Source organism: Rutilus rutilus (assembly GCF_951802725.1).
Source record: "Rutilus rutilus genome assembly, chromosome: 1".
NCBI classification, from domain to species: domain Eukaryota; kingdom Metazoa; phylum Chordata; class Actinopteri; order Cypriniformes; family Leuciscidae; genus Rutilus; species Rutilus rutilus.
Genome location: NC_140209.1, coordinates 78,382,469 through 78,454,557, shown reverse-complemented (window position 1 = coordinate 78,454,557; position 72,089 = coordinate 78,382,469). Strand labels below are relative to the sequence as shown.

Here is a 72,089-nt window from a genome sequence, read left to right as displayed (position 1 = left end):
ATAAACACGGAGCGAGTTCTGCCTTCTCTCTGTCCGTGTAGTCCATTCTGAAACGCGTCCGAAAATGAATCATAACTCAGCGAATACTTCTCACACAGGCACGTGATATATGTCTTTATGAAGCTTGAAATCTCTTCTTTTAAATGAAGTAATTAATAAAAAAAACAAATGTTTTCAACTCATGTAATCCGTTTGAAAGCAAGGAGAGGTACCGTTTTTTCCTTCTGCCTAATTATCTCTATAATGAACTGAGGCCGCCCCGCCCCCGGCACTATTCACATGGTAAATAGTTTAGGTAATCTATGCTTCGCACCCGCCCCCCGATCAATGCCTTGAAAACACGAAGTTTCATCAGATCAGATTCACTGATAGTTCATCGCGTTTAGAGAGGATGGCTCGTTTCTCCGGTAAAGACGCTCTTCAGATGATTCTGGACAGCGAGGAATAACTCACCTTGGCTTTTCCTCAGAGGAAGATTGTAACTCAGACGAACGGCAGCATGTTCAAGAGCGAATTGATCACGCCGAGTAAACACCGAGTTTTCACGTGAGTAAATACGTGAACTCAAGTGGTCTAGTGGTAGAACATTTGCCTAGCGTGTCAGAGGTTCTGAGTTCGAAATCCACACTCATATAGTTTTTTTTTTTTTTTGTCAAATCAGATTATGTTTATCAGTGGTTGTATATCAGGCCTCTGCCTGATATACAACCACACATGTTTGTGTGTATTTTGTTTTGTAATTTCACTGGAACGAAAAGAGAGTCTCCACAACGGATTGAAGCGCGCGTCCGAGTGAAGACTGCGCGAGCCTAAAACAAACACAGTATCCGCGTCTGACTCGCGTCTGAATTTATATTCCTTATAATAAAAATGAAAGACCTATGTTACAGACATATGAAAGACAACATTTCGTTGATTAGTTTTGGATAGATTATACATTTTTACTGTAAAATATCTGCCACCTCAAATAAGCTTTTATTTGCCAATTTTTTTGTCAAAAATAATCAAATAATCAATCAAATCCTTAACTTTGAAATATGTATGATAAAATGTATACTTTAGTTTGTACAAAGAAAGATTACACTTGAATTGTTGTTTATTTAAATATTTACAAGGTAGATGTAAACAAACTATTAAAAGGTAAATATAAGCCTTTTCTTTAAATAATTTTTATTGTGTTTTATTAGTGACAAATTTGGGGAGAGGATAAATATTCCAAAACTGAAAATACAGTATGAGAATTAACTGCACAATTACATGTTTTCCTTGGCTATTATAGGCCAAATTGCAAGCACAATATGTGGAAAAATAAAAAAAGAATTGAGATGCTTCCAACTGTTGCTCTTGCATTCTTGTGGCTCAGTGACTCACCTGAATGAATGGCTCATTAAGTATGCGGTCCTCAGGTGTGAACCACTACATATGCATGATCGACGTCGACGCCCACTCGAATATTGCCTTTCCAAACAGAAAGTGCTTTGCAAAATTCAAATCAATGTATTGTGTTATGTGAAGGATTAGGCAGGGTGATTTTCACATAATTTTGAAGAAAAAACACTAGGCAATGGCATCTATTAGACAAAAGTCTTATTGGCACATATTTAGTGTGTGTTTTGTGGTCTTATTTCAGAAACTTTAGTTTTTAGTTTTTTCAATAACCACGCATAAACATTATTCTCTCAAAAATGCAGACATGTACATTCTTGTTGCTCACATATTATGGTAGCCCTGTTTGTGCTAAATAGTGTGTACTTTTTTTTTGCCATTACTATGTTTATAAGCAACTGAAAAAAGCACAAATGTCAGGGCATGTCAGAACATCTCAAGGACCCCAAAAACACCTCAGACCCCAGAGGGTTAACTACATATTTGTGTAGTGTTGTTAACTGCTCTGTGGACTGCGGGAGCAGTTTACGTTACTCAAGACAGTTCATGCAAACTGATGATCTAGTTAACTTTATTAAAACAGTAGCAACTGCTGCAAAACTAAGTTAATTAGCACTGATACAAGTATTTGATTCATACAACACGCAAAATTCAACCAACTTACCTAAAAGCTGTCGTCTCCGTCGACGTCTGACGTCTTGTCCCGCTGACGCTGTGTTTAATTGACGGGTAGTGCCGTGCGCTGCAAAACCACGCCCATCTTAGGTAATAGGTCGTTCGGATGTGGGGAATGATCAGATAAAACTACAGTCTATGGATATAACACATTCCCTGTTTTCTCTTTGACTGTAATTGCAAAAGTTATTAAAAACGCTAGTTGTATTTATTTTTATTTTTTTTTAGGTACAACCAAATTTATAATTGACTGTAGTTTTTGAATTATTTCCTGTTGAATAAATAATTATTTTATATCTGGGATTTTTGTCTAAACTAATAAAAATATTTAATAAATATTTTAACCCCCCAATAAAATTTCAGTGCATTGTGTCACTGTAGGCTATATACAAATTATGTTTCTGAAGTTGTTTTGCAGAAGATAAAAGCTGTATGACTAATTTGTAATTACTAATATTTGTTTTAATTTAGTAACGTTTTTAAAACGTTCAACTAACAAGTAAGAATAACGTTTATCAATGACATGTTGGCACAACGTTACTTTGGTAACTTTGAGAGAACTTTTATCTAAATTAATCAGCATTGTGATAAAAGTTTCTAATTCATACAACAAGCAAAATGCACTCAACTTAAATGAATACTGCTATTTTCCTGTACATAATTCTTTTATATTCTGTTTTTTTTTTTACCATAAAAAATATTTTAATGAAATAGTTAAATTTCAGTGCATTGTGTATCTGGATTTACAAATTATGTTTCTGAAGTTGATTTGCAGAATAAAAAGCTGTATAACTAATTTGTAATGACTAATATATATTTTTTAACATAATAACATTTTTAAAACGTTTATCAATGACATGTTGGCACAACGTTACTTTGGTAACTTTGAGAACTTTTATCTTAATTTTTTTTTTAACATAATAACGTTTTTAAAACGTTCCACTAACAACGTAAGAATAACGTTTTAATGCTAATGTTTTTAGAACGTTTATCAATGACATATAACGTTGGCACAACGTTATAATAACGTTACAGCAAGAACGTTTTTGATAACTTTTAGAGAACTTTCAGAGAACGTTAGCCAATGTTCTGAGAACGTTCCCTGTTAGCTGGGATACTAGCTTGAGATATAAGGGCCCGGTTTCACAGACAGGGCTTAGACTAAGCCAGGATTAGACCATAGATCAATTAGGACATTTAAGTAATTTTTATAAACATGCTTAGAAAAAAACATTACCGATGTGCATCTTAAAACTAAAAAGGCACTGATATATTTTTAAGATCAGTCAGTGCAAGTTTATTTCAGTGGAAACAGCTCAGACTTACATTTTAGTCTAGGACTAGTCTTAAGCCCTGTCTGTGAAACCAGGGGTATATGTATTTAAGGAAATTTACAGAATGTCAGAAACCTGTATAAAATGTCTATGTTTATTGAGTCCAGTAGGCATTCTATTTCACAATTGGGTGGCTGCAGTTGTCAAAAGAATCCTCAGAAAATAATCCCTTTTCTCATTATTACAATTTTGCCTCTTAATGCTTCTTACACCTGTTGATGCTGTGTTTCTCATTAATAATTGAAATTTGCTATTACACTATAAATAACATTGCAACTACATGTCAACTTATTCTTACTCTACCAGTCTACTGAGAGTTAGTAGACATGTACTGTAGGTGCAACATTACTTACTATACTGTTACTATAGTCAACAGAATGTGTTGAAGGGACTATCAAAATAAAGTGAAACTGTTTGCTCTTTGCTGACTCGGAAACAGTGATATAAAATGACAGGTGTTTATTTTTCAGCAAAGAGCGGGATAATGGAAAACAGGTAGGTGAATTTAACAGATATAGATGGCTTGATATGGGTGATAATGGAAGTCTCTGTCTTACAGGTGCAGATGATGGTGGATGACAGAAGCAGGCTGGCATTTGGAGACACACACCTCACTGGATTGGAAGGTAGGAGAGAACTAACATATGAGGAGGACCAGGAAACACGGTGGGACGAGACACTGGAGAAATTCGGAGAGGAATGACGTAGGACAGGGGTGTCAAACTCAGTTCCTGGAGGGCCACAGCCCTGCAGAGTTTAGCTTCAACCCTAATTAACCCCCTGAGGTCGGCGGTATCGCCGGCGATACTGTTGAAGATTTTATTATTTAGAAAATAAGTAATTTAACTGTATTTTTGTACACTATTATCTCCTTCTGTGTGTCTTTTGATTGACTTTGGATTGACTTTGGAAGCCTGAGAGCTGTGCTGCTGCAGCAGTAAATTCTATTTCAGTAATGTCACATGGTACAAAACTATTTCTCAAAATACCTATAGAATGTATTACCATCATGTATTACCATATTTGGGAGAAGGATGTAGGTATATACGTTTGCTGGACAATCGTGCAGGAGGCGTCTTTCTGCAGAAGGACGTTCAGACTTTGCTTGTGAAATAAAGTCTAATCTTTCTGGCATCTGAGATCTTTGAGAAGTCATTTCCTCGATTGCACCTCAACATTGGCACTACAACATTTGGCACCCCAGATGGGACCCCTTAGGAGCTGGTGACGAACTGCGGCGGGCTGTGTTGGGACGAGCGGCACAAACTCTATTCTTGGCCAAGGTAAGCAGTTTTTGCTTAAGTTTGTGTGGTTCGCCCAGACATTTGTCCGTTACGGTGAGGCACTTAAAAAAGCTTCTTTAAATTTAACGAACTAAAAAAGAAAATTTTTTGAATGAAAAACTCAGACTCCAGAAATTATGCATGAAGTGTGATTTCTAATAAGAAGGCCTTGAGGATATCAAATGATATGGTAAAAGCGCAGGGAGCTCCAATAGACTTTGCCAGTGCTTGGAGTAATTCTGTGTGAATTATTTGAAGTACTGGTACTGCATATTTAGCGCTGAGAGTTTTTGACGTACGTACGTAAAAGTTTTGTGTTTGTTCATCAAGTGGGCCTTGAAGGATGATGAGCAAAAAGCATGCACACAGAGGGTTTGAATTTATTGATAAGGATATCAATTATTAGACTGTGGGTTCTTGTAAGTGGGCCTTGATGGATACAAGAATAGCATGAACACAGTAGAAGTTAGGTCTTATTTCACTCTGTTGTGTTGAGGAAGTGAATCACAGAGGTTTATGGAATAGGATAGTTATGTCTTACTTGTCAAGTGGGCCTTGATGGATGACAAGTGTACTGATATAAGGATATCAGTTATTGATGTTTTATACCTGTAAGTGGGCATTGATTGATACAGGTGTAGTTTAGCTTATATAGATGGTTGATCTGCAGACATTTGTAAGAGGGCCTTGAAGGATACAAATGAGCATGATTGCAGATTAAGTCAATTTCCGGGTACCTTATTACTCTAATAAGAGTTTGCTCAGGGGAATTAAGATCATATATGACTCTTTTCTGTTGAGGGAGTGAAGAGGTATATGAATAAGATAGTATAAATAGAGGTTTTAAAAGTGTATTGTTTTTCACTGTTTTAAGTAAGGCTGACAGGGAGTGGAGTAAATATTTGTGTGTGAGTGGGCTTTGGATGCTTGTGGTTAAAAATAAGCTCTGTCTCTTGTGGAGCATGACCCCTTGCTGACCTCACAGACTGTGGTCTGGTGGTGAGGGAGTTGTTCACTCGAGCAGAGATAAAGGAATGAGTGTATGAGTCCCGGGGATGAACAGCAATAAGCCCTGAGGAACAAAAATGAAAGAATAAAAATTGTCCCCAATCAATAAAGGACTTTTGGGAATGAATGAATGTTGAATGACTGTGAATGTGAGAGAAATTAAGTTAGAAAATTAGCTTTGCAAAAATAGATTAATATAATAAAGTATATAAGATATCCAATTCAGTGGTGTTAAATAATTAGTTATTCTGTTTATGCAAAATTTAATAGATGATAATAGATAAATACTATAGTCGAAATAAAAAGGTGGTGGTTTTCAATGATTGGTGATATTTGAATAAGAATTAAATAAATACAGAAAAATTTGTGTATGAGTAAACATTCAAATACAAGTTAAAGAAGGATAGAGGAAAAATAAATTAAACAGTATATTGGGTTCCTGTTGAGAGGAGAAAAGAAAAAAAGATTTGGAACTTGGAATTTGTTTCTTAAAATAAATTGATTAAAGAAGAATTATGGCCTCTCCAGTGGAAATGCTGGGGTTAAAATACCCTTTGTGTAAGGAATTAATTGATAAAATGTCAATTAAATGGCAAAAGAGAACTCAAGATATGATGACAAAATGGCCAAAAGAAGGAACATTTGACGTAACATTATGCGAAGAAATGGAAACTTTGATAAAAAATCATAAGATAAAGAATAAAAGCCTAAAAAGAAAAAATAGAGAAGCTAAACGAGAAAAAGAACAGGCAGTGCTGGCATTGTTCAAACAAGAGGGAGAAGATTTATTGAAAAGCATAAAGCAAGCAAGGAAAATAATAAAAGAGACAGACAAAGAAACAAAGAAAAAAGAGGAAATCTTTGCGGATGAAATAGAGGAAAGAATTAAAGAAACAGAACAATTAATAGATGATACAGATAAATTAGTCAAAAGCAGAAGTAGACTATTGGACAGTTTAAATGAAGGAAGTGAACAGGAGTTATCATTTGATGAGGAAAGGTGGACACAGGGAAGAGAAAAAGGAAGGCTTAGACCGATGGCAAAACAACTCCCAATTCTGATTAAGGGTACAGAGGGTCAATATGTGCCCTGGGCCTCACAGGACCTTGAGGGGTTAGTCACTCGCCTCCCAAACATTCATGAGGGGGCTGGAAAGTGGATCAGAGTGTTTGAAGAAGAAACAATGGGCAAATTGTTATCTGTGGGGGACATTAAAGCACTTCTGGCAAAAATCATAGGAGGATCAAAAATGGAAGAAATCCTCCAAGCGTCTGATTTAGACAGAGCTGTTGACTCTTATTACATGGATGGGACTGTTTTTGATGCATTCCGTCCAGCAGTATGGCAAGCGCTGCGTGACGAGTATCCAACCAGAATAGACCCTAAATCACTAAAGGGGGAACAACTGGGAGATACAGAAAGCCCAATTGAATACATACAGAGACAATTAAAAAGATGGAAGCAAGAGACTGAAGGGAATCCAGAAGGAGACCCATTAATGGCTACACTTTTCAGAAATGCTGTGGTAGATGCTATGCCGCAAACAGTAAAGAGCAAGCTGGAGGATGTGGTCGGTCTAAATTCCAAAACACACAAGGAGTTTTGTGATTATGTGACTCATGCTGTAGAACAATACAGAAAAAATGAACTAAGACTAAAGATTCAAGAAAAAGAACTGCAAAGAAAACTGACTCAGTTACAGATTGAGCAGCTGACAAGCAATAATAAGAAAAAGATTCAAGCTACTGTAAAAAGAGAAGAGTCAGATCAAATGACAGTAATGGCTCCACAGACACCTATGCAGCTGCCCCCGCCTGTAGCAATACCTCCAAATGTACAACAGATCCCTGCACCCACTGTCAATGTCTATGCTCCACAGCAGCAACCAATGGGATGGAAAAGATATCCACCACAAGGGGGACAAAGAGGAAAAGGCAGGCCTGATAATATCCAAGTATGCTGGGGATGTGGAAATCCAGGACATAATAGAGACAATTGTCTCATCAATCCATGGTCACAGCCACTGAGGAGTGGAAGGGGGGGAAGATGGCAGCGCCCTTTTCGGGGTCCGAGTCAAGGCCCAGTAAACCCTTGGGGAGGTCCAAATCAGGGATATTAGGGGTGCCCAGAGAATCCTAAAGGGGATAATCAGCTGCCAATTTTGACAACTAATGCTGATCAAGAACCAATGTTAAAAATTAAAATAGAAGGTAAAACTACACCCATGCTAGTAGATACAGGAGCTGTTTATACATGTGTAAATTCAAATTATGCCTCACATCTCCCCTTGTCTGGAAAATTTGCAAAGACAATAGGATTCTCGGGACAAACGCAGCTAATTCCTATGACTGCTCCAGTTTGCTTACAAACTAAAAATAAAAGTGTGACACTACCTGTCCTCGTATCAAATCAGACTCCTGTTAATTTGTTAGGAAGAGATGCATTATGTAAATTAGGGCTACAAATTTGGTGTTCTCCAGAAGGAGTGTATATAGACCTACAGGGAATAAGAACTCAAATGATGATCTCTGAACCAAAAGCAAATGTATACTGGATAGGACAAATAGAAAACGAAGTGAGACAAATAATTAATACATGGGGAAAGTTCATTGAAGCACAGATTTTTGAGGCACAGTTTCCAAAATCAGAATTTCATTGCACTATGATATATGACCCCGAAAGAGATGAAAAGATAGAAAAAGCATGGCAAGAGAAAACTGAAAACCAAAAGATTGAACTAAACGTAAAAGACATTATAATTGGTAAACAGGGAGCAGCAATGAGTATAACAGAAAATGAATTTATAAAAAATTGGTTTAATGTACCAAACTCTGTTCCACATGTGTCCTTGTATGCAGGAAAGAATTGGGAGACAAAAGATTTAGGGCCAATGATGAAAAAAGCAGAACAATACCAGTGGGAGCCAACAATAAATCCGTCAATTTTTCATTCGGTTGACAAGAATTTCATTAAAATTTTGTATACAACAAAATTAATGGGGTCTCCTCAGGAGATTGTCATTAATCAAGAAATACAAAAACAAATGATAACAACCAACAAATCGATAGAGACTATTGATGAGGAACTATTTAAGGAAGTTGAGCAACAAGTACCAACTGAGTTATGGTCTCAACATGACACTGATGTGGGATTGGTAAAGTCAGCTAGCCCAATAACAATACAACTCAAGCCAGGTGTACACCTGCCTCGTAAGTCACAGTACCCTTTGAGGCCTGAAGCAGAAGCAGGCATTAAAGATACAATTGAAGGTTTAGTAAAAGCAGGAGTGCTAATAGAAACAAATAGTTACTGTAACACTCCAATTTTGCCTGTAATTAAAGCAAACAAATCAAAATGGCGCCTTGTACATGATTTACGTGCAATTAATGAAATAACAGAAGATTGGCCAGCTGATGTTCCAAATCCACATACGCTGTTAACAAATGTGCCTCCTGATGCAAAATATTTCACAGTAATTGATTTATGTAATGCCTTCTTTAGTATTCCCGTGGATGAAAACAGTAGATATTTATTCGCATTTTTATATGCCGGAAAAAAATATACTTACACAAGAATGCCTCAGGGATTTAAACACTCTCCACATATTTTTAATCAAGTTCTTAAAGCTGATTTGGAAGACCTTGAGATAGATAGCACTTTGCTGCAATATGTAGATGATTTAATGATTTGCTCAACAACACGAGAACAATGTCATAAAGATTCTATAAAGGTACTTACAAAATTAGCCCAAGGAGGTCACAAAGCATCTAAAACCAAGCTACAATATTGTCAGCCTCAGGTTGAATATTTGGGTAGGTTAATTTCATATGGAACAAAAGCGATAGCTCCAAATCAATTAGAAGGCATAAGTAAAGCACCATTGCCACAAACAGTAAAACAAATGATGACTTTTCTAGGAATGACTGGCTTCAGTGCAGATTGGATAGAAGATTATGCAATAAAAACAGCTCCATTGAGAGAAATCATGAAACAAGCAGGACTACAAAATTTAAATAATCAATTGAAATGGAATACAGATGCTATGATAGCATTTGAATCTATAAAAAAGGAATTACAAAGGGCACCTGTAATTGCAAATCCTGATTATACTAAACAATTTCATTTATATGTATCAAACAGGACTGATGGCTATGCCTCAGCTGTTCTGATGCAAGAGACTTGCAGTGGCAGGAAAAAACAGCCCATAGCTTATTATAGCAACAAACTGGACAATGTAGCTCAAGGCTACCCACCATGCTATCAACAAGGCCTTGCAGCAGTGTACTATGCATATGAAAAAGCATCTACAATAACTATGGGGTACCCAGTAACTATTTATGCACACCATAAGATTGTAGAATTAATCGAACAAGGAAAATTTGTGTTAACTCAAGCTCGTATTCTAGCATATTCATCATTACTTACGTATCCAGATGTTACCATTAAACGATGTGATACAGTGAATCCAGCAGAGTTAATTCCTTTGGACTATGAAGGGAAGCAACATGATTGTGTGGCCAATTCATTGGCATTCACCAGATTAAGACCAGATCTTGAATCTACACCAATAACTGAAGTAGAAGTAATTTACTTTGTAGATGGTTCTAGTTTTAAAGATTACCTGGGAAATCATACAGGATATTCAGTGGTAAGAAAAGACAAAGATGAATTTGTACCAGTAATATCCCAACAATGTGTACAGCCTTGTTCTGCTCAGTTAGCAGAATTAAAAGCTCTCACAACTGCATGTCAATTAGCAAAGGGACTGACAGCAAATATTTTTACAGACTCAGCATATGCTCATGGTGTATGTCATTTGTTTGGTGCAGTATGGAAACAAAGAGGTTTCAAAAAGAGTGATGGAACTCCAATCCAACATGCAGAACAAATAGGTCAATTAATTTCTGCTATGATGCTACCAAAACGATTGGCAATCATCAAATGCCAGGCTCATAAAAAAGGAAATGACTTTGTCATTAAAGGTAACAACGTAGCAGATTTAGAAGCTAAAAAAGCATCAGGATGTCAAGTAGCAATATTAAATCCAGTAGTTCTAATAGAACCACAACCTCAACTGGAAGATATTGTTCGAATTCAACAAGAAGCAGGCCCTTATGAACATTCAATGTGGCATCAGAGAGGGGCCAAAAAAGATGCACAAGATATTTGGCGTTCACATGAAGGACAAATTGTGGCACCAACTGCATTTTTAAATATTCTCATGGCGGATTCGCATGGTTTTGACCATTGCGCGAGAGGGGAAGTGATTAGGAAGATTAAACAGCAAGGATATTGGTCTCCATATTTGTATGCAATGGTGGACAATTTTCTGTCCACATGTGAAATTTGTGCCAAGAACAATGTTAGGAAAGGAACAGCGACACCAATAGGCCACATACCAGTACCAGAAGGACCATTCAGACACTTGGTAATGGATTATGTGGACATGATAAAGCGAGTACAAGGCAAAAGGTACATGCTTGTGATAATAGATCGATTTAGCAGATGGGTAGAGGCAGTACCATCAGCGGATGAGGGATCCGGAACAGTGATTAAATTTTTGACAAGAGAAGTAATCCCAAGATTTGGAATACCATCAGAAATAAGTTCTGATAATGGGTCAGCATTCATTCAAAAGACTGTAAAACAAGTTTTGCAGCATTTAAGAATAAAACAAAGATTAGGCTGTATTTATCATCCGCAGTCGCAAGGGATAGTTGAGAAAATTAATGGTACCCTCAAGACCAAACTCAATAAAATATGTGAAAGTACTAAACTTAATTGGGTTGATGCTTTACCAATTGCACTAATGAGCTACCGCATGCAAACTAATAGAATCACTCATCTAACACCGCATGAGATGCTTACGGGTCGACCCATGCCTGTGCCGTATTGCAGAGGTCCCTACAAAGGACCGCCGTTGGAACAATTGCAACTGGAATTAAGATCCTATATGAAAAAACTAACTGCAATACATAAAGCTATATATTTACAGGAATCGAGAAAGCAGCCCAGTGAGGAGACAGAGACACATTGTCCGGTAGTTCCAGGTGATCTAGTGTATCTAAGGGTGTTCAGGAGAAAGTGGAACGAGCCCAGGAGAGAGGGTCCCTACAAAGTAGTGACAGCTACTCCGACAGCAGTCCAGGTGGAAGGAAAGACCACCTGGTATCATCTGAACCACTGCACAAGAGTTCCAAAACAAAGACAGGAAAGAGAAGAAAATACACGTGGAACGGAGAGACAGGACGAAAGCGTGCAGAATATTGAAAGCTCAGAACAACAAGTCGGTGAGCAAGGTAGAGAAAATCATCAGACTGAAAGAAATGAGTCCGATAATGCGTCTGATAATGATCCTCACATGCTTACTGTATCTGATACTGCAAGTTCAAGCTTTAAGCATCAGCACCCAAACCTCCTTTCAAGTTCAAACTATAGACAACACCACCCAGACTTCCCTACAATTGACTTCTTATCCCTCAATAACTAGTGACAATTTAGCAATAACCTCAACAGAACAAGAAGTGACTGAAGAGCAAAAGCTATCAAAACAACGTAGAAATATTGAAGATGAAAACATTGAGGGAGGTAATGAAGGAGATATTTTATGGGAAACAGCGCAGAATAATGATTGGTATAAATGGGCAACGTTTACAGCAAGAGAAATAGGCATGAGCAATTGCTTAATGTGCTCTAAATCCCCCTTGAATAAGGTAATAGTAGTTCCAAATCCACATGACTACGTAAAATGTGCTGTGTTCAATAGTCACTTTTGTCATACAAATGACTATTTTAGACCTTACTGCTCAGCTGAATGTTTAGCTTTTTCAGGAAATTCTGAATTGCATGAACAATTTAATAGACCACATTGGGGAACCTGGTGTCAATATTGGGATGTAAATTCAAATATTAAAATAGAAAAAGGAAAAGTAGAAATCCCCAAATGGTACAGTATAGACTACACTCAAGAATATGAGTGCTTTAATAAATCTACAGGAATTCATAATTTAGGAGAATTTGATGGAAAGTGTGATACAATATGGAACCTAGACAAAACAAACGCTAGGCATTCAAATATACCTGTAAGAGCCCCAGAACTTCAAGCACTAGGAACTAAAAAGGGGAAAAAGATAAATCCAGAACAAGAATGTAAAAACCAAACTATAGCATTACCGTCAATAGAGCTATATGAAGATCAAACATTGGTAGTAGCAGATTTCTTTTGGGCTTGTGGAAAAGGACGGCTTTTAGCATCCTTGCCGCTAAAATGGAAAGGAATATGTGCTAGGGTAAGATTAATTCAAGAAATTACTATTGCACAGTGGGAACCAGAACAAAATGTAAAGGAAGACAAGAACAGAAGTAAGAGAGCTTATCAACCAGATCCTAATGTAAGTTTAGATTCAATAGGTCAACCTAGAGGTATCCCTAATGAATTTAAAGCTAGAGATGAAGTTAAATCAGGGTTTGAATCAATATTTATATGGATCACGCAAAACAAAAATGTTGAATGGATCAATTATATTTACTATAATCAGCAGAGATTTATTAATTACACTGATGATGCATTATCTGCATTAGGAGAACAACTACGTGAAACAAGTAAAATGACATGGCAAAATAGACAAGCCCTTAATTGGCTATTGGCAGACAAAGAAGGAGTATGCGTTATGTTTGGAGATCAGTGTTGTACTTTTATACCAAATAATACCGCTCCAGGAGGAAAATTTACTGAAGCTATGCTTAAGATAAAAGGATTAAGAGCAGAAGTTAAAGCAAATGCAGGAAGAGATAGCCAAATGTGGGACTGGTTAGATTTAAACTTTGGTGCAATAGGAGCATGGTTTGCAAAATTAGGAATGTTTTTAGGTGCTGCAATATTAATAGGAGGATTATTATTCTGTTGTGTACTTCCAATATTACGATCGCTTGTAGTTAAAACCACAGTTAAACAAATGGAGGTGCTAAAGTGTCAGGATTGCCCTGAAAAAACAAATTGGATCTTACAAGCATTGGACAATGAATCAAGTACCTCAAATGAGGACGAAGAAGATGATTGATGAGCCAGACCCTGGGTGTATGTGCTAGCCTAACCTCTGGCCCAAAAAGGGTGACCCTCTACGATGCGCAAAGTGTCTGGGTCGAAGAGAAAGTCTACACCTCAAGAAAAACTTTGGATAGTATAATGCATGATTTGATGTTTGATGTGTTCTACATAACTGTGACAACCACAGGCAAGGCTGAACAAAATACACGCTCACGCTTATAACAATGTTTGATGTTTGATTAGGGAGGATTCGGGTCTTTTACTTTCTCCATTGAAAGAAAAACAACTGAAAGAAAGAAAAATGAATGGAGAAAGATGTTTGGCTCGATTGCTCCTCGGAGTGTGGTGGCATAATTTCAGTCATTGGAAATAAGAATGAGTGACTTAATTTAGTCACTAGGTAGTATAACTGAGGGGACTGGATTTTGAAACTACACTCTGGAAAAGGGAAATGATTGTGGGGCTTGAGTAAGCCCCAGAGAGGGGAATGTTGAAGATTTTATTATTTAGAAAATAAGTAATTTAACTGTATTTTTGTACACTATTATCTCCTTCTGTGTGTCTTTTGATTGACTTTGGATTGACTTTGGAAGCCTGAGAGCTGTGCTGCTGCAGCAGTAAATTCTATTTCAGTAATGTCACATGGTACAAAACTATTTCTCAAAATACCTATAGAATGTATTACCATCATGTATTACCATATTTGGGAGAAGGATGTAGGTATATACGTTTGCTGGACAATCGTGCAGGAGGCGTCTTTCTGCAGAAGGACGTTCAGACTTTGCTTGTGAAATAAAGTCTAATCTTTCTGGCATCTGAGATCTTTGAGAAGTCATTTCCTCGATTGCACCTCAACATTGGCACTACAACAATACCAGCTCGCTTTTTTTTTATCAGTGTAAAAGAAACTCATAAATACTCTGTTGACTTTGATTTTCCATAGGAGTTTCATACATCAATCGATTCTGTTAAATGTGTATTATTTTTCTGTATACTCACAATAAAAGCAAAGTGTTGTGCTTTTCGCCAAATTAAGAAAAATAAACACGGAGCGAGTTCTGCCTTCTCTCTGTCCGTGTAGTCCATTCTGAAACGCGTCCGAAAATGAATCATAACTCAGCGAATACTTCTCACACAGGCACGTGATATATGTCTTTATGAAGCTTGAAATCTCTTCTTTTAAATGAAGTAATTAATATAAAAAACAAATGTTTTCAACTCATGTAATCCGTTTGAAAGCAAGGAGAGGTACCGTTTTTTCCTTCTGCCTAATTATCTCTATAATGAACTGAGGCCGCCCCGCCCCCGGCGCTATTGACATGGTAAATAGTTTAGGTAATCTATGCTTCGCACCCGCCCCCCGATCAATGCCTTGAAAACACGAAGTTTCATCAGATCAGATTCACTGATAGTTCATCGCGTTTAGAGAGGATGGCGCGTTTCTCCGGTAAAGACGCCGTTCAGATGATCCTGGACAGCGAGGAATAACTCACCTTGGCTTTTCCTCAGAGGAAGATTGTAACTCAGACGAACGGCAGCATGTTCAAGAGCGAATTGATCACGCCGAGTAAACACCGAGTTTTCACGTGAGTAAATACATGAACTCAAGTGGTCTAGTGGTAGAACATTTGCCTAGCGTGTCAGAGGTTCTGAGTTCGAAATCCGCACTCATATAGTTTTTTTTTTTTTTTGTCAAATCAGATTATGTTTATCAGTGGTTGTATATCAGGCAGAGACATGTTTGTGTGTATTTTGTTTTGTAATTTCACTGGAACGAAAAGAGAGTCTCCACAACGGATTGAAGCGCGCGTCCGAGTGAAGACTGCGCGAGCCTAAAACAAACACAGTATCCGCGTCTGACTCGCGTCTGAATTTATATTCCTTATAATAAAAATGAAAGACCTATGTTACAGACATATGAAAGACAACATTTCGTTGATTAGTTTTGGATAGATTATACATTTTTACTGTAAAATATCTGCCACCTCAAATAAGCTTTTATTTGCCAATTTTTTTGTCAAAAATAATCAAATAATCAATCAAATCCTTAACTTTGAAATATGTATGATAAAATGTATACTTTAGTTTGTACAAAGAAAGATTACACTTGAATTGTTGTTTATTTAAATATTTACAAGGTAGATGTAAACAAACTATTAAAAGGTAAATATAAGCCTTTTCTTTAAATAATTTTTATTGTGTTTTATTAGTGACAAATTTGGGGAGAGGATAAATATTCCAAAACTGAAAATACAGTATGAGAATTAACTGCACAATTACATGTTTTCCTTGGCTATTATAGGCCAAATTGCAAGCACAATATGTGGAAAAATAAAAAAGAATTGAGATGCTTCCAACTGTTGCTCTTGCATTCTTGTGGCTCAGTGACTCACCTGAATGAATGGCTCATTAAGTATGCGGTCCTCAGGTGTGAACCACTACATATGAATGATCGTCGACGCCCACTCGAATATTGCCTTTCCAAACAGAAAGTGCTTTGCAAAATTCAAATCAATGTATTGTGTTATGTGAAGGATTAGGCAGGGTGATTTTCACATAATTTTGAAGAAAAAACACTAGGCGATGACATCCATTAGACAAAAGTCTTATTGGCACATATTTAGTGTGTGTTTTGTGGTCTTATTTCAGAAACTTTAGTTTTTAGTTTTTTCAATAACCACGCATAAACATTATTCTCTCAAAAATGCAGACATGTACATTCTTGTTGCTCACATATTATGGTAGCCCTGTTTGTGCTAAATAGTGTGTAATTTTTTTTTGCCATTACTATGTTTATAAGCAACTGAAAAAAGCACAAATGTCAGGGCATGTCAGAACATCTCAAGGACCCCAAAAACACCTCAGACCCCAGAGGGTTAAACACACCAGGGGCCTGTTCTTCGTACTGCTTAAAACATCCGAGATCAAATTACACATCCAAGATGATATCATCGTGCTAATCATGATCTGGCTAATTTGGTTGTTCGAACACACTTGCCGGATATGATTAGTATAGCTGGATTGAGTTATCTGAAATAATTGCGCGTTCATGCGCTGGTTAAAAGGGGATATGTATCGATAGTAGAAACATTGATCAGCAACGCTGCTATTGGCTGTGTGGCCAAAGAGCGCGCTCAGTTTTTCTCCTCAGCAGAGCAAGAACTAATAGTGGAAGTTTATTCAGAATTTTAATGTTTAATCAAAACGCCAGGGAACACCTCAAAGTCTGCAAAAGCCAGGAGAGAGGGCTGGCAAAAAGTAGCAGACAATTTAAATCCGTTAGAAGTGGCCATGTTAGATGTTTTTATCACTTATTAGCCTATATTTTTGTATTTTAATAATTGCATAATTACTTTGCTCATTGTAATGTCAGTCACCATACTAGAACATGGGAACAAATAAAAGTGAAGTACAAAAATATTCTACATAATGGTAATTTTTAATTATATTATAGTCTCTTTTATAAAAGGCACTGTTAAATAAATGGTTGTCTGTTTAAAAAAAAAAAAAGAAAAAAAGATCTTACTCTCCTACACTGTAAAATAATTTTTGCTGCATTAAAATAAGGCCGTATAGTCATTTCAACTGTTAAATCTTGAGTAATGATGAATTGCTTTGACTTGTGAAAGTGAAAACTGATAAACTTTTGTTAATGTAAAAATATTTTGCCATGAGTTATTGATCACATTTTTCCCCAGTGTAGTTCATTGTAATGACATTGTGTTTTCCTCTTTTGTGCACTTTTACATAATACACCAACACTAGTACCTGTTCCCAAGAAAGTGGTGGCTGAAATATGTGCAGTAAGTGGACATTTTCTAACTTTCCAAAGGAAAGAAAGTATAAGACTTTGTAATGTCCATTTGTTTCCATTGCACTGGACAGTGAATAAACCCTCTCAGATAACTGTCATATGGAGGAACTAGCCTACCTGCAAGTGCATAAATAACTTTACTTAATTTATACTTGTATGCTTTATGGCTGCAATATACACTCACCTAAAGGATTATTAGGAACACCTGTTAAATTTCTCATTAATGCAATTATCTAATCAACCAATCACATGGCAGTTGCTTCAATGCATTTAGGGGTGTGGTCCTGGTCAAGACAATCTCCTGAACTCCAAACTGAATGTCAGAATGGGAAAGAAAGGTGATTTAAGCAATTTTGAGCGTGGCATGGTTGTTGGTGCCAGACGGGCCGGTCTGAGTATTTCACAATCTGCTCAGTTACTGGGATTTTCACGCACAACCATTTCTAGGGTTTACAAAAGAATGGTGTGAAAAGGGAAAAACATCCAGTATGCGGCAGTCCTGTGGGCGAAAATGCCTTGTTGATGCTAGAGGTCAGAGGAGAATGGGCTGACTGATTCAAGCTGATAGAAGAGCAACTTTGACTGAAATAACCACTCGTTACAACCGAGGTATGCAGCAAAGCATTTGTGAAGCCACAACACACACAACCTTGAGGCGGATGGGCTACAACAGCAGAAGACCCCACCGGGTACCACTCATCTCCACTACAAATAGGAAAAAGAGGCTACAGTTTGCACGAGCTCACCAAAATTGGACAGTTGAAGACTGGAAAAATGTTGCCTGGTCTGATGAGTCTCGATTTCTGTTGAGACATTCAGATGGTAGAGTCAGAATTTGGCGTAAACAGAATGAGAACATGGATCCATCATGCCTTGTTACCACTGTGCAGGCTGGTGGTGGTGGTGTAATGGTGTGGGGAATGTTTTCTTGGCACACTTTAGGCCCCTTAGTGCCAAATTGGGCATCGTTTAAATGCCACGGCCTACCTGAGCATTGTTTCTGACCATGTCCATCCCTTTATGACCACCATGTACCCATCCTCTGATGGCTACTTCCAGCAGGATAATGCACCATGTCACAAAGCTCGAATCATTTCAAATTGGTTTCTTGAACATGACAATGAGTTCACTGTACTAAAATGGCCCCCACAGTCACCAGATCTCAACCCAATAGAGCATCTTTGGGATGTGGTGGAACGGGAGCTTCGCGCCCTGGATGTGCATCCCACAAATCTCCATCAACTGCAAGATGCTATCCTATCAATATAGGCCAACATTTCTAAAGAATGCTTTCAGCACCTTGTTGAATAAATGCCACGTAGAATTAAGGCAGTTCTGAAGGCGAAAGGGGGTCAAACACAGTATTAGTATGGTGTTCCTAATAATCCTTTAGGTGAGTGTAAGTTGCAGGACTCCACATCTACAGAAAGGCCTACAGAAGAGTCTGCACAGACAGAGGAGACATAGGCCTACAGGTGGGCAGTGTATAGCCAACTTTTCCTTTTTATTTGTTGCATGAGGCATGTGTCTAATATCTCTTGGTGCAGGCATTTGACCACTGGCTTTTCTTTACAAAGAGCAATTGAAATAAAACTCAAGGAACTAAGCATATTTGTCTTTTATTAAACATTTAATGAAAAGTGTTTTTTTTGTGTGTGTTTTTTTGGCAATGTTGTGTAATATGGCACATGCAACAATGTCACAGGCCCTGTCAGGTGTGCAACCCTCAGACTTTCAGACACTGAAATCTTCCCTTTAGTTAGCCAAAGTTTCATTGTGTGCCCTTGTCCTGGTCAGAGCTGCATTGTAACTGGTTTGGGTCAGGGAATGGGGTCATAAAACACCTGTCTGCAGGAACATGTCATAATCACCTATGAAGAAATGCAGTTCTGTTAGGATCAGCATAAGTGTATGTATATGGAGGCAGAATAGTCTCAAATATAATTCACGCAAAAAACATGATTCACACATGCGTAGACAATTTCACATGCATGAAACCTAATTCACGCACACACAAAAAAAATTCACGTGCGTGAAAAAAAAAATATTTTAACAAAAAGCAATTCACATGCGCAAAATAAAATTATATATTCATAAATTACATTTCACAAATGCAAAACAAAATTCGTAGATATACAACTGTGCACAAAAACCTTTGAATGTTTAAAATGTACGAGTTTATCCTTGAATATGAATGTACAAATCGTCATTCACGTGTGAATCGCCTTGGCTTTGTGTGTGTGTGTGTGTATTTTTGAGACTTTCCTGGCAGCGAACTCCTCCTACACAGATGAGTCGTACTCTTTAGCCAATCAGATTTAAGCTTATCGATCGACCAATCGGTATCACGTGAGGGCGGGCCTACCGGCATGTTACGTCATCAGCTTTCGACCAAGAACCGGTTCGTGGCTGAGCAGAGGTATGTGTACTGCACTTGATCAGTTAACGCTCTTGTTGAGCAATACACCTTACCAGTTTTTCTTCCAATGAAAATGCTTTCATTAAAAAATTCCTGAACAAGAACTATAAATATGACCAAAGAACCCAGTTGGTTTCAGACTTCAACTGAAGACATTACCAGACGACTTCATTTCTTAACATACCGAATGCACGCAAGAACCCCAGGTGAGACACCACTTTAATATGATAATACTATGACAGTGTGAATAGCCTCTTATGAAAAAGAAGTTTATCAAGTGTGCTATTAGTATACTAGTTTTAAACTTAAAATAGGAAAGTATACTTTCAGTCTACTTTTTATATACTTCTCAAAAATATACCTGTATTCTGGGTGAAATATCCATTTAAAGTGTATACAATACCAAATCTTCTGAAGCCACATGACAGTTTTTGCTTGAGCAACAGACCAAAGTCAGTAAGGAGCAAACCAAGTCCAACTAAAACCAAGATGTTTATTCAATGATTTTGATGCACAACATTACAGGGAAAGAAACACAAAGCAACCAGTCTCCACTTTGAGTAGGGTGGTTCTTTCCCAGCTAACAGGGAACATTCCAGTAACTTTCACTAACGTTATGTATAAGTTATGTAAATGTTAGTAAAAACTTTCCTGAAATAATGTTTCTGGAACATTCTTATAATGTTTATAGAGTTACAATATATTCTCGTAACGTTGAGAGAAAAACGTTCTTAGAACAAAGTTTTTTAGAACGTGCTTGTGATGTTATTTGTTCTTGACTGATGTTCTCCTAATGTCGAGTGAAAACGTTCTTATAACAACGTTCATATAACGTCCTTGTGATGTTATTTGTTCTTGACTGATGTTCTCATACTATTGAGAGAAAACGTTCTTAGAACAACATTCTCAGATACAAAAATATGTTCTTAGAATGTTTTTCTAACATTCCCATTAAGTTATGAAAACGTTATTTCTGAATGTTTTCCGAACGTTCCAAACAACAGTTTTTTTTTTTAAGTATTAAAGTTTTCTCATTTTGGAAATGTTATGTTCAAAACATCCAGTTTAAAAAAAAAATGTTTTAAGAATGTTTTGTGTAAACATTTATACATAACTTTTAAAGAACGTTAGTGAACGCTATGGGAAGTAACAGTGTTTTCTGATGTAAACTATGACTGAGGCTTGAACCCCCAATAATTGAATATGCACGAGGCTGCATCTTTCTGTACGAGGCATACGAGTTTCCACAGAACACAGTTACACACATTTACAAATATGCTGACAGACTGTGACAACCATTTAGCGTGTAGAGACTTGACAAACAAATGCCTTGATGTTTTGGGGGGGTCAGACTATTGACCAGAGAACCAGTAATAACACATTGGGCTCAACAGCAGACAGTTGTTCATTATCATTTGCATGAATGTGTCAAATTACAATATCTTGAAAAGAGAAATTGCTTTTATGAAGTGACCAGATGATGTGGAGGTTGAACAAGTCGAGTTTATTTTAGAGTTTCACTTCTGATCTGAGAAATGTACCAAAGCCACTGAGAAGAACTGTGATGACTGAGGCCCAGACCAAGTGTTAGGGTAACCTAACCCTAACCCTAACACTAACCCTAACCCCCAGAGCACATTTACCAGCAGAGATCTCTCTAAATACTGAACTGGCCTTATTTGTTTTAACCAAAACACTGTGAGGAAACCGTGTAACTCCTACACCAATCTAACTCATGCAGTCACAGTAAGTGTGGGTTAATACTGCAGGAGACACTCACTGAGCTGCTGAAATATGACAGTCATCTTAATAAAGACGTCAGCCATAAGCACGAGGAACACCTACACACCAGTATGACATGTTTGTTTCAGAGGTGAAAGATGAGTGGCAGGAGCTCCGGCCCGACACCGCTGGCCTGCACCGCCTCAGAGGACTGTCTGAACACATGCTTCATGAAGGACTCCCTTCAGACCAAAGGTATCTGGAGAAATGTCTCAGGAACGCCTTGATGGAACTTCCTTTGGCACAAAAGTCCACTTAGACTCAAGGGTGAATTATGGGATGACATTTTATATGCAAAAGGTCAAAGGTTAAAGGGATAGTTCACCCAAAAATGAAAATTCTGTCATCATATACTCACCCTCAAGTTGTTCCAAACCTGTATGACTTTCTTTCTTCTGCTAAAACACAAAAGAAGATATTTTAAAGAAAGTCGGTAACCAAACGACTGATGGACCCCATTGACTTCCATAGTAGGAAAAAAAATACTATGGAAGTCAATGGGGACCAGCAACTGTTTAATTACCAACCTTCTTTAAAATATCTTCTTTTGTGTTTTAGCAGAAGAAAGAAACTCATACAGGTTTGGAACAACTTGAGGAAGAGTAAATGATCACAGCATTTTCATTTTTGGGTGAACTATCCCTTTAACTTTAACGTTGGGGTTTAATATGTGTGTGTGAAGCATCCAGGTTTAGAACTTGTAGCTTCTTTGCAGCAACATCCATATCTGAAGCAGTGAAGGTTGGCTTGTGGTCGAGCACGGCCCTGCACTCTGACATAATTATTACTAACGGAATTTGCTTTGGTCATGAGGTGCTACAGGCAGACAAACATACAGTCGACATAAATACATGTAGAAATATATAAATATTAGTGCTGGGCAACGATTACAATTTTTAATCGCGATTAATCGCATTGTTACGCGCAAAATTGAATAATGAATTCTAAAGTAGTGTATTGCGCACTTTTGATGTAAATGTACTGCTATATACACAAAAGTGCAATAACATGTGGTTTGCAAAAACTTTAAACAAATAGCCTAATGTGCTTTTTTCCAGCAGTATTCCCCTTTACACAGTAGCAATACAATATTTCTAGTAAATCTCAACTTAAACATTAATGTAATCAAATCAAACTTCTCAGCTGATTTATTACCCCAGTAAACACTTTCCTAACGAGTTTATGGTCTAAGTCGTTAGTTTCAAGTCTTCTTCAACACAGCATGATGTTCATTTAGTAAATTATGGTCTCATTTAGAGGAACATAGACCAGAGAGCAGGGGAGGCTTTAGGGCGGGGCTACAAGCTGATTGACAAGTCGCTACCACGGCAACCTGTCAGGCACAGTAATGCATATCCCTCCACAGCTCCACCCTTTTGTCCTAATATGGTCACTTGGTTCCAAAAATCAAAGATGGCGACGGCCACTATATCAAACTCAAGGCTCCAAAGCGGTAGTCCACAAACCAGCAGGTGACATCACGGTGAGGGTGACATCACGGTGTCTACATCCACCTGTCTTATACAGTCTGTGGTGCGGACCAAACCACCGCACTGACACCGCTGTAGGACGAGTCTCGCCGTGAGCGCCTGACGCCTACTGTTCTTTGGGTCATTCGATTATTGCAGCAGATTCTAACTTTAAAAAGCAGTTCATCTACAAGATAGTTTTAAAACATTCTCAAAAGTTATGATCGATGTTGTGAAAGAATCCCCAGGATAATTAGCTGATTATTTATTTGTTGATCGTAGTAATTTTCCAAGCACAAATGCCAAACATTTAATGGTTTCCAGCCTCTCAAAAGCCATAATGTTCTAATAATTAATCATTTCCTTTGTCTTAAGGTTATATTAAATTGAACTTCATTTGGTTTTGGACAATTAGTTGAACAAAAGAAGACATACGATGACATCAGCATGTGTGAACAGGCATTTTCACAGTTTTCTAATCTTCATGAATTGATGAACTGAATAAATAATCCACAGATTAAGATGAAGAAAAAACAAAACACAAGTAGACGTATCGATCATAGTATGGAATAATAATAACCCATATAATCCCATAAAAATCTATGGGATAGTCCTAAAATGGTTCAGGTCATACTTAGATGGGAGAGGTTATTATGTGAGTATAGGAGACCATAAGTCTGAGTGGACATCCATGACATGCGGAGTCCCTCAAGGCTCAATTCTTGCACCACTCCTGTTCAACCTGTATATGCTCCCAATGAGCCAAATAATGAGAAAGAACCAAATCTCTTACCACAGCTATGCAGACGACACACAGCTCTACTTAGCCCTATCGCCTAACGACTACAGCCCCATTGACTCCCTGTGCCAATGCATTGATGAAGTCAACAGTTGGATGTGTCAAAACTTTCTTCAGTTAAACAAAGACAAAACTGAAGTCATTGCGTTTGGAAACAAAGATGAAGTTCTCAAGGTGAACGCATACCTTCACTCTAGGGGTCAAACAACTAAACATCAAGTCAGGAATCTTGGTGTGACACTAGAGTCAGACCTTAGTTTCAGTAGTCATGTCAAAGCTATAACTAAATCAGCATACTATCATCTGAAAAATATTGCAAGAATAAGATGCTTTGTTTCCAGACAAGACTTAGAGAAACTTGTTCATGCTTTCATCACCAGCAGGGTGGATTATTGTAATGGACTCCTCACTGGCCTTCCCAAAAAGACCATAAGACAGTGTCAGCTCATACAGAACGCTGAGCAGAACCAGAACATATGAACACATCACACCAGTCCTCAGGTCTTTACACTGGCTCCCAGTTAAATTTAGGATTGATTTTAAAGTATTATTACTGGTATATAAATCATTCAATGGCCTAGGACCTCAATATATTGCAGATATGCTCACTGAATATAAACCCAACAGATCACTCAGATCATTAGGATCATATCAGCTAGAAATACCAAGGGTTCACTCTAAGCATGGCGAATCTGCTTTTAGCTATTATGCTGGAACCAGCTTCCAGAAGAGATCAGATGTGCTCCTACAGTAGTCACTTTCAAATCCAGACTCAAAACACATCTGTTAAGCTATGCATTTAATGAATGAGCACTGTGCCAATGTTCGTCCGACTGTTTGTACTGTACTGTACTGTATTTTATATTATTTTTCTAAACTGTTTTAATTATTCTTATTTCTTTTATTATTTTAATTTCTTCTATGTAAAGCACTTTGAATTGCCATTGTGTATGAAATGTGCTATATAAATAAACTTGCCTTGCCTTGCCTTGCCTAACCAAGATCTTACAGTATATCATGTCTTTCAGAGTCAATAAGGATGGACATTTTTATACAAATAAAATGTTTAATTTTGCTAAATATTATACATTTATACCAATGTGTTGTTATTCTTCTTTCTTAGGGAAGGAACTCTCAATCTTAAGTCATTAAGTTTTCACATGGTCTTTATCAGGTTTTAATGAACTAGTGTGATTATAGTGTGAACACAGCCTCTATAATAAGCATGTTCATCTTCTCTCAGGGTGGGCATTGGCTAATGAACTAGTGTGATTATAGTGTGAACACAGCCTCTATAATAAGCATGTTCATCTTCCCTCAGGGTGGGCATTGGCCAGAGTGTGCAGGGTCATTGGCAGCAGTGTGAGGAGGGGTTTACGTCCTGTGGCACTCAGGAGGAACAGGTTGGTGGACTTTAGAAGAAGAACCAGTGAACAACGCTGAGTTTAGAAGAACTGAATTCAATACCGGAAGCCAAATCTATGGGAAGAAATATGTGTCACTGGAAAATTAATTTAATAAATAATAATAGTAATAATATATCAGGCTACAAACCTGTACTGTAATTCTCTAGGAGAAAGCGGTGAGACAGCATTTAGCAGCAGGAGTCATAGTTGAGGCTGGAGGGAAATGCCTTGCTCAGTCACACTCATTATTGCGGTGGTTAGCACTGTCGCCTCACAGCAAGAAGGTCGTGGGTTTGAACCTTGGTCGTTCCAGGCAGGGCTGGACTGGGACAAAAAAAACGGCCCTGGCATTTTTGGGCCCGGCGGGTCATCACAATCAGTCAGACATCCCTCACCAATACACTACATTTTAATTATTAAATATCATAGGCCATTAAATACATTTATTATGATTTTTGTAATTACTATTGATAATAATAAAAAAAAATATTTAAAGGTTCAGTGTGTACTATTTCTGAGGATTGTAGCGACAATGCCTGACATGCGGTCACATGCTGTTCCAATTAGTAATTCCTTGTTTCCAAACACATCCTTCGTTGTCTTTTTAGACAACGGGTCTGTCCACGGCGTCGCTAAGTCTGCTTGGACATGTCAAAATGGCAATCTGGTGCTCCCCAGAGGGACATTTTAGTCACAAAAGGAAACCTGTTCTGGACAATCTCCTCTAAAACCCCCATTTCAGCATGGACTTCCTGTGACTTTACAGCCTCGTGACATTCCACACACACACACACACACACTCGTGGACTTTCAACCAGAAACCCACCACGAGATGCAACTGAAGCACATTTCCATATATGGACTTCCACATAGTAAAATTTCATTTTACCATTCATTACAAATTTATAATAGAGGTGTGACTTGCTAGAGTAAAATCTTTAATTCTGAAGGTTCATGAAAGAAGTTCCTCAATAGTGTCTTGTGGTAACCCTACCTCAGACCATAAAACTTTACAACCCAGGAAAACTAACATTCCAGCGAGTCACGTCCCAAACGCACCACACACACACACACAGATTTCCCATTGACTTACCCACATAGGACATTACCAAAATGGTGATATATTTCTGAGGTGCCTTCTGTTATGACCATGTCATATTGGGGTGTCTACGATTTTGTCATGTGGTAATCAAAACTTTAAATGTGTATAATTCTGCATATCTCCTGTAACTTTGCATTTCTACAACATTCATGTGATGTGTCTGATGTCTATGGAATTCTCTCAATATAACAGAGCCAAATTCCAATAGCAGAATGCAGTAATATACATTGTTTACACATTTCATATTTCTGGAACTGGAAGGTTTAAGTCAATCGTCCCTGTAACTCGAGCCAGGAGATCGTTCCAAACGAACAAAGGATCTTCCCGCTAGAAAAGATCTCGACAGCTGATTCGTCCTCCACGAAGAAGGGGGGCGGTACATGGGACACTGATAAAAGTCCAAACCTTCAGTTTCCTCTCTCTCTTCTCTCTTCGATCGCTCTGACCTCCTCCTCTCCTCCCTGGCAACGCTTCTCCAGGAACCTCTGGGAAGGCTTTGGGCCTTCTCCTCGGACCAACACATGTTCGAGTAGCTGCCTTGCCTTTGCAACTAAGCTCATCCGTGCCTTTCCCCTCAAAAAGGGAAATGAATCTGATTTTCCGGTAACTTTACATTCAGTGAGCCTTTTCGAACTTCGCGGCACCGGAAGACCCAGCAAAAACAGGACGCCACCCTCGCTTCCTGCCTCAGCATCAGCCTCACCCGAAAGAGCACAGAATCGCAAGTACATTGTCTGATAAAAGCTGTTTCCCGGTGTCTCGTGAACTTAGGTTTCTGTATGTAATAATTACTAGCTTTTCCTTCTTCCTCTTCTCTTTTCCTTTTTTTTCTTTCTTTCATTTCATTCTGATCACTTATGTTATTGGTTGTTTATATGTTGTTTGTTTATTGTTTGCATTTTTACGTACGTTTATATTCGTAGCTCATATAATCTCTAGTTTTGTATTTATTAAAATTCATAAATACTTTTCACTGCCTCTGTGTTTGAAAACCCACCATTCTAAAGTCAATGAAACAAAAGATCTTAAGCTACAAGCTCGATATTAGACTACATTCAGTAGTTTTAATTAATAAACTCAATAAAGTTTAATGTTCGTGGCCAGGACATAAACTTCCTTGAAGTTTGTGAATACCTCTGACTGTAATGATTTTACATTTGTTTCGCTGGACGAATTAAATGTTGGTCAGACCAGTTACAGAACAAGGTAATCTCGATAATTGATAAAATAAATGTACATGCGACTTATGAATTATGACCATGAGTCATAAATATTAATATTCCCAGAATTCCCCATATTCTTGAGCTAATTCATATTTACCCAGAGTCGTATACGCTACAGGATCTATTGATAACTATGTTTTCAGTGGTGTATAAAGACCTTATATAATGCACCGTTATGTGTTTATTACCTTAGAATGAGTCATTTATATCTACAGACACCGCAGGGCCTCTTCCATGCATCGTCATGTTTCTACAGTAGGGGAAAACAGACTCACAGCGCTACAGAGCGCCTTTATATACAGTCCATGGTTTCGTCACTAAGTTCTTCTTGTTCTACTTCAGGCAGTGCACACACTCATCACTATGTTGAATACATACGCTAGAAGAAGAAGTAATAATATACTGCAGGGGTCTGCAAATAAGTTTTTAATCGGAGCAATATCTTCTTGGATGAGAATATAAGCCGTAATATTACAGTGCTGAGGCATGTTGTTCAGTTAGCTCAGTTGGTAAGGTGCAGGGCTTGCAGCCCAAGGATTGAGGGTTCAATCCCAGCTTTGGATGTTTGTTTCTCTCTCTCTCTTCAACAAATGAATTCTGCAGCAAATGTTTCTCAGATCACGGCATGTGCGGCACTGTTTGTGTTTCGGTGTTTGATCCGCATCCATCGACCTGCTCTTGCACTTCCCCAGTATCTCCAGGCTGAGGACATCTAGGGGAATCACGTATGCTGACGGCTCTTTCAGAGCGGTGTCCAGCCGGCTACAGACTCTTTAATGTCCTTCAGAGTTCTTCAAATAAAAGCTCAGTTCAACTTCAAATAGAAGACAGCAATAAACAAGCTTTCTCGCTTTTATTTTGTAGGCTAAACCTCTAAAGAGGAAGTGATTATGTGAGCAACTGTTGCTGCCATGGCTGAGATCTACTTCAGCTCCACTATCACAGTATTCATTTATATCTTATGTCGTTATTAAAGCACTATAATCTGGCAGCGGGCCAGATATTATTGTTGGCAGGCAGTTTTGGCGAGGGTCCATAATCACAGAGAGAATGAATGTGTTTCCCTTGTCAATGTTTGTATAAACTTTATTTAATGTGTGGTTTATGATGGACTGTGGTGCAGAAACAGTGGCAGTGTTTCACACTATTGGTTTACATTTCCCATGTTGTCTGTCAGTGGCCGAGTCACAATAACATATGGTTTTACTGAATAATTAAGTTAATATTTCTTAATAAATATACCTAAAGAAACCTCATTTCTTGACTGGCCACTCTCTGCTGTCTCCGTTTGTGCTGTGTCAGCCACCGTAGCTGTCCTACGCTCTCTGAAAGGTAGGGGGCAGTGTTAGAGTGGACAGATGGTTGCAATTCACTACCCTCACCACTAGATGCCACTAAATCTTACACACTGAACCTTCAAGAGAACAATGTGGGCTTTAAACACTTCATCTCCTGCATTCTGGGGAATTTTTCTGCACCAATTCATTGAGGAAAATGTCTTTATTTATATAAAAGGAAACACAATATTCAGGTGACAATTCCAAAAATATAAATAGTGTAATATAGTGCTGTAAGGCTCTCAGGCATTCTGTATTGCTGTCAAATATGTTTCTCCTGTTTTTTTATTTTTATTTCATCCCTGCGGAGTCAACACACATGCAGGCATGACTGAAGTAACCTAAAGTCCTTTTCACCTCAGTGATAAATTAATTCATTTTCATTCAGTTATAAACCCTTAATAGCTCCGATGTTTCAGAAGGTTTTCTGCTCATGTCCTAAACTTTCTGCACAGTAAAAATCTCTCCCACATATCTGTGTTCTCTGACATGTGCAGAATAATATTATGAGATATAATGAGAATGAAGTCATTATATTTGAACAAGCTCTCGCTGTGTATTACCCTGTGTTATTGCTCTGCTGATATGGCAGAAGGCTTCTACCCCCCATCTGACAGACACAGAGCCCGTCTGGGACTGTACTGGATGAGACGAGCTCACTGCTCTTCATCAGAGGTAGAAAACACTTGTGATCAGACAGAAATATCACACACACATGTTCACTTCAGCACCTGCAGCTCACAGCGCCTCAGAGGGAATGAAGCCTCTATGAGAGACAGGCAAACAGAGCAAAGTGTCTCTGAGCGAGGAGGACAGAGGCAGCAAAGAGAGCGACAGGTGTCTGTGTCACGGTCAGGTGTGTCATGCTATTCTCTCGCTACTGTGTGGCGGACTGTTAACAGTTGTGTAGCTAGTAGTAAGAGATGTGATTGGGCCGGCCCAATATCAGTATAGAAAATCACCCAATGGGCCGCTGTCCGTGCTTTAAATAAATGGGCCAACGGTCAGCCCATAAAGACAGTTATATAAATAAATAATGTGCGTTACACCGGCCCCAAAGGTGCGTCGCCCGGTACGCCAGATGACCAGTCCAGCCCTGGATCCAGGCCTCTCTGTGTGGAGTCTGCATGTCCTCCCCGTGTCTGCCTGGGTTCTCTCCCACCGTCCTAAGGCATGCAGGCTAGGTTAAGTGGCGTCTCTAGAATGGTCCTTAGGTGTGAGTGTGAGTGTGTCTATGTGTGGCCCTGCGATGGACTGGCGACCCGTCCAGGGTGTACCCCGCTTTTCGCCCGATGTGAGCCGGGATTGGCTCCAGCCCCCCCGAGACCCTGTACGCAGGATAAGGGGTTAATGATGGATGGATTTTCAGTGAGGAACAAATTCAGTTTCACAGCAAATTTATTCAATTTCATAATATTACAGTCAGTTAAAAATTATTGGAATTAATACATTAAAATGATTCAATAATTTAAATTGAGCAATTTAAATTCCAATCTAAATTCAGTTTCTAGTGACACATATTTCTGCCCACACAGTCAGTGTTAAACTAATAAAACGAGTTATTAAAAGAGTTCAACATCAGAAAACATGGAGTGAGATACCACGTTTCATAAATGATTATCTTGAGAAGTTTTTTACTGGTCAATTGAGATTTTTGGATATTTGTCTTCAATAACACGTCTTCTTTCAGACTTGTGGTGAAAAAAAGTCAGAAATACACATTTAGGTCTTTATTTTACAACACTGTTCGCGTCTGTAGATTTCTCATAAATTCATCAAAAGTTGCCGTTGTAAATCCTCCCGCTGCTCCGCGATCTCTGCCATTTACAGAGGGATTTGTAAATATATTATTCCTAGCCTATATTTATATAACATTTTATTCCAAAAAACGTGGTGAAAATCTTTTTTTTTAAGGCTATTGACAGTATATTCTGATTTACAGGATAACAGAAGTAGATATCCATAAATCCCTCTGTAATTTTTCCCCCATCTAATATGTGAACACAATGAAAAAATTTTTTTTAACCTGGCTTTATCCAATACTCAGATTTATATGAGAATATATGCAAATTAGCGCATATTTAATTAGATATGGCCTAATTTGCATATTTAAACATTAAATTACAGAAAACTTGTAATACATTTTTTTCTCATCTTAATGTAGGTAATCAACTGGGAAAGTTTCATGGTGATATCTGCTAGTTAAAGATTTTACCCTATTCACCTGTAGTGTCTCGCCTTAAAGGAGAATTCCGGTATTTAACACTTTGAGTCTATTTTGTAGATTGTTTTGGATGAACAAGAGTGGTGGACAAAGAAATTTTGACAATGGTTCCAGTCTCGACCTTTTGACTACTTTAGAATTGCCCTTGACCGCTTCAGAATGGGAGTCTATGGCCATGCACAAACATGCCCTTAAAACAACCCTTAACGTTCGTTTTCAAAGCTGTGCAACTCACCGAGTGGTTAGTGGTGTTCGTTGATGATTAAATCGTAAATTTAAGTAAAAATCAGAACATGACTTTTTGTGCATCGATTTCATATCAGCATGTTGGGGAGACACAAGGACATAGGGAAAGAAATTACATCAATATTCCTATGAAATGTTTTTATGAAAATGTTGCCAAGTTATTACTCTCCTTGTTACACACACATATATATATATGTTATCACATTATGCCCCAAGAACACATTAATATGTAAATAAGATTCACTGATACATTGAGTATAGATACATTGTTTTAAATAGGACTACCCATTTATGGGCATTTTACACACATATTGTATAAAGCAAAATAGTATATCAAATTATTCTGTTCCATCTTTTATATATAGTTGAGAATCATCCTTAAACAAAGTTTAAAAAAAAAAAAAAAAGCCTAAAACCTAAAAATTGATTGGTGAATGAACAAAAAATGACATTCTTTTTGTCTTTACATTCATTTTATTTTCATTTCTTTCTTTCTTCTTATTCTTTTTTTATTTTTTATAACTAAGTCCTGGTGTCCTCTATAGAGCAGCCTTTCTCAAAGTGGGTGCCGCGGCACACTGGGGTGCCCCCTGACTGTGTCAGGGGTGCCGCCAAAAAAATTTGTAGGTTAAAAAAAATAAAAAAAATAATTCGGACATTTCATATATAAATATATTTGAATTTACATAAATACATTCTTCTTCTTTTTAACCCTTTCGCACGTACGACCACACCGGTGTGATCAGTCTAGGCTGGTCCCTGGAGCACCGGTGTGATTAGAACGGTCAGTGCATGACGTGATCAACTGCTAAATTCAAATGTGCTTTCGCGCGTTGGCTGGAGCTGAGCCAGAGACAGGCGCGCTCAGCTGTCATATATCACAGCTTTTCAGTGTTTTCATCCACATAATGTTTGTTTTAGGTTTCAGACATAAGTACTAAAAAACAATACATTTAGAGTTTGTAAAATACACACTGATGTCAAAGGAAGAGGCAATAATAATCCTTTCCATTATAATTAGTTTTATTCATATCAGATACACATTGTGTAAGTAACTTTAAAGTTTACTCTGTTCTTCTCCCAGTTCACCTGCCACTTACTTTTATGTATTTCAGGAGAAGTGGATGAATTCACTTGTTGTAAATCCAACAGATCCGATTCTCTGAACTGCATCTGCGGCACAAACTAACATGGCGGCGCCCATCGCGCATACAGCTCAACTAACGCGATCGTTATAAAGGTGTTCAAAAAATAAAACACTTCCACTTGCATATATTTGACAATCGGAATATCAGATATTTCATGCCATATCTAACAAATTTGTGAATATTTTGAATAAAAAAGGAAAAATGACATAAAAGCAGATCATCATTCATTCAGCTCTGTTGTTGCTGCGGTGTGTCACGTGACAGGCAATGACGCGTCACCATGGAAACCATAAAGTGACACGTTCTGAATAACGGTCACCTTGAAAAACTCACGCTGGGGGGTCAGCCAGAATATTTTAAATTTACGTGTGAAAGGGTTAAACATATGAACGGATTAATAAAATTGTAAATTCATTTTATTTATATATATATATATATATATATATAATTTGCATTACATTTGGGTTATGCAGTGTTTTTAAATTATATTTTACACTGGGGTTCCTTGAGATTTTATGCACTTTTGAAAGGTGCCCTGACGGAAAAAAGTTTGAGAAAGGCTGCTATAGAGGACGTAGCATAAAATAAGAATAAACTACCCCCCCCCCCACTATTTGAAGGATACAATTCACTCTTCTGACCATTTTACATCAAATAGAAAATCAACAACCCCCCAACCACCGCCAGTAGCTGGTCCATTACCACTGCGTGGTATAATAACATAACCTTGTTTGAAATACTAGATTGACTGGGTTAAATAGAATTGCATTAAAAGAGACTAAACTACAATTTTCATTGACTAAAACTAAACTAAAATGTCATCAGTTTTCGTCGACTAAAACTTGACTAGACTAAAAGAGTATGAACATGACTACAACTAATAAAAACTAAAACGACAGCTTGACACAAAGACAGGATTTAGAAGGTGTAGCTTCTTTGCAGCAACATCCATATCTGAAGCAGTGAAGGTTGGCTTGTGGTCGAGCACGGCCCTGCACTCTGACATAATTATTACTAATGGAATTTGCTTTGGTCATGAGGTGCTACAGGCAGACGAACATACAGTCGACATAAATACATGTAGAAATATATAAATATTAGTGCTGGGCAACGATTACAATGTTTAATTGTGATTAATCGCATTGTTACGCGCAAAATGTAATAATTAATTGTAAAGTAGTGTATTGCGCACTGATGCCGCTGAAAAGACGAGTCTCGCTGTGAGCGCCTGACGCCTACTGTTCTTTGCTTCATTCGATTATTGTAGCGGATTCTAACTTTAAAAAGAACAAATTCAGTTTCACAGCAAATTTATTTAATTTCACAATATTACAGTCAATATTATTTGAATTAATTCAAATTCAAATCTAAATTCAGTTTCTAGTGACACATATTTCTCCCCAGAACTGATGTCACTAGAAACTGAATTTAGAGTTATTAAAAGAGTTCAACATCAGAAAACATGGAGTGAGATACCACATGTTTCATAAATGATCATCTTGACCTCATCTTTATTTATATTAAATGTCATATATATGTTCATTTTCCAGCATGAACAGAAGATAAGTGCTTCAGAGATCTCACACAGCTACAGCCGAACACTTCTGGTCATGACTGGCAAAGAGAAGCCAGCCGAGGACAGAGTCCAGCAGGAGTCCAGCATGAGTCCTCATTACTCAGTAACAGTCAGCACAGAACGCCTGTTCAATGGCTCATGTGGACCAGAAGCAGACCAGTATGACCACCAGCAGATCCTCATTATGCAGGATGACCCTACTGTCAGGAAAGCTGCTGCTTCTCTCTATGAGAAACGTCCAGCAGTGACCTCTGTCTACGCTCTTGATGAACACCAGAGACCCAGACTGGTCCACGGTGCCCCTGTGCCTCTGTCAGAGGACAGCCGACTGACGCTGGTAGGCCACGGTGAGAGAGACGGCTCTGGAGAGACGAGACTGGCAGGGTACACAGCTCGAGACGTGGCCAGAATCATTCAGCACACCTTCAGGACGGGCCACAGAATCAGAACGACCAGTGTGGTGGCCTGTGAGGTGGGGTCAGATGAAGAGTTTGCTGAAGCCCTGCTGAGGGATCTCCGTGAGACGGCCCACATCGAGACCGAGCTGCACCTCAGGAGCGCTGTGCTCCAGGTCCGACACACAGGAGAGATCATCACCCAGGAGATCTCAGAGGAAGGGGTGCAGTGGAGACAGAACGATGACAGCAAGAAGGTGGTGGCAACCCTGGACAGGAACGGAGACGTAGTTATCAGAAATGAGCCTGGCAGCAGAGGAGAGCAAGTCTTTACTCATGAAAGAAACTTTCTACAGGGCAAAAATAAACCAAAGTCTGGCAGTAAAGGAGCAACAAGTACTACTGAAGTTACCAACAAATATGGCTGGTCTGATGAGCCACGCAGTTTTATTGACCAGAATGTTTATAAAGAGTTATCCCCTGCTGACCAAACTGCTCTTGATGATCTTGAAGCTCTGTCCTGGGCCTTATTTCATGCAGACCTGCCACTTCCAGATAGAGTAAACACAGCCAACCTGGACATAAATAATTATGTAATAGGGGTAAAAAATATAACCACAAAAGAAGAGGACATACAAACAGGAGGAAATAATAAAAATAAAAATAAAAATAAAAATAAAAATAATAAAAACCAAGTAAATAATTACTTAATAAAAGAAATACAAGAAAATGACACGCTAAAAGGCATTCGGTGGATAGACGATCAGAATGAACTAAATAATGTTCTTTCCAGGTGTTATGTGATTAACACAGCAGGAGATGTCAGAAGTATCATCCGTCATTATGCAAAGAAAGGAGAAGATGAGCTCACATACCTGATGGTCACAGACTGGATATTCGTTGTTCATCCTGTAAGTCTGTATGTGTATCCAGTTGGGAAAAGGCTTGACCAAAATCAAGATAATGTGACAAGAGTCAAGAACCTTATTGAGACACAGACAGACAGAGTAAGTTACGGAGAGCTTCGAGCTGAAATTACAGATAAAGGAGGTTATACTTATTATGTGAGAACTTTTTTTCTTGAAAATGAGACAAAAAATAATGAGCTCAAGCACGCTACATATTTCACTGCATCAGTTATAGCTGAATCTGCTCGAAACTTCCGGACATTTCCTCTGATTCTTATGGCCATGGAAATGGTTAAAAACTTCAGAGAGGAAGGAAAGGATTTTCTTTATACAGAGCATTCGATGGCAAGAGGAGGTAGTTGGATTAACAAGCCCCTACGTGGATTTAGCGGCTCAGCAACACCTGAAGTTTCCAGCACACCAACTGTTTCCACTAGTCAGCCTCAAGCCTCCTCAAGTACTGAGACTAACCTTGAAGCAGTCATACGCAGAGAAGTCAACCTGTATAATTCGTGGATAAATATATTAGGTGGTGGGGTATTGAATGATAAAAAGGTACGCGCAATGGCAAGAAAGTTCCAGTTACCTGAAGATGAAGTAGTTAAAAATTACAATGATTTTAAAACCAAATTGAATAAACCAGTGCAGCTTCATCATCTGGCTCATAAGGATCCCACACTGACGGCTACGCAACTTTCCCAGAGCTAAAGATGGCGTACCAGACCTCCTATGGCCTCCCTCTCATATGCCTGTTTCTCTCTGTCTGACACACGACACATGTATACATAATAAATCTCTTGGCAAAATTAACTGGTGTCGCTTCCGTGATTCAACAGTAATGGGGGAAACACTGGGATGTGTGTGTACAGGGATAATAGCTGTGCCGTTAGCTGATGTGTTAGCTCTGGAGATGTGTAAAGCCTGATACCGTTAGCTGATGTGTTAGCTCTGGAGATGTGTAAAGCCTTATACCGTTAGCTGATGTGTTAGCTCTGGAGATGTGTAAAGCCTGATACCGTTAGCTGATGTGCTAGCTCTGGAGATGTGTAAAGCCTGATACCGTTAGCTGATGTGTTAGCTCTGGAGATGTGTAAAGCCTGATACCGTTAGCTGATGTGTTAGCTCTGGAGATGTGTAAAGCCTGATACCGTTAGCTGATGTGTTAGCTCTGGAGATGTGTAAAGCCTGATACCGTTAGCTGATGTGTTAGCTCTGGAGATGTGTAAAGCCTGATACCGTTAGCTGATGTGTTAGCTCTGGAGATGTGTAAAGCCTGATGCCGTTAGCTGATGTGCTAGCTCTGGAGATGTGTAAAGCCTGATACCGTTAGCTGATGTGCTAGCTCTGGAGATGTGTAAAGCCTGATACCGTTAGCTGATGTGCTAGCTCTGGAGATGTGTAAAGCCTGATGCCGTTAGCTGATGTGTTAGCTCTGGAGATGTGTAAAGCCTGATACCGTTAGCTGATGTGTTAGCTCTGGAGATGTGTAAAGCCTGATACCGTTAGCTGATGTGTTAGCTCTGGAGATGTGTAAAGCCTGATACCGTTAGCTGATGTGTTAGCTCTGGAGATGTGTAAAGCCTGATGCCGTTAGCTGATGTGCTAGCTCTGGAGATGTGTAAAGCCTGATACCGTTAGCTGATGTGTTAGCTCTGGAGATGTGTAAAGCCTGATACCGTTAGCTGATGTGTTAGCTCTGGAGATGTGTAAAGCCTGATACCGTTAGCTGATGTGTTAGCTCTGGAGATGTGTAAAGCCTGATACCGTTAGCTGATGTGTTAGCTCTGGAGATGTGTAAAGCCTGATACCGTTAGCTGATGTGTTAGCTCTGGAGATGTGTAAAGCCTGATACCGTTAGCTGATGTGTTAGCTCTGGAGATGTGTAAAGCCTGATACCGTTAGCTGATGTGTTAGCTCTGGAGATGTGTAAAGCCTGATGCTGTTAGCTGATGTGTTAGCTCTGGAGATGTGTAAAGCCTGATACCGTTAGCTGATGTGTTAGCTCTGGAGATGTGTAAAGCCTGATGCCGTTAGCTGATGTGTTAGCTCTGGAGATGTGTAAAGCCTGATACCGTTAGCTGATGTGTTAGCTCTGGAGATGTGTAAAGCCTGATGCCGTTAGCTGATGTGTTAGCTCTGGAGATGTGTAAAGCCTGATATAATCAGTGTAGGGAGTTTATCCTCCGTTGTCTGCTCTCGGCCCCAGCGCTGAACACTGGCGAGGACGGGCCTCAGTCTGCACAGCACTGCATTATCTCTGAGCTCGCATTACAACAGGCACATCTGATGGGGAATGTGGGAAAGCTTCACTGTGTGGCCCTGAAGTGTCGGCAAACGCATGGACACATGATCTCACAGGGGTGACGGGTATGACTTTAGTGGAGGGGGTGAAGAAGAAAACTGTGAAAAAGGAGTGTACGTTTGTTTGAAGAACAAACTCTTGTTGGCATGCAAGTAAAACAAATTAAAACTGTAAATTATTTAAATTGTTACATTAGTTTTGTAAGCTAAAGAAGCCCATGATGCTGTAGTGATGCTGTATTATAATAGCAATCTCCACCTGCTAAATATAAGGACATAGATCTGCTACATTTTGTCTCATGTCAGTAGAATAAAATGCATTTTTAGTTTTAGAGAGGATATTGCAAACCTGTGTCACTCCCCCTAGCTAAATCTAGACCCATCCGCCTTCTAGCTTCATTACTTCAGCTGGAGATGATCAGTTATCATTGTTCTGTGGTTGCCCATCTGAACAATTTAGGGAGAAATCCTCCAGTCTCTGCACAGGGAGCTTTGCTGTGTCTCTGCTCTCTGAAAACAGCTGACTCAAAAACTCATGGATCTGTCCAGGCTTTACAAACAAGGAGCATTAGGGGGTTTGCAGCATTACTGAAATGTTTCGCTTCAATTTGGAAGGGCAACGGCAACGACCAATTCACTGTGTGTTTGATGGTTGTATTAATGTACCTGGCCTTTAATCAGACTCGGAGTGAGCAGAGAGTGCCAGCTTTATGCAGAAACTGTTCCTTGAGTTATAGAGAGCAACACATGTGCATTGAGTAACAGGCTGACAACATTACTTTAATGCTCTGTCCAGCTCATCTGGAGAAAGCACATCAGCTGCAGGCATGAAGCAGGACTTGGCTAAAGCGTCTGCTCTGCTTAGAAGCGTTTACTGTGTCGGAAACATTAAGAGACGCCTGCAGTAGAGGCAGCAAATGTGTTCGCCAGTCCTGCCTCAACCCCTCAAAACAGCATTTTATCATTATATTCACTATTCTTTATTCTCACTTCTGTGAAAGCCTCTGGTACAGTGAGTGTGGCTGTTTTACACATGAAGTAAACACATCTAGAGCTGACACACACACACACACACACACACACACACACACACACACACACACACACACACACACACACACCATGCTAATAGATGGCTAGATACACAGGTGGATAAATAAGAGATAAATGTGTTTAATATACAGTTTTCTAATTCTGTCTGAGGGCCATGAATAAGCTGTAACAGAGCCACAGCCTCCTCTTGTGTGCATGTGCACTGGCTTCAGGGAATACATATCACACTTTATATGTGAAATATAAAATTAAAAAAATTATGTTTCCTTTAATTTAAAATCCTAAAAAAATAATCTTGAATGCATCGGTTCCTGTAAAACACAATCTCCAAAATTTTCGTAAAAACTGCATAGACAGTTGTTTGTATTGTTTGGACTGGGAAGCTGAGAGAGACCTTGATGAGGGCACAGATGCATTACTGCCTAAAACAGGTTCAAAACACAATTCTGTGAATCTAACATTGACCATCCCTGTGAAAAGAGTCCACAAACATCATGTCAGTGCACATACCCGACAATATAAGTTACAGAAGCAGTTCAAGCCACAAAGCTGCAAAAGCAGAGTTTATATGTAAATCAGCACCTTACCCATCCTGCAATAGAGCAGTGCCTCATTTCTCTCATTTAGATGCTGAAGATACCCTATATCTGCACAAATACAGCTGGGCAATGTACATTTCTCTGCCGGAAGAAAGGGACAGATTACACTTTTACTTTATCTTTTAGTAAGAAGTTCTACACGCAAGCCGAGTTGGTGAGCATCATCTTAGTGTGCAGTCTACCGGCGTGGGTATGTGTGGGCACTGGCGCTGTCTAACTTCATGAGGCACTTTTAAAGCAGCAAACGCTTGTGTCTGATGCACGTTTAACTGACTGTACATGTGTTTAGGCTGATGTGTTGGTTTGCACAACTATCTATTAAGTTGGCCTTTTACTCACATAAAAATGGGTAACACTTTACCGTACACAAAACTGAGAGTAGCTACTGAGGAACGAGAGAGGAACGACCTGATAATCATTTAACTGTTAATAAGCAGTTCCTGAATATTTCAGAATAAAGGACTGTAAAGATGATAGTGGAGAGCTAGTGAACAGAGAGATACTATATTAATTAATCATCAGATAATTAGTTCATTAATATCTGTGGATCAACACAGGCCTGATGGCCACTCTCGTCACGAGCACTTCTGTGAACTAAGTAAGGCTGTGAAGGAGGCAAAGTGTGTGTTATTCAACAGAACTGCCTGAAAAATGTAAACAATGTGGGAAATTACTGAAATACAGTAATAAATACAGTATATGTGTGTGTGTGATGATCATCTGTGCAGCTGCTCTGCTGTTGACAAGCGTATCATTATCTAGTGGCCAGTGACGGCACTGCAACACACCAGCACAAACTCACACTCGCCTCACAGACAGTTTCTGGTCTCATTGACTTTCATAGCAGGAAAAAACACACTCACACTCACATTTATTCATTTGATGCTTTCATCCAAAGCGACTTACAATTAAAGATCAACACACAAGCATCAATAAAGCGTCAATACAGTAAGAGATCTACAAGAGGCAATAAACACTAGTAAGAGCTATTAGCCGACACAATCTCTCTAAACAGCGAAAGGAGAAACTTCATGCAGGCTATTACACCGCCACATTTACAAGAGGAGGATCGAGAGGTCAGAGGGATTACCTCGCAAGAACTCAGTATAATATAAGACTTTACTGGAGGGTGCACAGACAGAGTAACTAATGATGAAGACATGAGTGATTAATGGGTCGTTACTGGTATTGTGGCTGATCCAGAGTTAACCAGGACCTGCTCATGAAGAGAGTGGTCAGTGTGTTCATTCACAGATACTCATGAACTAATCATCACGTAATGATTCATTAATATAGGATCTCTCAGTCGGTTCTCTAGTGACTCTCAGGAACCTACTTATTAATAAATCAGGCCGTTCCTCGCTCATTTCTTAGTGACTACACACTAGTGTTGCTTTCGTCAACGAAAATTATGACGAAATATTGTCGTCAACGAACCTTTATCGACTGACGAAGACGAGACGTAAATGCTGGTCATGTGACGATACGTAAAATAAATGTATAATGCAATATTGTTGACGAATAAAACGCGACTAAATGTGGTTTACAAAATGCTAAAATGCCTCTTAATTTCCGTTGACCAAAACGAGACGAGACGAAATGTTATAACGTCACGGCGAATGAGAGAGAGTTGAGCGTGAACCCATAGCTTTGTCGGCTTTGAATTCTGGTTTGCGACCTGGTCACCCGATTATCAGCGAATTTAACAATATTATTCCAGTAGTTGTTCCATTAAAATGTCTCATTGATATATTTGACACATTCATAATCATTACTTTTGCCGGTTCTTTGTGACAGCTGTGTGTTATTGGCAGCGCCACCCTCTGGTTACATGAACGCGTCACCACCGCATCAGCACCAGAAAACATGGAGTTTATTTTAAAGAATAATCGCACAATCTATTCGATATTCTATAATTAAATAAACTAATCGAATATTCAAAAATTGTGACTCATCCCTGCTTGTTTCTTTTCCCAAATCTCCTCTCACGTAGGGGATTATAAACGTTTCTTCATCGGTTCGCTTATAATTAGGCCTATTATATTCGTGTTAAAGTAGGAAACGCTGTAGGCCTAGGACAGATAGCCTACATTTGTAGGCACGTTTTTTAGTTTCACTTTCTCTGGCAGCGCAATCTCAAACATAGCCTAAATATCTCGCCCTTGTGGAGGATAAAACTCACTCTTCTGACCATTTTACATCAAATAGAAAATCAACAACCCCCCAACCACCGCCAGTAGCTGGTCCATTACCACTGCGTGGTATAATAACATAACCTTGTTTGAAATACTAGATTGACTGGGTTAAATAGAATTGCATTAAAAGAGACTAAACTACAAAACTAGACTAAAATGTCATCAGTTTTCGTCGACTAAAACTAGACTAGACTAAAAGAGTATGAACATGACTACAACTAATAAAAACTAAAACTGAGCTTGGTGACTGAGGCGATCATACCTCGCCTTCGCTCTCAACCCGTTTCTGTCCAAAGCTGTTCTACTCGTCTGCAGTTCACATACAGCTGGCCCAATAAAACATGCTGCTGCAGTTTCAAGTCTTTTATCATTTTACTTATTTGATTCTTCATCTTATTATTATTTATTTGATTCTTCATCTTATTATCATTTCATTATTATTAACGCTCCCAATGACCGGTGATATCCGGTGCCCCAAATATTAAAGGTGCATTGCGCAAGTCTCTGAGTTTTTGCAGAACTATGCCCCCTTCTGGCGACACACGAAACTGCAACCAGAGTTGTGCACGCGGTTACGTGGAGTTTGCGTTGGGGTTTGGGATGAACTAGAAGCCGGTCTCTTTGAATCCATCTTCTACTTTTGCAAAAGTCGCTTGAGTTGTCTTCGCTGATGCGGATAATGGCGGCGAATACACAAACCTGCCAGACATAGCCAGGTGAGCGTGAACACGCATGACGTCACGCCCAGTCGATTCCGACCCGAATCCCTCTTATTTATTTTACTGTACAGGATTATAGAGGCAATCGCAGTGATCATAGAAGGGCTCATTCAGCCCATCAGGCAATTGTTTAAGCATGTATGGGTTAGAAAAACGGGTATTTTTAACATGAAAAGTTGCGCAATGCACCTTTAATTTTAATGTTGTCCGCTAGCCACAAACACATCACAGTGACTCACGGGTTTTAATAGATTATTCTGTGCGCTGTCGAGTCTATATGTGTCGCGCATATGGCAAGCCGTTTTAGCTTAAATTGTACCCAGCGTTACTCGTCGTAATTGCATTTTTACTAGTAAGAATTCAATTAGAGAGCTCTACAATTCAGTTATTACAAGTAACAATTCCAATTAGAGAGCTCTACAAATGAATTTTTACTGGTCGTATGTCTCCATTGACTTCCATTCATTTTTAATTACGGAGCTCTCTAATTGAATTTTTACTAGTAAAAATATGAATTAAAGATATGTATAATTGCAGAGCTCTGTAATTGAATTAAAGAGCTCTGCAATTACATTCTTACTAGTAACAATTCAATTGTACAGCTCCGTAATTAAAAATGAATGGAAGTCAATGGAGACATATGACTTGTAAAAATGAATTTGTAGAGCTCTCTAATTGGAATTCTTACTTGTAATAACTGAATTGTAGAGCTCTCTAATTGAATTCTTACTAGTAAAAATGCAATTACGACGAGTAACGCTGGGTACAATTTAAGCTAAAACGGCTTGCCATACGCGTGCCAAGTTGATGCGTCATCTGCAATACAGACTGGTTTACTCTCGCGTGTCACGTGACCAGACTGTAATCGCAGCTTTGCGAAAAAAAAAAAAAAATAAAAAAAAAAAAAAAAAATAAAAAAAAAAAATCGCATTTCATCATATCGCGACATTATCGTAAATGCAATTAATCGTTCAGCCCTAGCGTACATGTGAAGCTCATATAGCAAGCCAAAGTATTCACAAACGCCTGGTCGGGCGTCTGATTGCACACTGACACGTCAAAAGCGTGCGTTTCTATGGAACGCCTAATGGGTCATATTTCGCCACTTTCCTACGTCGTTTTGTTAAAAAAACGCCGTAAAAAGCGCCGTTTAAACGGCCAGGACGCCGCTTTTTACACCGCCGAAAAGCGAAACGGCGTAAAAAGCGCAGATGAATTGTGTAAACAACGGCGTATTTTTCGTCGGTTTGGAGGCGGCGAAAAAACCGACGCTCTATATGCCCATGTAACGCCGCTTTTTACGGCGCACAGTGTCCCCAAGAGAGAGAGAGAGAGAGAGAGAGAGAGAGAGAGAGAGAGAGAGAGAGAGAGAGAGAGAGAGAGAGAGAGAGAGAGAGAGAGAGAGAGAGAGAGAGAGAGAGAGAGAGAGAGAGAGAGAGAGAGAGAGAGAGAGAGAGAGAGAGAGAGAGAGAGAGAGAGAGAGAGAGAGAGAGAGATTCATATATTATTATTTATTTAATAAATTAGTTCATTCCTTCTATTAGCAGTAGAATAGCCTAATAAATGAAAACGCAAAGCTCTTTTAACAAGTAGGCCTAGGTCAATCAATATGCCTAATTATTTATTTTATATGATCTGCAATAATTACAAAAACCTGTGCGGCAGGACTTATTTATATATTCAGTTTAATAAATTATTTATTATAGATAGGACTATATACTTTATTTATTAAAATTAAACTTCATGTTTCAGTTGACTGTGAAGTTAGACGTCGAACATTGCAATCAAGCGCTTGGGGCTGTTTTTCATGTTATGAATTGTATCCTAATTTCCGTTATTACAGTAAGTTTGACTGAAATAATTCAATTCAAGATTTTATTTCATAAAAATACAATATAATTGTTGGCTATAGGCCATACGATTAGATTATATATAATACGAGAATATTATATTATCTCCACCTAGCGGAGATCTTGCGTTATGTTTGGATTGTGCTTTTCAAATCAACTGGATGTTAATATATGTTGTGGGAAACAATACGACTGGCTGCAGTTTATCTGTCTACAATCATTGTTCCCAAGCAATGACACTGTCACAAACAAATGTGTAAGGGGAGTAGCGGCAAGAGGTTATTTATAAAGCACAATGCATAAAGTGGCTATGCAAAGTGCTTTACAAATAATCAGATGAAAAAAAAAAAACGAGAATGTGCGATAAAAGAACATTGAAAAATAACAGATTAAAGTGGGCCTATTATAATTAGGGCTGGGTTTCGAAACTTTCGATTCAAATTTCAAGAATCGATTCGATTCCGATTCTCAAGATCTTGAATCGATTATCATTATCCGATCCGATCCGATCCGATCTTCGGGAAGTGTTTTTGAGAAAAGCATTTTTTTCCAGCTGTGACCTGAATTACAGGACTGTAGTTATGCAACATATTGATACTATTATTATAGACATTCAACTGCAAATAAATGACATTGCGATATTTTATTTTTCTGCGATATGCATTGCATTGCATTTACATTTAGCTGACGCTTTTATCCAAAGCGACTTACAATTGCTATATGTCAGAGGTCGCACGCCTCTGGAGCAACTAGGGGTTAAGTGTCTTGCTCAGGGACACATTGGTGTCTCACAGTGGATTCGAACCCGGGTCTCTCACACCAAAGGCATGTGTCTTATCCATTGCGCCACCACCACCCCGATATGAAATCTAATCTAATTTTTTCTTACAAACAAAAATGGGGTGAGAAATGATTTAAACATCAGAGTATTATTTAAATTAGAGTACATTATTTGTTTGTAACTTTAGGATATGGTTTGAACTGTTAACATATTAACTAACATGAGCAATACTTTTGTTACTATATTTATTAATCTTTGTTTATATTAGTGTAACCCCATCATCATCTCACAAGGGATGAGGAGAACTCAGAAAGGGCCACAACCACAGTGTTTCGTTGCAAAATATAGCAAAGTTTATTATACAAGATTCACAAGAAGCACATGGGGTAATCAGAGATGGCAAAGAGAATAAAGAAAACAAACAAACAAAATTGTAACCGTTACAGACAACAGGGTTCCCGATCCGATCCAATGGAAATTGCTCTGAAACTATGTGCACACTCACAAGTCCAATAAACACACTTTCACTCCAACCTCCACAAGTGTAAAGTAAATCAAAGCACTACCATCTGTTCCCAAAACCTTACAGAGTAAACCACATACAAGGAAATGGGAACCCCACCGTCAGTTGTAGGTCCACAACAAATATAAAAAAAAAAAATCTCCCTATTAAATAGTTCAATTAATATCAGTACCTGTATTCTCAAATATATCTGCTTAATTCTCTGAGGCACCAATCAACACCATTCCCATAAGAACACTAAAACAGAAAACAAATACAAACATGTTAAAACTAGACAAACTCACTATGGTCTCGTAAATCAACAACCCTTACCTTCCCAATTCAGTTCTATAATCAACTTGGTTTATTCATCTGCTATTACACGGCCTTGAAAGACACCAAACAGCTTTTCCTGTTTGCCACATGTACCACAGAGAGGAGGTCTGAACAGTTCGGTTTCCCTTTATAGTGTCTTAATTCATGGGATTTGTAGTCCATCCAATTTGTAGTCCTTCCCCTTCTACCCCATTACATTAGTTTATAAAAACACAGCTGTTCATTGTTTGGTAATGTTACTTCACAGTGCATTAAACTATGTTAACAAATACTGTACAACTTTTGATTTCAACAACGAAGGCTATCTAGCCTAAATGTTGAAATTAGCAATGTTGTAGAAGTGCAGTTTAGTAATAGTAAATGTTAAATAATGTAGTTAAATGGTTTAATAAATAGAACATTATTGTAAAGTGTTACAGATTTTTTTATACACCAATTCAGACGTCTCGTGAGTTCAGTGTTGGACAGATCAGTTGTTTAAACCATTCATTAAATTGAATCGGTTCAAAGGAATCATTAGTTCGCGAATCGGACGTGTGCGGCACGCGTTGTGTAATTATCTTGGCAGTTTAGGATATCACACAAGATTTGACAACACAGAAAACATTTCATCACTGGATAGTTTTTTTTTTCGACACCATCGTGTCAATTTATTTTGATTAATATGCGCGAGGGAGAGAGAGAGCAAGACAGCGCTCGTGTTGTTTGAAGACGGTGAAGGTGAGCGCGCGCGCGGCCGGGGCAGGCTTCGCTTTAGTCAAGCTCGTTCTCTGCATTGCTTCTGAACCCGAAATGGTGCCAGATCGCAGCTTTGAGCGTTTCTGGAGTTTTCATAGCAACCGCTTGCTTAACGTTACTGACCGCCATGTTCGTTGTTTTAATGTCCTTCCACCTAGCGCGCATGCGTGAACTCAATGACGCGGCAAGTTAAAGTTCACGGGGAAAATGTAGGCCTATCATTAAATCGATCCTCTGAGTTACGGATCGATCTTTAGAAATTAATATGAAAATCGATTCAGAATTGGTGAATCGATTTTTTCAACACAGCCCTAATTATAATGATAAATAAAATATGCTTGCCTTACAAGGTGGTATAACGTTAGCAGTGAGCTAGACCATCTACCTCAGTTTCATTACTATTTTTAATGTTTTTGAAAGAAGTTTCTTCTGCTCATCAAGCCTGCATTTATTTGATCAAAAATACAGAAAAAAAATGTAATATTGTGATGATTATTACAATTTAAAATAATTGGTTTTCAATTTATTATACTTTAAATTATCATTTATTCCTGTGATCAAAGCTGAATTTTCAGGATCATTACTCCAGTCTATCACATGATCCTTTAGAAATCACTCTAATATGATGATTCATTATCAAAGCTGGAAAAAGTTCTGCTGCTTAATATTTTTTCATAACCTGTGATACTTTTTAGGATACTTTGATGAATAAAAAGTAAAAAAATAAAAATAAAAAAAAAGAAGCAAATGTTTTAAAAATAGAAATCTTCTGTAACAACAATATGCACTACTGGTCAGTAATGTGGGGTCAGTAATTTTTTTTTCTTTCTTTTTTTGAAATAAATCAATACTTTTATTCAGCAAGGATGTGTTAAATTGATAAAAAAGTGATAGTAAAGAAGATTTATATTATTAGAAAATATATTTTCATTATGAATAATGCAGTTCTTTTTAACCTTTTATTCATCAGATATATTAGGCAGCAGAACTGTGTCCAACACTCATAATAAATCAGAATATTAGAGTGATTTCTGAAGGATCATGTGATAGACTGGATGTCACGTGTGACACTGAAGACTGGAGTAATGATGCTGAACATCACAGAAATAAATGATAATTTAAACTGTAATAAATTGAAAACCAATTATTTTAAATTGTAATAATATATCACAATATTACGTTTTTTTCTGTATTTTTGATCAAATAAATGCAGGCTTGATGAGCAGAAGAGACTTCTTTCAAAAACATTAAAAATAGTAATGTTTCCAAACTTTTGGCCTGTATAACATCGACTATGCAATACACTTTCATTTATTTAGTGCTAATAAAATTATTAAGCCTATTTGGAGAGAGATGTTTATAATGTGACAATATGTCAGTCATCGTGTGATAACGAAAATATGACTAGGCCTAGACTACTTGTTCTGAGCAGGTGTTGTCAGTGAACAGGCTGTAAGACTCATGAAAAACTGATGCTAATTATCTGGGAAAAATTCTCTAACAGCGGTCAAGTTGTCACTGTTTGTGTCAAACAAGTTGTGAATTTGTTGTAACATTAAAACAGGAGATCATGACTTACTCTGTGCTCTAGGTGATGCTCGGAGCTCGGAGTGGTTTCCTCTATGGGTGAACGAAACTTAGGAAGACGCTGTAGCAGAATCAAGTGAACAATTCCAGGATATGCTTTTTTTTTTTCATTGGTTGTTGCGTTAAATCTTACCCAGATACAATAGTGCTATTTTCTGATTGGCTATTGTGTAGCCCCTTTCTTTTATTGATTGGCTGATGAGTGGCAGGCTCGACTAAGAGCTACAGGGGAGACGCGCTTGATTCCTGCCGGTTCCACAGTGAGAGCGGCGCGGCCAGAGTAATGTTGGGCGCTGCAGCATATTAAATATATTATAAATAGTTTTTTCTGCGTGAGAAATACAATGTGTGGCGGGAGTGCGTGAAAAAAGACCGAAATGAGTGACTGTCACGCTCAATGCGTGACACTTGAGAGCCCTGGTTTGGGTGATACCAGTTCAAATTTATTGGCTTTGGAAAAGACAGGGTGGAGATCATTATCATTTAAAGTCCCTGTAAAGTCAAAATTAAGTATGTTTTCTGAGTTTGTCACACCACAGAAAAAGGTGTTATTAGCCACCCAGCCAAATTTGAATGATAAAAAAAGCCGGCAAGTACATAAAATAAGCTATCAAAATCTTGCAAAAATGAGCAGTATTCTCTGCTCTCAAACGCTGGGGGCGTGTCCACTGGCTGCGCTGAAACCACGCCCACTCGCAGGGGAAAGCTGACGAAAGCCAGCCGACGATGGCACCAGTTGTCGGCGCGATGGGAGGATGAAGGCCAAGGCGGGAGATAATCGGTTCGGCCCCATTCACCAGTAACAGCGGATTATCAGTGAATCCCAGTTGTCTCCGACTAAAGTTTATAAAACTATCCTGTGTAAAATGATCACTACAGAGGCGGGTTTTGGCGGTGATCCTAAGCTCTCCATCAAGGTGGCTCTTCACAAAATGAATCCACCTCTTCTTGATGTGACCGTTTTTCGGAAATTGAAATAAGGACACCGATCTGTTTTGTACGTGATTGCATCCAGGTAGTACTCATTTCCGTGACGTAGGCATAGCTAGCTAACAAACTGTAGGCTGTAGTAACTAATAGTACTGACAGTAACTCGCGATCGGCAAACTGATGTGAATGAATGTGCCATATTGTTAGGGGAGGGGCAGCGTCAGGGGCTCCGATGCGTCATCAAGTAGGGGCGTGTCCAGGAGCTCAGGGGCTTCAGTGCGTCATCGAGCCCCCGTTTTAGCCCCGCCCAAAAAATCCGGAACACAGCAATGGTGAAAAACTGTTTAACGGTCTAACTCCACACAATTCAGTACTTCACAGTTCACAGTCTTTGTAATATGTTTTATCAATACATTTCTAATGTGTTTAGATTTTTTTTTTAGAATTGCCTTAACAGGGACTTTAACACTACGCGTCTTGTCATTGGGGACACTGTGCGCCGTAAAAAGCGGCGTTACATGGGCATATTCACCTTATTTTCGAACGCGGAAGTAAATATGGGTCCAGTTTCCGGTTTTTGTGCGGCACTTCCGTTTCCTCGCTTCTCTGGGCTATCGATTGCGAAGGATTATGCAGAGTTGACAGAAAAATGTTACACATGCCTTAGCAGATGAATACAACAAAGAACTAAAGCCCCGCCTCACCCAGGTCGGGTACTGGACCTAGTTGAAAACACTCATGCATCTAGCTGGCAGATTGTCAAAACTTCGCCGGCGCCTTCAGCACCGCCCTAAACACGGTCGAACCAGCGCTGGACTAAGTTAATATATCTATGGAGGTAGGCTATTTTGTCATGTCAAATGTATTAATAATGTCATCAGAATGCAACCAAAGCACATGATAGCAATAAGTAGATGGCTATAAATAATTATAAATCATACAAAATAAATGCCATGATGATCATGCCATGATGACTAGATTTTATACAGGGGTTACTATAATGATTTTGTTTCTCCTTGGAGTTTTTATTCAGACTTCGTAGCCCAGCCACTTTTCTGGTATCGGGTGGTCTTCTGTAGGTCTTGTGTTCACGAAATGAAAAGAACAAACATACGGTCGTTTCTTCAAATGGGCTGCGTGGCGTGTCCATTATTTCGGCTCCCATGTTAACAGGTTAATTTAGAGCTTGCACACTTGCACTGGGAAAACGCGTGCATGCTAGAAATAGAATCGATGCCTATTTTTCACGCGACACGCAAGCGTTTCGGAAGCGTTTCCAGGCAAAATAGAATAGGAAAATATGTTTGTATGTCATTTTGATATGAATACATATTAATAAATGACATTTTGATGTTTGAATTTAGGTTTTGACATAAATGCAGATATAGGCTAAATGTAAAAAAATATATATATATATTATCGATTTTCAAATATTGCACCTGTCAATACAGAACGAAATATTATGAAATATACCTATTTTGCCGTCAATACTGCCGACGTTTTCTTTGCTGCTATATATTTATGTTTAACATTAAGTGCCTTCCACAACTCTCTCCCCATATGTCGAATATATCACCAATGAGGCTTATCATGTCACCTAGCAGCAGCAACCCCTCGTCAGAGACGTTTTTGGTGTGCAAAGACATAGAAAATACCACGCAACAGAAACGCCACGCAGCCAGTGTGTCGCCGGTCGTATAGGGCGCCTGATTATTAAAATGTCAATAATTCGATGATTAAAACACTCCTGCTCCAAGTAAATCTTTCTTTTGTGCCAGTTATTATGACAACCTTTAACTGCACAAACAATCCCGGTCTTCCTCGAAGCCATAACGATGAGTTTGTTGTTACGAACAACGCTCGCCAGTGACCGGACGTGCCTGACCGGAAGTCTCGCACAAAATACCGTCAACTGGCTGCGTCCGTATTTCCGTTAAAAATAAGGTGGATAGAGCGTCGGTTTTTTCGCCGCCTCCAAACCGACGAAAAATACGCCGTTGTTTACACAATTCATCGGCGCTTTTTAAGGCGTTTCGCTTTTCGGCGGCGTAAAAAGCGGCGTCCTGGCCGTTTAAACTGCGCTTTTTACGGCGTTTTTTTTTAACAAAACGACGTAGGAAAGTGGCGAAATATGACCCATTAGGCGTTCCATACGTTTCGACCGCCAAACAAGCGCACGTTCTTAACGCTTTGTGGTCACGGAAAACGCGGGTCACAAATGCGCGGTTTTTGCGTCAAAACGCGCGTCCTCGACGTGTGATCTGCCATTTAAAGGGGTCATGACATGAGAAACCAAATTTGCCTTGATCTTTTGGTATATAAGAGGTCTTTGTACCATTAAAACGTCCTGCAAGTTTCATAGCTTAAGACGTCCTCCCCATTATAACCGAATCATTTATTTAATCAAGCTCTAAATACAGCTCGTTCTGGATCCATGGTATGAAGTGACGTCACGGTACAAACTGACGTAGCAGTCGTTTGCATATGATCGCATCCAGCGTACGCTTCAAGCGCAGCCAGTGTTGCCAGATTGGGCGGTTTTGAATTTGATTGTGCGGGTAAAAAAGGGTTTGGGCGGGTGGACAAAATTTGGGCTGGTTTGGGGTCAGTTCGGCGGTTTTCAAACATCTACATTTTAAAGTCTAATTGGTTAAAAAACTAAACTAAAGTGTGCATGTAGTCCATAAAATCAGTCATCATGACATTACTGTAGCCTATAGTACACACACGCCCATGCAGAGTCAGCTGGCGTTAGTGTTGACATCACCGACAAGCACGCACTTTTAGCCAATCAGTGATCAGCAGGCAGATGCGATTGAGCGCGATTACCGCGATAAGTTGTAGCTGTATATTCAGTGATCGCTAATGACAAAATGTGATTTAGCCTACTAAACAGTAAGTTGTATCTACACAGTAAAGAGTGAGATAGTGAGCAACTCTAAAAACGTACAAATGGTGGGAGATGTCGATGGTGACTATAACTCTGAGAGGAGAGCACAGTTGAATGACTTGAAATGAAATCAAATATGGCACGTGAAATATGTCCATGGTCATGTGCACACTACCTTACCAGACATCGGCAACTTTTACACCGTCCAGACTGCACTATACTCGACCCTGACAGCTGCTGAAAAAGGTTTGAATCAACGATGAATGAGTTTGACTGCTAAATTCTGCGTTATGTTCTGCAATGTGTACTTCCGAGGGTTAAAGTCATCGGTTCATTTCTTGATTGCCGTTTTGACAGTGTCCAGCTGGACATTTTAGTCATATTGGCTAATTCTCCTTTATTATTGCTCTGTTTTGATCTGTTTTCCTGGGGAAAAAAATATTTATTTTATTAATATAAATATTTTATTTTATCATTGTTATTTTGTTTTAAGGAGATACAAATTGTGCTTATCAACCTTGAATGACATGGTAATGAAATTATATCATATTATTTTGGCAGTCAAATTTTGGGCGTTTTTTTCTTGTAGTGGGCGGGTTTTGGTGAGCTTTTGGGCTGGAAATCACCGTCCCAATCTGGCAACACTGAGCGCAGCGGCAGCCTCATTTCATCATCGCATCTGTCACGCGCTTCACATGTGTTCAGTCGACGTGCAGCGAGTGGGTCTGTTTACAAGAAGATTGCGATGTCACGCAGATGTGCTGTTCCTGGCTGTGGACAAACAACATGTCTGAATAATATACGCTGCTGAAAGATCCAGACGTCAGGGGAAGATGGATGCAGTTTATTTTTCGCGGACGTCCCAGTCACGACAGTGTTAATTTAAGCGTGTGTTCTCCACATTTCAAGGATGAGTGACAGTTGAGAACAATCGCAGTTTGATGCTGGCTTTGCCAGAAAACGTTTGTACAAGATAAGGCCGTGTGGACTATTCTGGGCTACACAACGACGACGCAAACTGTAAGTAATGTAGGCTATTTAAAACTTTTAAACGTTTTAAAACGTTAATTGTAGTTTAATTCATTATGAATAATTACCGTGTTTTTACTTAGTTTAGCCTACTTATTGTTTTCATGACCGTCATAGTCAGGTCCGAATCTTCAAGATTGTGTAACCCTGTAGGCATTTTTGAGGAAAAGTTGTTATACCACATTTTTAGAAAGTTCAATGTCTCCTGAATAAGGATCCACCGTATAACATTGAAATAAGGGTCCCATTTTCTTGTAATTGTTATTGAAACAATAGGTGCATTATTCACAGCCGAAACACTACAGGTGGATAGGGTAAAATTTTTAAGTTATAGATATCACCATAAAACCTTTCCAGTTTTTCACTTACATAGAGACAGACATTTTTTGTATTACAAGTTTTCTGAAATGTCATGTTTACATATGCAAATGAGGCATACCAGTATATATATATATATATAATTCGAGGGGCAGGCATACCAGTACGCGGTTCTCCCTTTCGGGCTAGCCCTGTCTCCTCGCGTCTTCACGAAGGTTGTCGAGGCAGCCCTTGTTCCTCTCGACGACTGGCTGATCCTAGCTCACTCTCGAGACAAGGTTTGCGAACACAGGGACCTAGTGCTCCGGCACCTAGCTTGTCTGGGCCTTCGGGTCAACTGGGAGAAGAGCAAACTCTGCTCCGTGCAGAGGATCTCTTTTCTCGGTATGGAAATCGACTCGGTCGCCATGTGCGCGCAGCTTACGAGCGAGCGCGTGCAGTCACTGCTAACTTGCCTTCGTCAGTTCGAGGGCAAGAGTGCGGTTCCACTGAAACTATTTCAGAGGCTCCTGGGGCATATGGCATCCACAGCCGCAGTAACGCCGCTCGGTTTTCTTCATATGAGACCGCTTCAGCTTTGGCTTCGCGATCAAGTCCCGAGGTGGGCATGGCAACACGGCACGCTCCGAGTCCCAGTGACTTCGACCTGCCATCAGACCTTCACCCCATGGACGAACCTCAGTTTTCTATGGGCTGGAGTGCCCATAGAACGAGTTTCCTGGCATGTTGTTGTATCAACAGATGCCTCCACAATGGGCTGGGGCGCCATGTGCAATGGACTGAGCTCCCGCCGTATGTCGCAACTCGCCCGCCACCTCCTCATATGGAGTCAGAAGCATCTGAAGTCGCTTCGAGCCATTTATATCCCGGGAGACCTGAACCGTGCAGCCGATCTGTCTCGGTTTCGGCCTCTCGCTGGAGAATGGAGACTCCATCCCCAGTTGGTTCAGCTGATTTGGAATCAGTTCGGGGACGCACAGGTAGATCTGTTTGCCTCCCACGACTCGTCCCACTGCGACCTGTTTTATTCTCTGACTGAGGGCACGCTCGGCACGGATGCACTGGCGCACAGCTGGCCGCGGGGCCTCTGCAAGTATGCGTTTCCCCCTGTAAGGAATATGACTTAGCTCAAATGATTATAGGGAATCAAAATTATGAATCGGGTTGATTCATCTATATTCTTACAATATTAATAAACTATTGAAGCTGAAATTTAGACCCATTCGTATACATCAATATTCAATTACAATGAATTATAATTTAATCATTAATATACAAAAAGGTCCCTCTTTCAGATCAATTAATCAGAATAATTTTTAAGGAAAATTAATGTATTAATTAAACAGTTGTTTGTCCCGCAAACTGGTCGTGAAATTAATTCCATCAACTTCTCAACAAAATGATCTCTTTCTTATAATTCAAAGAAAGCTATTTTCTGGCCATGAAAACAACTCTCCTGTTCTTATAAAATTAGGTTACTTAAAAGTAACAAATCAGCTCTGTAGCTTATAAGATCAACAAATCATTGACTTCGTAAATGAGCATTGAGACAATCAGGAATATATGGAATTTAATAATTGAACTAATGAATACATAACTACGATTCACACAGAGTAAATAGGTATGTATATACAGAACACGTAAACAAATACAAGACTAAACGCATAACGAAAATGAGAGAGAGAGAGAGATGAGAGAAAGTGAAACTAACATGTGCGATCAAAGATCGATCACAGTTAGGCAAAGTCACAGGCAGGGTAACCTTGAGAGACAACAAGGAATCAAATCACATTAAAAGTTCAATAAACTTATCTTGCAAAATGGTTCTCTTTGTTGAAGAACGCCGAGTTCGTGCGTGTGTCCTAAGAGCAGCGTGCGTGTGTTTCTTTAAGGAAGCAGGGCTTGCTTCGGTTGAGCGCGGCCGCGGGATTTTCAAAAGAGTCTTTTTCTTTGGGTTGACGTTGCTTGCTGCGTTTGCTTCGCTGAGTCCGAATACGAAAATAAAGAAAAGACTTAAAGAAAATAAAAGAGAACGGAGAATGCTCCCTTAGGGAGCCATATGGATCTTCTCGCTGGCGAAGAGGGTTCGTAAAAGTGCTCGAACAAACAAGACGAAAGAAAAATACAGAACAGAACTGAACGCGGAGTGTAACCGCTTTTCTAGGGTACAGAAATTTCAACTCCTCCCTTGGCTTAGGCCAATTGGAACGTGACATTCCAAGCGGGAAGAAACTTTCTTTGTCTCAGTTCTTCAGTTTAATTTGCATGTTTTATGGCAGCGTTATTATGTGATCAGTTATACTCTAACGATGGTAAAAATAGTATCATACATTTTACCAGATCCTGATGCATATATTTGGTTTCAGTACAAGGAGAGCTTTACGTGAATACCGAATTAGATATGTTTCGAAGGTACACGGAGATCGATTCTTATTCTGTAAAAATAAGCTTAAAGGTTAAACTAACAACCAAGGAATAAAATGAACCCAACATGTGATGTACATTGATAAGTGGGAATTGAAGATTGGACTTTAGAAAGATCCACATGGCATATCTATGATTGCAACAGTGTGCACATCTGAAACATTATTCCTTTACGGTTTACAAGAATACAAAAACCCATCACAGAGAAGAACAATCAATAAAAGAGAAATTACATTCAGGTTTACATATTTCTTCAATGGTTATACATATAAAATATCTAAGATGAACACTTTAATTTTGCTCCTCTGCCAGAATCTCAGTTTGCTTGACATTCCATTAGGGCAATAAAAACAAAGTGGGGGGAAAGGCAATTGCCAGACAATCTTGAATGCTGATTCCAGATTACACATTAGAAAACTACACCTCTATTATAAAGCAAAACTAAATCACACATGCATAATGGCATTGTACTTATATGAAAATGATATTTCTAAGTTCTAATACAAAGGTGTGTGTGTGTGTGTGTGTGTGTATGCATGTATGTGTGTGGGATGACTCCTCAGTCTCCCAGGGGGTGTTGTAAAGTGTTATCCTATAGCAGGAGGAAGTTTCGTTATCTCTCTGTGGTCCAGAGAGGGGAAGGGGGTTTGGAATGTCTCTGAGGTGCAATTAGTGTCGTAAAAGTCCATTTGTCGCCGACTAGCTGGAGCCGAAGCATGATTTGCACTCACGAGTTCAAAGTGCACCAGCTTTTGTATTCAGGAAGAAATGTTTTTAGCAACACAGAGTATTTGAATTTGTTAATTCAAACCAACGACGAATGATTCGATAGCCAATGTTGTTACACCCCAGTAAGCCTTCTTGCGCAGACTTTGCGCAAGATCAGGGAGGACGAGGAGCAGGTAATTTTGGTTGCCCCATATTGGCACAACCGAACCTGGTTCCAAGAACTAGTACTCCTCGCGACAGCACCTCCCTGGCCAATTCCTCTGAGAAAGAACCTGCTTTCTCAGGGACGGGGCACCCTATGGCACCCTCGTCCCGATCTTTGAAACCTCCATGTGTGGTTCCTGGATGGGACGAGGCAGGTTTGAGTACCCTACCACCAGCGGTGGTGGCTACCATCACTTCCGCTAGAGCATCGTCCACGAGACATGCCTATGCGTTGAAGTGGAACCTCTTCGTCAACTGGTGTTCTTCTAAACTTCAAGAACCCATGAAAGGCCAGATCAGTGTCGTGCTTTCCTTCCTGCAAGAAGGGTTGGAGCGAAGGCTGTCTCCCTCCACCCTGAAAGTGTATGGTGCCGCCATTGCCACACATCATCATGATGCAGTTGATGGTAAGTCCATTGGAAAGCACGACCTGATCATCAGTTTCCTGAGAGGAGCGAGGAGACTGAATCCTCCTCACCCTCCTCTCGTTCCCTCTTGGGACCTCTCAGTGGTTTTAACTGCTCTGCAGAGTGCTCCCTTTGAGCCTCTGCAATCAGTGGAGCTTAAGTTCCTGTCAATGAAGACAGTGCTCCTGGTTGCATTGGCCTCCATCAAGAGGGTAGGGGACCTGCAGGCATTTTCGGTTGACGAAGCGTGCCTGGAATTTGGACCGGCTAACTCTTACGTGATCCTGAGACCCCGGCCTAGATATGTGCCCAAGGTTCCCACCACACCCTTTCGAGACCAGGTGGTGAACCTGCAAGCGCTGCCCTTGGAGGAGGCAGACCCAGCCTTGGCACTGCTCTGTCCAGTACGCACCCTCCATGCTTTCATAGACAGAACGCAGTGTTTCAGGACTTCAGACCAGCTCTTTGTCTGTCATGGTGGGAAGCTGAAGGGAAAGGCTCTCTCCAAGCAACGGTTGTCTAACTGGATAGTGGACGCCATTGCTTTGGCTTACCAGCAGCAAGGTCGACCACGCCCCCTTGGTGTGACGGCCCACTCCACCTGGAGTGTGGCATCCTCTTGGGCTCTAGCGCATGGCGCCTCGCTAACAGACATCTGTAGAGCTGCAGGCTGGGCGACACCTAACACGGCCTCTGGACGACCCCCACGAAGTGTAGTCCACTGTAAGCCTCTCTGAGCATGTGTCTTTCCCTCGGCAAGCCACCTTGCCACCCCTGGGTTTGAAATATTCCACCTGCGGCTGGACACCCCAGTGATTCTCAATATGCAGCCCCCTGGGGTCATGTGTATTCCAAGTCCCCCCCTTCGGGCTGGGCATAATTGCATATTTCCACTGATATATGCTTCCCAGTGTACCTTGGTACCTTGGCATAATTCCAGCAGTCATTAAAAACTGTCCCTTTCATGTTAATGTTGTTTTTTCATTGTTTACATGTTTAAATATTCTGAGAATGCATAGTTTAGTTCTAATGTTTAATGTTTATACTGCAATAAATGCATTAAAACGTTTTTTTTTTTTTTTGGCAGCCATTTTGTTTTTATTGTTTATGCCAAAACAGTGATGTTTACAACTTGTTATACGGCAGAAATGGATTCAGCACCTAAAAATCATATAGAAACAACACTTGAAGTACTTTTCCTCAAAAATGCCTACTGCATCTTATCCAGGGCTATTTATCTATTTTGGGACTCGACTATCATGCCCCGTAGGCTATTAAAAGATGTAGGCTGTCAAACTGACAAAATAGTTTCACACTTTCTATGTGGACGGGCTGATGCATTCTTAGTTGTGTTGATGGTTCATTTCCTCTGATTCCGACTCAAACATCATTGCAATCGTCATCGCCTCGCACGCATCACCCGTTACTATGGTAACGGTAAACACAGCTCCGCAAAATCCGCACGCTTTGACATTGGGCGTTAACAATTGATGCATAGGCACTGACGTTAACCAATCATAACAGTGGGCGTTAACACTGAACTCTTAAAGGGGAAACACCCCCAAAACAGACTGTTTGAATCAGAGCATGAGAAACAGGGTGGGAAAAGGTCATAAAAAATCACTCAATTTTAAATGTTTTTTTGTCCAAAAAACTATAGTAATACTATAATTGCACATAAGGGAACATAATAAAAGAAAAGAAAAAAACATGTCATGACCCCTTTAAAACGCGCGTTTATAATAACAAAAATGGGCGTTGTGTTTTGACTAGGACAAAACGCACGCTTTTGACGTGTAAACAGATAACCCAAACAGGCAGTACAAACGTGTGTGAAGTTTCCAACCAGGCGAAAAGGACGCGTGAAATACGAGTTAAAATCAGTTTGAACGGGTCAGTGTCATTGGCTGCTGAAGGCTTGGGTCTAACCATTTCTGTGGGCTTAGGGGGGTTTAGCTACTGTTCATAGACTAGGCTACCACCATTTAACATGCCATAGATCAGCTTATTCAGCCGATCTATTTTATCCTTTTTTGTAGAGCTTATAGAAATATTTAAATTGCCTTGTTTTTCTTCGCTCATGCCTTTTTGTAAATAAACACATTAGTGGTCATTCTAGCTCTAACATGAAATCATTAACATTTGTGTCGGAAAATGGAGCTAAGCAATCAGTGCAGGTTAATCAATATCTGTCTTTAGAGAACAACGTGGACTTTTGTTGTGCTTACATTTGAAGGTATCACAAGCAGGTGGCGCTTATTGAAACCTTTTTGTTCAAATATTGTGCGCTCAACACAGACAAACAGTAATTAAATACAGAGGTGATATTATTCATTTAATTTTTGTTTAAGACTTAGTGTTTGAATAGGGTATTTTATACTTTATAGAAGTATTGAAGACTTACAGGATTAGAATGAGAGCTAGTGCTCAGGGCAGGACAGGTATAAGAACTTAATTAATTTGTCCCTATATTTTTTCCATTTTCTTTTTCTTGTGTAGGCCAAAGAAAACATCTAGATTGCAATTTTATGAATTTTTTTTTTTTTTACCAAGATAAGATTGCCTTCTTTTGCACATTAATACCATTCTAGCCTTATATCAACCTGGTCTCACAGGATTCTGTGTAAAGTCCACGGGCCCTTAACTCAAAATCTGTGGAGCCATCATGGAATCGCCCCAAATTCTGTGCTGAGACCACGGATAACTCCAACGCAAGTCAATGACTACGTTTACATGCAGCCAATAACCCGTTCAAAACCGGGATATTAGCAATAACCCGGTCGCGCACGGCCATGTAAACACCGACAAAAACCCGGATATGCTCATATCCCGGTTTTTAAAAACCCGGATATTACCCCTGGGGTACCCCTTTTCTAACCCGTGTTGTTTGTTTGCTCATTTAGAAATGTGAAGACTTCGGGTCGACTGTGTTACAATGTCAGTGCATTCCATTGCTATCGCATTGTGCTGGTCGTTAATTCAGTTCGATCAAGTTTGCCATAGCCTTCTTTTGATCAGCCTGGCCGAAGTTCTGTGATGGAACCGTCCGTTGTCGACACACAGATCCCCCAAGTTACTGATCTGGTAGGCCTATCTGGACATTGTGTTGTCTGCTCATTTAGAAACCTAAAGGCTTCATGTCGACTGGGTTTATAATGTAATTAATATGACATTATGCCTGCCATAATAAAATCCAGTTTGATCATGTTTTGCAGCCATTTCTTTCAGTAGCCTAGGCTAAAAGAGAATCTATAGGCCTATGCGATCACCGGTTCATCCGTGGGGGACACACGGACTAGGCCTACCTCAGGTCTCACTCAATTAATTATTGTTATTTTGTTTGCTCATTTCAAAATAATTCATTTCCATGGCGTTAGAGGACTATTTTGATTAACCAAAATCGTGTGATGGGCCTATAATTAATTTCAGCTCAGAATCAAGTTGGCCCATAGGGCCATGGAATTTAAATATCCAAAAATAACTGTTTAGTATGGAAGCTTATGTGTAGCAATATTCAATTTGAAATGTAATATGCAAAATGACAGTGCAATATGTAAAATGGCAATGCATTTCTGATTTTAAATTTTAATTTCCCCATACATTTGTGCAACGTTTGGTGCAAAATGAAAATGAAAATTCAATTATATAATTTACATTTGCCATTTCATACACTAGTTTGAATATGTAAATTGAATACATTTTAACGCTTTATAAGTTGCAAAATTAAAATTAAAATGTATTACAGAAATGATTAGATATGTTTAACATGTTCAAGCAAAAACTGTGGCAAAATTGTAATTTAAATGTTATTTTTTCTTAATTGCATTTACACTCACAGTTAAGACACTTGCGATTGCATTTCCATTAAGTGTCCCGCAATGAATGTAGCAAAATTCAATGTGCAATTTGAAAATGCATTCTGAGCCGATCACGTGCCCGTCCCGCCCTGTCAATCACTGCGTGAAGGCGTCAAGGCGTGGCTCGGCAACAGGTAAAATTAGGCTTTGGTGCGTATTTTGAGGTGTTGGAAGGAAAGACGGCGGCGTCAGAGCTGATACGAGCGTTAAATTCACTAGCAGATGAAGTGGAGCGTGGACAGAGAAATGGTAGTGTTTCTGAAGAATATTATGCGTCTGCAGGTGATAGAACCAGTACGATGTTGGACCGTCTGGGTCTGGGAGAATGTCCTGCCTTATCAAGCGTCAACATTCTGCTGCGCTGCTGTTGTCTGATGCTGGACTGTGTTGATGGTTTCGTTTTGTATAAAATATTGTCATTGTCTGATACATGCTTATCTTTATTCTTATAGAGAATGGGCAATACGTCATAGCGCAGTGCATTCTGAGTAGCGGCGGCCATCTTTTAGGACACGGCTGTTGTAACTCCAAGAGGCAGCTGGTGGCGGTAATTCTTAGTTTTCCAAACGAGGTTGTCTAGAGTAGAAGAAAAAACGTAAACAAACACACATGGACCGTGCGAAGATCAAGCTCAAGGTTATCTACCGAGAGAAGCTGAACAAGGAAGCAAAGGAGCGATACTTAGAGAAAATAAAGGCAATTAACGGGCTCGATCCGTACGAACACAAAGAGTGGTCGACTGATCTGAACAAGCAATTTACAACTGTGTTTAACTGAATTTTTCACTGGTGTGTAAATGTTAAGTGAAGGCTATTTTAATATATATATATATAGGCTATATATATATATACATACATATACATACATATAATTCATTTTATGCTTATCAGTGTTATTTATGTCTTAGGTTTTGCACTCTCAACGCCTCAATGAACCTCCACTCAAGCCATGGGTGATCCTCAATACCAGTGGGCAAGTGGAGTGTGCACACTGCACATGCATGGCTGGCATAGCGGAGTCTTGCACACATGTCGGGGCCCTCCTGTTTAAGATTGATACGGGGTACCAAGACAGTCACTGATGTTCCAGCCTACTGGATGATGCCAAGTAGTGTGGACAAGGTCCAAGCAGAGGTGGGCTACAAGATTGACTTCTCCTCTGGCGCAGCTAAGAAGAGGGCGCTCGACAAGTGCATCAGTGGAGAGAGCACAATGCCAGGGATACGGACTCGTATTGGCTGCACAAGTCCGTGTGGACACACAACAACACTTTCAGACTTGTCACCTCTACTTGAAATTTTATATACTAAAAGTAAGGCTGTTTGCCTTTCTGGAATGGAGGGCTACTACCAAAATTATGCAGACCCTGTTAAGCCATGTGTAGTCCCAAAGTCCCTACAGCACCTTCGTGACCCGGGGAAGGATGGATGTGAACTGTCTGTCCTGCAGCAGCATTGTGAGGGCCTCACACACATGGCAGCGGTAACAGAGGCACAGGTGGTTGCGGTGGAAGCTCAGACAAGACAGCAGCATCGATCCCCTGCCTGGTACACATCAAGAGCAGGAAGAATAACAGCTTCCAACATCCATGCCGTTGTGTCCACCAGTGTTGCCAGACCAGCTTTGTCAACTGTGAGGAGGGTGTGCTGCCCCAGAAAAACAGCATCCACAGCTGCCATCAGATGGGGGATAGACCATGAGGAAGAAGCAAGGCAGACCTATATCACACTGACAGCTTCCCACCAGAAAGTGGAGCAATGTGGGTTTATCATAAATCCATCATTTCCGGAGGTTGGGGCATCACCTGATGGGCTCATTCACTGCACATGTTGTGGGAAAGGCTGTCTGGAAATCAAATGCACATATAAGCACCAAAACAACTCCATCCTGCAGGCCTGTACAGATGACAGCGACTTTTGTCTTCAGCTAACTGATGGGAAGTTAAACTTGAAGAAGACACACAAGTACTACAGTCAGGTGCAAACTCAGATTTTCGTCACTGAGTCAGGGTTTTGTGACTTTGTTGTGTGGACGCAGCGAGACTGTGCTGTGGTTCGGATCTTACCAGATGTGGAGTTCTGGACAACACTTCTGACAAAGGCACGGGAGTTTTTCCTCAAGGTTTCTCTACCTGAGCTTGTGGCTTGCCACTACACCCGAGCAGCCTCCACAACTCCGCATCCTTCAACCGTGTTACAGCAAGCTCACACAAAAAGGGCAAGAACACAGACACTGCAGAATACAAACCAACTCTGGTGCGTTTGCAGAGGCCCTGAAGACCAGGACGACATGGTGGCTTGCGAAAATGAAAACTGTGCAATAAAGTGGTTCCACCTCAGCTGCGTCGGACTCAGTCAGGCCCCTTCAGCTAGTGAGCCGTGGCTCTGTGCCTCATGCACACAGAACTGATTGAATACTGAACAAACACTTCGTTGTTCAATAGATTGTGAATAGTTTGTACATAGTGCCTTTTTTATTATGACATGTTGTCATTTCTTGAAGTTATATACTGTTATATTTGCACTACATTGTTACTGTGCAGGTCCTGTTATAATTACTTATTTACTTACCATATTTACTTCAGCATTGCACTAAGCTCAAGTTGTTATTTATTTTACCTGTTATATTTGCACTACATTGTTACCGTGCAGGTCCTGTTATAATTACTTATTTACTTACCATATTTACTTCAGCAGTGCACTAAGTTCATGTTATGTGACACAAATAAAAAGATTTAGAATTGACATAGTTTTCCATCATTTATTCCATCATTTATAATAATAATAATAATAATAATACATTTTATTTGTGGGCGCCTTTCTTAGCACTCAAGGACACCTTGAATTAAAACAGTTAAAATACATTTCAAGGAGGCAATACAATAAAAAAAACAAGACACTGTAAAGAATAAGAAAAAATAAAATAGAGAAAAAAGAAGCAGTTAAACATGAAGCCGTTTGAAGGTGAAGTTATGTGGGGTAGGCTAAATAACTATTAACTTTAATAACACATGGTTAACTTTATTAACATATGCAGTTCATAAGGTTTATGGCATGTTTTATGGTTTCATGACAACACTAGGGCACATATTAGTCAAGGCACAGCACACAGTCACAATCTTGTCAAGGAAAATAATGTCCTCGTCTTCACATGGGAGCACCATGCTCACAGGTATTGTCTCACTTAGTATGGTGTACTTGTTGCGTACACATCCAATCACCCTCTCCACATGGACCCTGAGGTGAGCTATCTGCCTTGTCTCCTCAACATCTTTTGCATCCAACTGGCAGCGTCCTCTTGTGAATGCAGGGACTTTCACTTCTGCACACATAAATCCGACGCTGTCCCTGATGTCAAATCCCCGATCCGCCAACACCAAGTCTCCGGGTAATAATTTATTTAGAAGGCCACTGTTCTCAGTCACATGCTTGTCACTGACACGACCTCCCCATCCTTTGGAAATGAAAGAGATAGCTCCCTGTGGTGTAATGCCAATAAGATACTTAAGGGTGTGCCTGTGTTTGTAATGAGAAAATGTCTGTGCTCTAGCTTTCAGATTTGATGCTCTCTCAATGTTAATTTCAAAGCAGTCCACAATAACTGAAACACGACTGCCAAAAGCCTCAACAAACTGATGTGGCATACTACCTTGCAAGCAATGTCGCTCAGGCCAGTGCACCAAAGGGCTAAGGTGTGTAAACATTGTAGCTATGGTGTCTCTGAACGTGGTGGAAACAGTCTTTCGGTCTATGCAGAAGATGTGTGCAATGTGCTGGATTGGCAGATTCAGCCTCAGGCGCATCAGAGTTAAGACGAGCATCTGAAAAGGCGAAAGTTTTCGGACAGTCTGTGGCAGGCAAAGGGAGAAGCTGCTGCAGAACGCCCATCAAAACAGCAAAACATGGAAGCCCAGTGTAGTACTTTACCTTCACATCATCATCTTTAAAGAAATGCTCATCCATCTTCTTTTGGGAGAGCTCTTTCTTCAGTATCCTGTTCTCCTTCAGCAAGCGGTTAATTTCAGCACGCCTGTGGCTACAAAAACTGCATTCCTGTTGTTCTCTGTTGTTATCCTCCTGTGACCTCTGTGCAGCTTCATCCTCCTGTGACCTCTGTGCAGCTTCATCCTCCTGTGACCTCTGTGCAGCCTCATCCTCCTGTGACCTCTGTGCAGCTTCATCCTCCTGTGACCTCTGTGCAGCTTCATCCTCCTGTGACCTCTGTGTAGCTTCATCCTCCTGTGACCTCTGTGCAGCTTCATCCTCCTGTGACCTCTGTGCAGCTTCATCCTCCTGTGACCTCTGTGCAGCCTCATCCTCCTGTGACCTCTGTGCAGCCTCATCCTCCTGTGACCTCTGTGCAGCCTCATCCTCCTGTGACCTCCTCTGTGCAGCCTCATCCTCCTGTGACCTCTGTGCAGCCTCATCCTCCTGTGACCTCTGTGCAGCCTCATCCTCCTGTGACCTCTGTGCAGCCTCATCCTCCTGTGACCTCTGTGCAGCCTCATCCTCCTGTGACCTCTGTGCAGCTTCATCCTCCTGTGACCTCTGTGCAGCTTCATCCTCCTGTGACCTCTGTGCAGCCTCATCCTCCTGTGACCTCTGTGCAGCCTCATCCTCCTGTGACCTCTGTGCAGCTTCATCCTCCTGTGACCTCTGTGCAGCTTCATCCTCCTGTGACCTCTGTGCAGCTTCATCCTCCTGTGACCTCTGTGCAGCTTCATCCTCCTGTGACCTCTGTGCAGCTTCATCCTCCTGTGACCTCTGTGCAGCTTCATCCTCCTGTGACCTCTGTGCAGCTTCATCCTCCTGTGACCTCTGTGCAGCTTGCTGTCTCTTCGTCCTCCGGTTAAAACGCTGTGTGTGTGTTGTTTTGACTTCTGTGTGGCCAAGGTGTAATGACGGTACCCAGTCGGGATGACACTCCAGCATTTCATAGGCTGGTTTGCCTGAAAAAACAAAACAGAATTTCTTAGTCTGTGCTTGCAGTTGTCTGAATACCTGCTCATCCACATAACTCCACACTCAATCGTAAAGTTGATCGGATGAACGGTTACAGATACATAATGTAACAGATACATACGTTATAGAGATTCCTTCCTTTATAGCTTAATTTTATAGCTATGCAGCCAGCTAACTTAGTTTTGCAAAGTTATCTAGTTACTCTTTCGTAATTTAAGTTAATGTTACGGTTGTTGTGTTGTTACTAGTTTTAACTAACGTTGTTAGCTAAATTTGCACAACTAACATTAAGTTAGCTGGCTGCATAACTATAAAATTAAACTCAACTAAGCTAAACTAGTTATAGTTACAGCCTTCATATACTGTCTATGGTTACAGCCCTACCTTGTACGGTTGTTGGGTTGTAACTAGTTTAACTAGCTAACTTTGCACAACCGAGTGCTGGCTGCATAACGTTAGCTACAAAAATAAGTTTTTATGGGCAGCTAGCGGTAACCACATAACAGTTGGTGTTGTAATGATAACTTGCCTGTGTGAAAATGCCGTGAACACACAAACATGTGTCGGGAAATGTTGGTGAAGGTGATGTTTGTCCGTCTTACAGCCGCTACCCATGCCATACGACGCCTCTTTGTTAGCTCTGCGACTTGATTTCCATTGTTTTTCTTCCAAGCGGGAAAGCTGAAAAATCGTGATTATGACAGTTTACAATGCAACATGCGTTCACCATTCTGTCGTTTTTCTAAACTGAATTAGCCTACTTCTAAAATATACCAATATACTACCGCAAATACTAATATTACTGCTACTCTACGCTTCAAGTTCTCCCGTAACCTCCGTGTCCTAAAGTCCCACAATGCCTTGCCCTTGCGTGACTGTGACGCGCTGACGTCACGATCCCGCGCTCTATTAGCCTACTATTAACTGTAATACCCAATAATGTTGGAGATCCTATAGTTTTTCCTTACAAATGCATAGGCTTATTACCCTGTGATCACATAATATGACAAAGCTCCATTGGTATTCGGTATTAATAGCTACCGAAAAATAAATGTGACCGCTCTTTATTTATTTATAACTGACTGTAATGTTCAATAAAGTGACGAATGTGATGTGTGACCATCTCTGTTTATTCAGTTGTATAATTATAAAATATGAGGCAGAAATATGCGAGTCCCTTTCTATTTTATAAAGCATATTGATAAGGTATTAATACATATGTACATGGTCACGGAATCTGACGGGTCAAATTCATCGACCTAGCCTTTTTTGGGGTGAATGTGGAGCAGGTTAAACAACGAAGCAGCACACGAAACTTTAACCGGCACAAACAAGACTATTTTGGGTCAATGTGGAGCAGGTAGGGGGGCTGAGTGACCTCAGAATGACCAATAAATAATATTTTAATATTTAAGAAACCGAAGCAGCACAAAATAAACGTTTATCGGCGCAAATTAGAACAAACATGAGTCTATTTTGGGTGAATGTTATGTGGCCTATTTTGCCGACGTTTTGCATTGGGTTGGGGGCGGGGCCAACTTCACGCAGTGATTGACAGGACGGGGCGGGCACGTGATCGGCTCAGAATGCATTTTCAAATTGCACATTGAATTTTGCTGCATTCATTGCGGGACACTTAATGGAAATGCAATTGCAAGTGTCTTAACTGTGAGTGTAAATGCAATTAAGAAAAAATAACATTTAAATTACAATTTTGCCACAGTTTTTGCTTGAACATGTTAAACATATCTAATCATTTCTGTAATACATTTTAATTTTAATTTTGCAGCTTATAAAGCGTTAAATTATGTATTTAATTTAGTGTATGAAATGGCAAATGTAAATTTTATAATTGAATTTTCATTTCACCAAACGTTGCACAAATGATGGGAAAATTAAAATTTAAAATCAGAAATGCATTGCCATTTTACATATTGCACTGTCATTTTGCATTTCAAATTGAATATTGCTACACATAAGCTTCCATAGTTTTGTTGGTAACAATATTAAATATTGTTAAACTGATATTATATTTCTAGGCCTAGGCTACTCCTGTTCTCATAAAATGTAGGCTTATTAGGCTTCTTTTTATTATGCAAACTAAAACAAAAAAAATATTTTGTCAGTATGGTCTTTGCTTATTTAGCCCATTAAACCTGGCCAGATATGCATACCCAAACAACACGTAGCAAACAAATGTAGAGATAAAGACGCTCAAATAATTAATATCCAGAAAATTATGTTGCCATAGCTGCGACGCGTCATAGGCCTACTTCCTCATGCAGGCTACATCCCAGAATTGCGCCCTTTTCCTATTATTGCGGTCGACGTTCATATTTCAAGTATTTCCAGCTTGTGTTATGTGAATTTTTGATTCCTTCGAAGCACCAAACTAAGACTAAGTTGCTATCAAAAGCCTACCTATCTTTTTTTTTACATCAGTGTCGGTTGCATCGTGAAAATTAGTTAGTTATGGTGCTGTAAGCAGGGTTTGAAATGAGGGGGGTCCCGGACCCTCCATAAGAATTTATTTTTGGATTTTGGGGGGTCCCTGACAAATATATTTTAACATTAATGATTGTGAAAATGATAGGTCTTTAGTGACGTTTTATATTTATAACAATTATTTATTTATTTCCTAGCGCGAGGCAGCAATCAGGGCAGCTGTCAGCCGAGTGAGTGATGGGAAGTTCGGATCATTTTACTGGCTCTCATGTTCGATCTCATTCATCAAAATGAACGAATCTTTTTTGAGTCATTTCATTCATTTAAGTTGCTTTAAATATTATACTTTTAACAGGCAAATTCCCCAAACACATCCACCTACGCAATCTTGATCATACTCTGAATTAAGAAATCATTATAATGCAGTCAAAAATAATTTACAGGGAACATAAATAATTACTTTACCTTCCGAGTCTTTCGTTCACTTATCACGAAATTCATTTATTCGTTCCTCTATGTGTTACTGTAGGCCTAATACTGGTACTGGTAGCTTACTGGTAAAATCGAGGACATCCCCGTGCCCTGCGCAAGCCACATCTAAAATCTTAGGTCATAAAGACAGTATTGTATTTTGTTTCATTATAATGATATATGATTATCATATTTGATGAAGGAACAGCAGGTCACACAGTGTTATACTAGATACCCTGGATTGATCACACATATCAGTCGCTGAAATTGAGTCTATTACATGATAATTGTAACATAAAGCCCTTATTATTGTTTTTAGAGTATGTTTTTGTCTCTCAGATCGAGAAGCTGAATGCAGTGGGCTGGAGGCCATGCTTTTTCTTGAGTACCCCAACAAGGAGGTCAAGATGCTGCTGCCGGAGGGGCTCGACTTAAGTTCGGTGGGAAGATGTGTGTTAATAACATGAACGTGATCTACAGCATGATAGTTGAAGGTGATTTCTAAACTGTAGATGAAGGAATTTCTTGATCCCGGTATTGGCTGAAAGCTTGCATAATTTTTTTATTTTTGTGTGATTTAAAGGTCTCCGAGATTAAAACGGTCTGTTTTTGACCAGACAATGCTAATTCGACGCCTTGAGGAGGAGCAGAGCATCCTGGTGAAGGAGATGTCTCAGCACATCACGTCTCTCCAGAAGGAGATAAAGGCAGTGGATAAGCTTAAAGAGAACATCAGAATGGGCTGTAAGTTTTTTCCCTCACTAAAATAGTCCCTTTTCTACTGCTCAACTCGCCTCAACTTGACTACAGTAATTTCCTGTGTGTTAGCCGCATTGTGTATAAGCCGCAGGACAGTGTTTTATGCAAGTTAAAATAAACAAAACCATATTAATTCCATATGAACTGCCCCCGTGTATTAACCTCATAGCTGAAGAAATTTAGCAAAATCAATGTATAAGCCGCGGCTAATAGTTGGGAAATTACGGTACACCGTTTGGTTACAGACGTTTTGTTTACCGCTGCATAAAAGTACCATTTAATGTAACTGGTTGCTATAGCGACACTGAAGTAAACTACCCTAGCATCACCGACGTGGAAAAGATGGTAACAGCAATGACTATAGCAGATCAAATCAACAGCATTCTGTATCCATCACAATACAGACTCGTTTTTGGGGAGATGGCAATTTACTCTTATCAGCTGTCCTGTCGTGCTAACACTGACAGATAGCTGCTGAGGGCATGCTCAGAACGTTAACATCATGATACTAGTGATAACAATGACCACTCAGCAATCTCCAGTATCTACATATCATCGTTGGAGCCTCAACAGAGGTGCAGAGGTATAGAGTGCTAAAATGTCGAGTTGAGCTGGTACCAGTCTGGAAAAGAGCAACAAGTTTTTTGTTTTGTTTTGTTTTATTTCCCACTGCCATCACACCCATATTAGTCATACTCCACCCTCACACTTTGTTTGCCCTATCCTCACCTCAACTCAGCGCCTCAACTCGGTCCTCCGTACTGGAGAGTTTATTCCAAAATGCTGTGAGCACGTATAGTGCTATAGTTGACGAGCTCCAGATACAGGACACAGAATGCAGTACGGACACTGATGACGAGTATGACCTTAAGTAGTCCAGAGTCAGAAGATTAGGAAAGAGACCACTCTGTTTTGTTTTGTTTTTAAAATCTGTCAACTTTGTGTTTCCTTTTTTTTTAGCAGTGGGGGCAGGCCACCCCCCCAATAATTTTTACTAATTAGCAGGGTGCCACCAAGATGCTTTACAGGGACCAAATTACAGAAACATCCGATAGTTCACTCAAAATTCAAAGCATTCTGTCTACATTTATTCACCCTCATGTTATTTCCAACATGCACAAGTCATCCTAATTTTTTAGATTTAACATATGCTTTTTATTTCTTTTCTTAAATGTGAGCAATGGTAATTGCAACAACTCATGCAAACAACAACTCGTACAAGAGAGAATATTTCTAAAAAATAAAAGATAGTTAAGATACAATATAAAAAATCATGATGAAGATAAATATACTTAAATACATCAAGTTAACTCCTTTGTTGTTGTTGTCACTTAATTTGATTAAGGATACTAATGGCATTCGGAATAAAGGATTTTTTAAAAGTACTTTGAGCCAGAGGCACTCCCGGACTTCAGAAGTTCAGACTCACTACAGAGGGGGTGAGTACTATCTAGTGTGATCTTTCTTGCTTTTTTACTCATTCTGTCAATATTTGAGTCAATTGTTTTTGTGGTTTTCCTACTATCTTACTAGCCATTAACACTATCCTGTTAAGCTTTTTCTTAAGGATGGAGAGGATGTCTTGAAGTGGCCACCTTACTTGTTGAAATGTTAATAAACCTGAACTAAACTATCATTATTGACTACTTGCCATTGGGTATCTACTCCAGATAAAATTATTTATATTTGGGAACATTGTCTAAGTAATTATTAGGGATGCACCGATGTGAAAATTGTGGCCGATACCGATAACCGATATTAATATTGCTGTTATGGCCGATACCGATATTTACCGATGTCGATATCTCTGTATAGAAAACAAATTTTAATGATTATCAAATAAAGAGCTATTTTCCAAAACACTTTTTTTTTTTTTTTACTTTAGAAATTACTGATATTGGGCACCTTTACCTGTATGCAAAATATGTCACACATACGACACACATGCATTATATTGCATTGCATATAATGTGTGCTGGTCAACTTGTCTAAAATTAAGAAACCCTTAGAAAACAGAAAAAAAAAAAAAAAAACAGGAAACATTGTGTACAATTAAGATAGGCTACTTAATTTATTATTCCAATATCCAAATATGATACTAAATACCACAGGGAAAAGGGCTTCTATTTGTGACGTGCTGCCTTTGCATTTGAACATTGCACATTTTAAACAGGGCACGCATTAGCTGAATAAATGTTAGCCAATACAAACATATTTATAGAAAACAGTTGACAATGAATAGACAGGAGTCCAATAATAGCATAACGAATCACTTATTCTAAAAATAATAACAAGTAGGCTAGACGAATCCGACATATGGGCTGTGTTAACAGTAAAACGTCCGTCATTTAAAGAATTTTAAAAACACGGATGGATAATACAAAATGCTTTCTGACATTTTGATAGAAAAAAAAACAAGCAAG

General features: G+C 39.5%; 1 protein-coding gene across 1 annotated transcript; it reads left to right on the top strand.

The window, feature by feature from the left end:
- The first annotated feature begins 52,545 nt into the window (after positions 1–52,545).
- Positions 52,546–63,771, top strand: LOC311286579 (uncharacterized protein). The gene is made up of 2 exons (XM_084402807.1): positions 52,546–53,083; positions 61,939–63,771. The coding sequence occupies exon 2, from the start codon at positions 62,060–62,062 to the stop codon at positions 63,437–63,439; it is 1,380 nt and encodes a 459-aa protein (XP_084258933.1). The 5' UTR covers positions 52,546–53,083; positions 61,939–62,059; the 3' UTR covers positions 63,440–63,771.
- The last annotated feature ends 8,318 nt before the right edge of the window (positions 63,772–72,089 follow it).

What these genes read in the sequence shown, in the direction of transcription:
- LOC311286579 (XM_084402807.1), top strand. Translation starts at nt 62,060, where the DNA reads ATGTCGGGGCCCTCCTGTTTAAGATTGATACGGGGTACCAAGACAGTC.